This window comes from Glycine soja, chromosome 3, assembly GCF_004193775.1.
Source record: "Glycine soja cultivar W05 chromosome 3, ASM419377v2, whole genome shotgun sequence".
NCBI lineage: Eukaryota > Viridiplantae > Streptophyta > Magnoliopsida > Fabales > Fabaceae > Glycine > Glycine soja.
The window spans coordinates 25472003-25544091 of record NC_041004.1 but is presented as its reverse complement, the minus strand read 5'-3'; the positions used below and the strand labels follow the sequence as shown (position 1 = coordinate 25544091).

The window sequence follows — 72089 nt, the reverse complement described above, 5'->3', positions numbered from 1 at the left end:
TTGACAATTAAGGCTAATCAGTAATTAAAATGGTGACAAAAAGGGTTAAGAAATAGGAGAAAATAATGACACATCAGTTACACACCTTCAAGCTTTGCTGATTTAGTTTTCGCTGGTGAAAGGATCAATGTGGGTCTAAAAAGAGACAAATTTGATCATCATGCTTTGGCAAATAAAAAGCTTGGGGTAAATAGATAGAATGAGAAGGAGGGAGGAACCCATGCTGTGACTGCCATTCCTACATGGCCAAATTTCCCACCAGCCCAACAATGTCATTACTCAGCCAATATCGACCTTTCTCATTAACCACCACCCTATCAACAAAGAACACTAAATCATCCACAAAGGCCATCCCTAAATCAGCCACAAAGCCTACCTGCTGCACATCCAAGGCCAAACACCACCCTTAACACAAACCAAAACACCAACCAGGGAAGGAATTTACCAGCAAAAAAGCTTGCAGAATTCACCCCAATTCCGGTGTCGTATGCTGACTTACTCCCCTATCTACTCGATAATGTGATGGTAGCCATAACCCCAACCAAGGTTCATCAACCTCCATTTTTCCGAGGATACGACTTGAATGCAACATGGGCTTACCATGGAGGAGTTCCGAGGCATTCCATTGAACATTGTATGACCCTGAAGCATAAGGTGCAAAGTCTAATTGATGCAGGCTGGCTAAAATTTGAGGAGGATAATCGCTTGTGAATTCTGAAGTTGGCAAGCGACACTATGCATGGGGCAATGTGAAGGTTATTGTTAGATGCCTCCAATGACTCATTAGGATTTTCAAGTTTATGACATTACTGTAAAAGACATTCACAATGCTAATAATATGGATGAATTTGATGTCTCTCACAATTACATTTTTTCTTATTTAACTTCCACTAGAATGTGAGTGTAAGCCATTGGTTTATTTGCTCAAGTGACCTACGCTCCTCAGTTTGACTTTTAAGACTGTTCAATCAGGAATTGCTCGTTCTACATGTTTGGTGAGGGTGTCGAAAATGACAAGTAAAAAGTTCAAAAAAACATGTTTGATTGGCTATGTTTCAAATAAAAAATACAGACATTCATGTGACCTCATTTTATCGTTCTTAAAAGTTATCTTTTTGAGAGAAAAGTGAGTTATCAAGAACAGGAGTCATTTGACTTAATCTATCAATTGAAAACCCTTTAAATGTTTCTCATCCTTGAGAATTCATTTTCGAAAACCTGCACAGTTTCTTTCATTTTTTACTTGCTACAAGTGATGCAATCCTACCCCGCAAGGACATTGGATAGAAGACTCCAAGTAGATTGGGCCAGAGATCCAAGGGAAGGCCCTAGGGTTCTCATGAGCCTTAGGGTAGATTTTGAGCCCAGGGGCTAAGTATGAGCCTGCTTATCTTTGTAAATATTAGAATAGGTTTTTTCCTTCGTTTAGGCCTTGTATTTTGGCCATTCTAGTAGTATAGGGTTTTAACCTTATATTTCGAGGCATTTTGAGTAGTCTTTGTAGTAGGGACTTTTTTTGTATTTTCATGTATTTTGTCATGGGGGTGAGCTTAGCTATTATAGGGGTGTGTAGCTAAGTTCTAGCTTCTCATCTCAAGGAGGTGAGCTTAGCTATTAGAGATGTGTGTGTAGCTAAGCTCTAGTTTCTTTAGGAATCTTTTCAAGGAAGCTTCTCAAGGAGGTGAGCTTAGTTATTAGAGGGGTGTGTGTAGCTAAGCTCTAGCTTCTCAAGGAATTTTTCTCAAAGAAGCTTCTCAAGGAAGTTTTCTCAAGAAAGCTTCTCAAGGAAGCTACCTAGTCTATAAATAGAAACATGTGTAACACTTGTTGTAACTTTGATGAATGAGAGTCTTGTGAGACACAACTCAAAGTTCAACTTCTCTCCCTTTTTCATCCTTCAATTTCGTGCTCCCCCCTCTCTCTTTCTCTCCCTCTTTCTTTTCCTCCATTGAAACATCATCTCCAAGCTTCTTATCCAAGGCTCATCTTGGTGGTAAAGCTCCTTCTTCCATGGCTTATTCCTTAGTGGATGGCGCCTCCTCTCACCTCTTCTCCTTTGTCTTCCACTGCATCTCCATGGTGGAAAATCACCATTAAAGGATCTCATTGAAGCTCAAAGATCCAGCCTCCATAGAAGCCCCACAAGCAAGCTTCCATCAACAAGGTCATGACAAAAAAACAGCAATAGATACCTCAGAGCCCTACACTGGGGCAATAAGGGGCACCATGCATAAACCTCAAGCGAACTTGGGGGTAGATCAAAATTTCTCACCTGTTAAGTTGAAAACCCGAAAGGGCGGCATAAGCCAAAATTTGGGTTGAAAAAAAAATAAGAATAAAAAAAAACAATTAAGGGTGTGTTGTTAAGGTTTGGTCCGAAAATCCAAACTACGAAAGGATATAAGTCAAGATTTGAAATGACACATGGTCATGTTTCAACATCCCAAACACTAGTTTATCCTTTGCTACCCCCTCCGAGCCAAAGCGTATTTGTTTTCTAAAAACAACAAAAAAATAGCAAAAGCAAAATAGGAACCCTGAGTAGGAACCACTGCTAAACCAACAGGAAGAGCAATGCAAACAACACATGCATGAAGTTGGTCAAAAATGAAAAGAAAAGAGAAAATAAAATCTGCCAAAGGCGAGTGAAGAAAAAGAGAGACAAAGATCTCCAAATCCTACAAGAAAGGCACAAAAGTGCAATGAAGGATTAATGTATGAGACAAAAGGAGTAGAGCCCAACCCAAAAGGTACAAGCAACACTTTTGAGGTTCTTACTCAATGTAACCCTCAAACACTCTTTGAGCTTGTCTAATCCTTTCTTTCATAGCCTTCTTACCTCTGACCACGTTACAAGCCCAATAAAGTCCATGTGGATCAAGGAATGACTAATTTGCTTTTTAAGTTAGGATTCTAGAATGAAACTCGCATGCGCTTTTGTGGTTGTTAAAAAAAATCTATCTAAAACAAAAAAGAGAAACCCCTGAGGTTCACACTTGCACATTTGAGAAGAAATCTCATTCAACTAGGAGCTCGCAGAAAATGCCCGAAGCCAATAGTGATAGTAGGGTACGCTTGATGTTAGTCTCTCATGCAAAACTCTTTAGGATTCCTTTGATTACAATGGTGGCCTTTGCCTCTGGATCAGCCCGTGTCATCAAGTTTCAGTGGGATCATCAAACCCATGGCATCACTTTATGACCATAAATCAGGAAAATTTCACTTGGTCACATACCAAAGTGTGACAATCCATTGCCATCCTTCAATGGGGTGCACGATTGGTCCCAAAGCCATATATTTTCATGTTGTGCAGAATAATCGAAGTTTTTAAAATAAAGGGTAAAACCCCAAGATCAATATTTCGGTTGATTGATTAAATGTCAAACGGCTCCATTGCCGTCACTTCAAAATTGTCAAGTGACTAAATCAAACAGAACATACACTCTAAGGGAGTCCTCAACGAGATTTGCAAAGAAATAGGATGAGGTTGCATGAGTTATCACATCTTAAAAAAAAAAATCAATCTGTGTTTTCCACACACAAAAAAAATTAAACCGAAAAAAAAAAAAGGAAAGAATGTCATGAACATTGTATAAATTTCCATTGCATTGCATTGTTACATACAAAGCCTGCATTTATTGCATTTCAAGATAAAGGTTGCATGCATCTGCATCCCAAAAATCATGGTCATATTAAGTGCATAGATTTCTCTTTGTAAGCCAATTTCCCAAAACTAATGTCCTAATCTTAGGGTTTAGGATAAGAGATCCTCTCAAAGATTCAACCTCTTGCTTTCTCACAGGGTTAAGCCCTTCGGTACTAGTATCTATTGGCTTGTTTCAGGGTACTCAAAGTCCTCGCAATTATTTTATCAGAGACTATTACAATCTTCTTTGCCTTCCAGAGACAATCAAGTCTGTTGGCATGCAGAGACAATCATGGTCTTCTACCTCTTTTTGAAGACTTCAATGTCTTTCGACCGAGACTATTACAGTCTTCTTTGCCTTCCAGAGACAATCAAGTTCGTTGGCATGCGAAGACAATCATGGTCATACACTTTCGTTGTTTTCAAGACTATTACAATCTTCTTTTCCTTCCAGAGACAATCAAGTCCATTGGCATGCGGAGACAATCATGGTCATTCGCTTTAGTTGTTTTCAAGACTATTACAGTCTTTTTTTCCTTCCAGAGACAATCATGGTCATCTACCTCTTTTTGAAGACGACAATGTCTTCAGTTATTTATTCTTTCAAAAGGCGACAATGCCTTCATTTACATTTCAAAGACGACAATGTCTTCAGTCATTTATGCTTTCAAAAGGCGACAATGCCTTCATTTAAATTTCGAAGATGAAAATGTCTTCAAAAGGCAACAATGCCTTCATTTACATTTCAAAGATGACAATGTCTTCTGTCATTTATGCTTTCAAAAGGCGACAATGCCTTCATTTACATTTCAAAGACAACAATGTCTTCAAAAGGCAACAATGCCTTCATTTACATTTCAAAAGACTACAATGTCTTCAGTCATTTATGCTTTCAAAAGGCGACAATGCCTTCATTTACATTTCAAAGACGACAATTTCTTCAGTCATTTATGCTTTCAAAAGGTGACAATGCCTTCATTTACATTTCGAAGACGACAATGTCTTTAGTCATTTACACTTTCAAAAGGTGACAATGTCTTTAGCCATTTACATTTTCAAAGATGACATTATCTTCATCTCAAAGACTTCAATGTCTTTTGTCCTTGTGCTTCATAAGACTCGACGTCCTCTGCTTCTATGCTTTAAAAAAAAGTAAGTAAAAAAAAGAAAAAAAACATCAATGTCCTCATGTTTCCTCAGTTTCACTTCTTTGGTTTTCGCCAGTTGCCCAATTGAATAGTAAGATCGCTCGAACGAAATTAGTGTATTTATCTTTACTTCCCTTTTATATCCAATAAAAGATAAGTAAAGAGGGGCAACTGTCATACCCTAATTTCATCTGGGGACCTTCATTTGCTAACATTTTGATTCTTGCTAGCCGAATTAAGCTGCTTAACGCCAGTTGCCACACAATCCGTAAGGTTTTTCGATGTTTTGAAAAAGAATGCGGAAAATACTTGAAAGGGAGGGAAAAAGGGTCATTTACACACTTTTTCTGACCCCTGGCTCTCCCAAGCTAGTCTCTGGCTTTCCTGGGCCACCAAAATAACTTCATGATGAAGTAACCAGCTCGCATTCAGAATGAAGTAACAGCTCACCTGGGCAAGCTACCTTCATCCCAAATGCCTTGTTTTGCTATAAATAGGCATGAAGGGAGGCTGAGAGAGAGGTCCTAAGGTCCAGAGGTCCAAAATTGAGAAGAAAGAAGAGAAAAAGAAGCTAAAACACCGCCAAATTGTGACTGCAATCGATTTCTATGTCGTTCTTCGTTCTTCGACCGGTTAGTTTTTTATTTTTAAGTTTTGAATTCACTCTATGGACCCTTAAGGGTCCTTTTTATTGTTTTGTGCATCTTCATCTCCTTCTCCTATCATCGATAATCACTTTTCTTTTGTAAAGTAAGTTTTGACTGATCGTTAGTACCGCAATTTATCTTTAATGGATTGAAGGTTAATAAACACAAAAAACAAAAATAAAGCTGAAATTCTGATACCAATGCCAGATGTCGTACAGGATGTCACGACATCACGCTTCAGAACATGCAGATTATCTCTGAGTGTATGAACAGAGTAAACAAGTAAATAACACAAGAGAATTGTTAACCCAGTTCGGTGCAACCTCACCTACATCTGGGGGCTACCAAGCCAGGGAGGAAATCCACTAAAATAGTGTTAGTTCAAGGTCTAACAGCCACTGTTTACAACCTTCTCACCTAACCACTACCCGTGCGACCTCTACCTAAGAGCCACTCTTAGATATGAGAACCCCTCTCACTCCCTCTCAATCACACTCCCGTGTTTACAATCAAATCAAAAAACACACCAGAGATTGCTCTCTGAACAAAAGAGATCAACTCTACACACTAGAGATCAACTCTACACACAAGAGATCAACTCTACACACTCAGGTCCAACACTTGATGTTAGGGTACCATCAAGGTGGCTCACAAAACACTCAAGTCCCAAAACTCACAAAATAACTCTTCAATCCCGGACTTGGTTCAAAACTCGTGCAGCCTTCGTGTTTATATAGCAGTGAGCGTTTCTGGGCTGCAACTTCTTGATGCTGGATGAGATCTATCATTTTCCTGAAAATCTGCACTTAAAGATCTAAAAGATACAGTTTGATCTTTTAGTTTTTATCTTTAATCTTTATTCCCTGAACGAACTCTTCTAGTTTGTAATTCGAACTTTAATTATCTTTTAATTCGTTCCTAAAGATAGATCATCTAATCTCTTGCTAACTGCACAATAATCTGTTGAAGATATAACAGATTTATATGTCCAGTATTTTCGGGCCAGATGTCCTGGACATCGTATCCGACATCGTGGATCCTGCAGCTTCAATGCTTTTAGCAACTCCAGTATTTTCGGGCAGGATGTCCTGGACATTGTATCCGACATCGTGGATCCTGCAGCTTCAATGCTTTTAGCAATTCCAGTATTTTCAGGCAGGATGTCCTGGACATTGTATCCGGCATCGTGAATCCTGCAGCTTCAATTCTTCATTTGACATTTCATCTTGCCTTGTGCATTGTGCAGCCCGATCTTATTCTTTGACATCATGTGCAGCAACTCCAGCTTTCCTTCATTGTCTAAGTGCTTATGTTTTAACAAAATCTTAGCCAATCTTTTAAAACTCAGTAGAGCTAAGCACTAACAATCTCCCCCTTTGGCAAATTTTGTCTAAAACATACTTAGACACTTCCTGAGCAGGTACGAGCAGTTATGCAAGTGGAATCAGCAACTTTCATTATCAGAGTAATCGAGCACAGCGGAATCTGTAGTTTAGACAAGTTGCAAGTCGTTTCCAGGATGTCAAGACATCTCACGTGACATCAGCTTTCTGCTCCTGCTCCCCCTGTCTCCATGCTTACTGCAGCTTTCTGCTCCTGCTCCCCCTGTCTCCATGCTTACTGCAGCATCTTCTATCAGCTACTAGTAGCTTACACCAGTCATCATCGGCAGCAGCAGTCTCCCCCTCAAATTCATATTCATACACCTCCCCCTCGAAATCATGAATCATGCATACATCGTATCCTACTTCTCAAAATCATACATCATGCATAATACTACTATTGCATACATATTAATACCATTACTCCCAAATCATGCATAACTATTACTCCCCCTTTTTAGACAGAATTTGACAAAAGTAGAATGCATGAGCTTAAGGTGCAAATATTACAGACCAATAGTAACCATTGTTCAAAGGGACATGCCCCTTTAGCTAATAAAAGTAAAAAGCAAAAAAAAAACATAAGGGTCTGATGATCATGGGGTGGCTTCAGAATCATCATCATCATCTGAATCTGTATCCTCTGCTGCATCTTCCTCTGCCTCAGCTGCTTCTTCTTCTTCCTCAGCTGCTTCACCATCATCAATGCCACTTTCTGAGAGTCTTCTGATCATCCGTTCCAGCTCCATTTTCTTATCTGTGTTGGCTTTGATGGTTGCTTCCAGCACCTTGCATGTGTCCTTGAGTTCAGCAATCAAGGCATCCTTGGACACAGCACCTGAAGCAGCAGCTTTCCCTGATGTCGAGACAATGTCTGGGACATGTGTCCCCTCAAACAGTTTGTAATGCAGGGATAGAGGAGATTCTCTCTTCATCACAGAGTCAGTGTAGTTTAAAATATTGGGATGTTGACTCAACATAATGCCACATAATACAGTTGGGAAGGCAATGGGTAATTTGACAGCAAATGATTCTGACTGCTTAACAGTTTGATCAAAAATATAGTTTCCAAAATTAAATTTGGACTTGGTTCCAACAGCATACAGAAATTTACCCAAACCTGTGGCAACAGTGGAAGTATGATTGGTGGGTACCCAGTTTGCAGCTCCAATCCTGTGCAAGATTGCATATTTCACACTCAGCTTCCCTGCAGACAGCTTCCCTTTCTTTGGCCAATGCTGGACTTGTTTGGCAGTGATTTCCTTGGCAATTTGATGCTCAGAAACAGTAATGTCCACCACTCCATCTGTTGGTCTGCCCAGGTATTTGTTGATCACAGCAGGGGAGAATCTAACACATTTTCCTCTGACAAACACTCTTTGATACTCATCACTCTTTCTGTTTGTTATGTCAGAGGGAATGTTGACAATGAATTCCCTGACTAGACTCTCATAGCAATCTCCCAACTTGGTGACAGTCTTCAGCAGTCCAGCAGCCGTGATGAGGTCCATGATCTCCTTGCAATCCAAGGCAGCTCTTCCCAGTTCTCTTTCCAAGGCAAGTCTGCGTTGATACACGAATTTCCACCTTTCTGCATTGCCAATGGAGTGGAATGAGATGTTGTCCAATGGTGCATCAGGGACATTACCAGGCACCTTCTTCCCTGATGTCTTGGTCCTCTTTGATGTCGAGACATCTAGTTCGACATCATCATCAGAATCAGATGAGGAAATTTCTTTCCTCTTCTTGGAAGGAATTGCGACTTTGCTTCGTCTGGATGAGGTAGGAGTGATTGGAGTGCTTTTCTTCTGGGCCATAGTCTTGATTCGTCCAGACCTCTTAATGGGGGTTTTTCCTTTTCTGCTTTGTAGTCTTTCCGCAATGCCAGGTGCCAACTTGTTGGCAATGGGTTCCTCATCAGATTCTACCTCTTCTAAGTCAATGAGGTCACCTGGAGCAGGTTCTGGTGCCCGTGGTGCAGGGGTCTCCTCTGTGGCTTGTTCCTCTTTCTCTGTTGATTCCTCTTTGCTGGGTGAAGAGACGGCTTCAGTATTTGGTGTGGAAGATGTTGGAACATCTTTCTCAGCATCAGGAACAGCAACATCTGGGATGGAAGATGTTGGAACATCTTCATCAGCATCAGGGACAGAAGCATTTTTCAGAATGTTACTTACAATACTGCGGATCTTCTTGTCCATCTCCGTGTCTACTTCCCTAGGACTTGTTGCAAGGCTAGGGTTTTCAGAGATCTTCACACCCTGTTGTCGTTTGGGAACCAGTTTTTCAGGAACAGGGGCTGAACCAGGAATCATTTGTATGGGCTGGATATTGAATTCAGGTCGTTCCTGGTTTGCTGGTGCTTTGGTGGATGATGGAGATGATGGTACAGAGGGTGAACCAGGAGCTGAAGTTTCTTTTGGTGAGGTAGCCATGGAAATGCAGAGCCTTTGGAATGATTTCGTAAATTTCTGAGAGCTGTTGGGGAATGCTGAAAACGAGATTACCACGAAAATATAAGTTTGAATGAGAAATGTAGAGGGACGTGTGAAGCAACGGTCGAATTTGTTTTGGCTTAGTAGTGAACGTGCTATTAATGTTAAGTGAGACGTTTGAGCACGTTCAGATAGCAGTAGCTGCTATAATTCCTCTAGCAGACAAATGCCCAGCTTGCCCCTCAGTTTTTCAAACTGATTTGCATCCAATGCTTTTGTGAAAATATCTGCTATTTGTTCCTCAGTGTCAACATGCTCCAGTGTGATAACTTTATCATCAACAAGCTCTCTGATATAGTGATGTCTAATGTCAATGTGCTTGGTTCTGCTGTGTTGCACAGGATTTTTAGGAATATTAATAGCACTCAAGTTGTCACAGTATAATGTCATGACATCTTGTTCGACATTGTACTCCTTGAGCATCTGCTTCATCCAAACTAGTTGTGAACAGCTGCTTCCTGCTGCAATATACTCTGCTTCTGCAGTAGATAGGGACACACAGTTCTGCTTCTTGCTGAACCATGAAATAAGATTGTTGCCCAGATAGAAGCATCCACCAGAAGTGCTTTTTCTGTCATCTGCACTTCCAGCCCAATCAGCATCACAATACCCAACCAGCATTGAATCTGAACAATGACAGTACATAATCCCATAGTCACTGGTGCCATTTACATATTTCAGAATTCTCTTTACTTGAGTCAAGTGACTTATCTTAGGATTGGCTTGATATCTTGCACAAACACCTACTGCATAGGTGATGTCGGGTCTGCTAGCTGTTAAATATAGTAAGCTCCCAATCATGCTTCTGTACAGACTTTGATCAACACTGGTGCCAGCTTCATCTTTTGACAGCTTCAAGTGAGTAGGTGCAGGTGTTCTTTTATGGCTGGCATTCTCCATCCCAAACTTCTTGACAATGTTCTTTGCATACTTGCTTTGTGAGAGGAATATGGAGTCTTCCATCTGCTTCACTTGAAGTCCCAGAAAATAAGTCAGCTCTCCAACAAGACTCATCTCAAATTCAGATTGCATCTGTTGGACAAAATGTCGAAGCATCTCATTCGACATCCCTCCAAACACAATGTCATCAACATATATCTGTGCTATCATCAAGTTTTCAGCCTCTTGTTTGACAAAGAGAGTCTTGTCAATTCCTCCCTTCCTATACCCTTGCTGAGTAAGGAACTCAGTTAGCCTTTCATACCAAGCTCTTGGAGCTTGCCTCAATCCATAGAGAGCCTTCTTGAGCCTGTATACATGATCTGGATGAGCTGGATCTACAAATCCCTTTGGCTGCTCCACATAGGCTTCTTCATTCAGGTATCCATTCAGAAATGCGCTCTTCACATCCATTTGGTACAGCTTGAATTTGAGGATGCAAGCTACACCAAGTAACAATCTGATGGACTCAAGTCTAGCAACTGGGGCGAATGTTTCATCAAAGTCTACACCTTCAATCTGAGTGTAGCCTTGAGCAACAAGTCTGGCCTTGTTTCTGGTTATAACACCTTCTTCATCGGTTTTGTTCTTGAAGATCCACTTGGTGCCAATCACATTAGTTCCCTCGGGTCTCGGAACTAGCTCCCAGACTTCATTCCTTTTGAATTGCTCCAATTCTTCTTGCATAGCATTGATCCAGAACTCATCAGCCAGTGCCTCTTTCACATTCTTGGGCTCAATTTTGGAGACAAAACATGAGTTGGAGACAATCTCAATCTCCCTTGATCTTGTAGTGACTCCTCTGTTTGGATCTCCTATAATCAGCTCCTTGGGGTGCATCTTCTGGATTCTAATGGAGGGTCCCTTGTCGGGTTGGTTGATGTTTGATTCATCTGTAGCAGAATCAGAGTTTTCTGCATTCTCTGCACTTTTAGCTGTATCTGCTACATTGTCTCCCGATGTTCTGACATCTTCTTCGACATCCTTCTTTCTTGCTGGAGTTAGATCATCAACAACCACATTGATGGATTCCATCACAGCTCTGGTTCTGGAATTGAATACTCTATATGCTCTGCTGTTTGTAGAGTATCCCAGGAATATTCCTGCATCACTCTTGGGATCCATCTTTCTCCTTTGCTCTCTATCTGCCAAAATGTAACATGGACTTCCAAAGATGTGGAAGTGCTTGACAGTTGGCTTCCTCCCTTTCCAGATTTCATACAGTGTGGTTGGAGTCCCTCTTCTCAGTGTGACTCTGTTGTGGATGTAGCATGCTGTGTTCATGGCTTCAGCCCAGAGATTATAGGGAAGTTCTTTGGCATGAAGCATGACCCTAGCAGCCTCTTGCAAAGTCCTGTTTTTCCTCTCAACTAAGCCATTCTGTTGTGGTGTAATGGCTGCAGAGAACTCATGAGTGATGCCTTCAGATGTGCAGAATTCAGTAAACCTGCTGTTTTCAAACTCTCTGCCATGGTCACTCCTGATTCTCTTGATGACACAGTCTTTTTCTCTTTGAAGTCTTAGACTCAACTCCTTGAATACTTCAAAGGTGTCTGATTTCTCTCTGATAAAGTTGACCCAGGTAAATCTGGAGAAATCATCCACAACAACATAGGCATACCTCTTTCCTCCAAGGCTTTCAACTTGCATAGGCCCCATCAAGTCCATGTGAAGTAGTTCCAGCACCCTGGAAGTGGTCTGATGTTGAAGCTTCTGGTGGGACATCTTGACTTGCTTTCCAATCTGACATTCACCACAAATTCTGCCTTCTTCTATTTTCAGATTGGGAATGCCTCTAACAGCACCTTTGTCAATGATTTTCTTCATGCCTCTTAAGTGCAGATGTCCAAATCTTTGATGCCATATTCTGACTTCATCTTCTTTGGAGGATAGACATGTGGAGGAGTAACTGATTTCTTGAGGTATCCATAGGTAGCAGTTGTCCTTTGATCTGCTGCCCTTCATTAGAACTTCACTCTTCTCATTTGTCACCAAGCATTCTGACTTTGTGAAGTTTACATTGAATCCTTCATCACACAGCTGACTGATGCTGATCAAGTTTGCAGTCAGTCCCTTCACCAGCAGTACTTTGTCCAGACTAGGAAGTCCATCATGGACTAGCTTTCCCATTCCAGTGATCTTTCCTTTAGAGCCATCTCCAAATGTCACATAGCTAGTGGAGCAAGGTTCAATGTTCACCAGGAATTCTTTAACTCCTGTCATGTGTCTGGAACAGCCGCTATCTAGGTACCAATCTTCCTTAGCTGATGCTCTAAGTGAAGTATGAACAACAAGACTAACAGTCTTGTGTTTTGGAACCCACATCATCTTCCTTCCACTGCTGCTATTTCGAGTTCCATGACGTGGATGACCATGTAAATGATAGCAAAAGGGCTTTATGTGACCATACTTGCCACAGTAGTGACACCTCCAATTCTTTCTTTTGCTCCTTTTCTGCTGCGTTCCATGATGTCGAGACCGATGTTGTGACATCGTGGCTCCAGTGCTGTTTTTGGCAGGAACAAATTCTGTCATGGTTGTTCTGCCAGCAGACTTAGGATTAAATCCAAGTCCTCTCTGGTTTCCAACATTCTTTCCAAGCTGTAGCACCTCATCAAGCGTATCTGAGCCTTTATTCAGCATCTTTATTGATTTTGTCATGTTTTCCAGTTTAGAGTTCAGAAAACCAACTTCTCCTTTAAGCTCAGAGATCTCCTCTTCATGTGCCTCCTTTTCAGCCTCCAGATTTGCAATGACCTTCTTCAGTTGTGCTTCCTGCTGAAGAATTTTCTCACTTTTGATGCATAGTTCTCTATAGGATATAGCAAGCTCATCAAAAGTGATTTCACTATCTGTATCACTTGAATCTTCAGCAGAGTCAAATCTCCCAGTGAGTGCATTCACATCTCTGTCAGAATCACTTTCTTGTTCACTCTCTGTATCATCAGACCGACTTACAGAAAGTCCTTTCCTCTGCTTCTTGAGATGAGTGGGACATTCAGCTTTGATGTGTCCAAAGCCTTCACACCCACGGCATTGAATTCCTTTGCTGTGACTGGGCTTTTCATCTGACCTTTTCTGGTATTCACTACCTTTCCTGATGTCGAAAGGGATGTTCCGGACATGTGGTTTCTGCCTCCTGTCCATTCTGTTCATTACTTTGTTGAACTGTTTTCCAAGGAGCACAACTGCGTTAGTCAGACCTTCATCAGTGTCCAGGTCATACTCATCTTCTTCTCCTTCATCATTGGACACGAAAGCCAGATTCTTGCTCTTCTTTTCAGCCCTATCCGAGAGTCCTAGCTCAAAGGTTTGAAGGGAACCAATGAGTTCATCCACTCTCAAGTTGCAAATGTCTTGGGCCTCCTCTATTGCAGTGACTTTCATGTCAAATCTCTTAGGCAAGGATCTGAGGATCTTTCTCACCAGCTTTTCATCTGTCATCCTCTCTCCCAAGGCAGTGCAAGCATTGGCAATTTCAAGAATGTTCATGTGGAAGTCATGAATACATTCTTCCTCCTTCATCTTCAGATTTTCGAATTTTGTGGCCAATAGTTGCAATCTGGACATCTTCACTTTGGAGGTTCCTTCATGAGTGGTTTTCAGGATCTCCCATGCATCCTTGGCCACTGTGCATGTGTTGATCAGTCTGAAGATATTCTTGTCAACTCCATTGAATAGAGCATTCAAAGCTTTGGAGTTTCCAAGTGCCAATTCGTCTTCTTCTTTAGTCCAGTCCTCTTCTGGCTTCAATTCATCAGTGGGCTTTCCTTCTGTGTCCAGCATCTTGGGATGTTCCCAGCCTTTGATGACAGCTTTCCAGGTTCTGCTATCCAGTGATTTGAGGAAGGCCACCATCCTTGCTTTCCAGTATTCATAGTTGGTTCCATCCAGAATTGGTGGTCTGTTCACTGGTCCTCCTTCTTTCTCCATGTTCATCAGAATTTATCTCCCTAGGTCTCACTCAGTGATTTCGAGTGCCCGCTCTGATACCAATTGAAATTCTGATACCAATGCCAGATGTCGTACAGGATGTCACGACATCACGCTTCAGAACATGCAGATTATCTCTGAGTGTATGAACAGAGTAAACAAGTAAATAACACAAGAGAATTGTTAACCCAGTTCGGTGCAACCTCACCTACATCTGGGGGCTACCAAGCCAGGGAGGAAATCCACTAAAATAGTGTTAGTTCAAGGTCTAACAGCCACTGTTTACAACCTTCTCACCTAACCACTACCCGTGCGACCTCTACCTAAGAGCCACTCTTAGATATGAGAACCCCTCTCACTCCCTCTCAATCACACTCCCGTGTTTACAATCAAATCAAAAAACACACCAGAGATTGCTCTCTGAACAAAAGAGATCAACTCTACACACTAGAGATCAACTCTACACACAAGAGATCAACTCTACACACTCAGGTCCAACACTTGATGTTAGGGTACCATCAAGGTGGCTCACAAAACACTCAAGTCCCAAAACTCACAAAATAACTCTTCAATCCCGGACTTGGTTCAAAACTCGTGCAGCCTTCGTGTTTATATAGCAGTGAGCATTTCTGGGCTGCAACTTCTTGATGCTGGATGAGATCTATCATTTTCCTGAAAATCTGCACTTAAAGATCTAAAAGATACAGTTTGATCTTTTAGTTTTTATCTTTAATCTTTATTCCCTGAACGAACTCTTCTAGTTTGTAATTCGAACTTTAATTATCTTTTAATTCGTTCCTAAAGATAGATCATCTAATCTCTTGCTAACTGCACAATAATCTGTTGAAGATATAACAGATTTATATGTCCAGTATTTTCGGGCCAGATGTCCTGGACATCGTATCCGACATCGTGGATCCTGCAGCTTCAATGCTTTTAGCAACTCCAGTATTTTCGGGCAGGATGTCCTGGACATTGTATCCGACATCGTGGATCCTGCAGCTTCAATGCTTTTAGCAATTCCAGTATTTTCAGGCAGGATGTCCTGGACATTGTATCCGGCATCGTGAATCCTGCAGCTTCAATTCTTCATTTGACATTTCATCTTGCCTTGTGCATTGTGCAGCCCGATCTTATTCTTTGACATCATGTGCAGCAACTCCAGCTTTCCTTCATTGTCTAAGTGCTTATGTTTTAACAAAATCTTAGCCAATCTTTTAAAACTCAGTAGAGCTAAGCACTAACAAAAGCCAACTCATAAACTTCTTCAATTCATCAAAAATCAAGAGATCGTTTCAAGGTCCAACGCCTTAAACAACTTTTGTTCGCAATTAAGATCAATCTTCCAAAAAACGATAAAATCAATGTAACACAAAATTTTAGACTTAAAGAACTACGTAGGTCTGATTTCCTCATCGCACCCGAGGATATGTAGGAGCAAGGGCAACACCCTTGTCAACCCCAGAAAAGTAAAAAACATAAAAAAGATGAAAAAGGAAAAATACACAATTTTGAAGTCATGATTTGCACACTCGATTAGAGGCTGCTGTCCCTTGTGACTGGCGTGTAGGGTGCTAATACCTTCCCCATGCGTAAACAACTCCCGAACCCTCATTTTCAAAATACGCAGACCTTTGTCTTTTTGGTTTTTCTAACGTTTTCCTCCAATAAACATTGGTGGCGACTCCGCTTGTTGTCTCCCTCGGATACTAAAACTTTGGCCTATCATGTTGGCATTTTTGCCCTCCCGCTGAAGGGTAGGTTGCGACAGATGTTTAAGAAGAAGTTTTGGCTTTTACACGCCCAACTCCTTTGAGTGGCATTTGTATTGGTTGTTAACTTGATTGTTGCATCTTAGTACATTTGATGTCTATTTTGCATCATGCATCATCATGGATAGAGTGAAGAAAATTTTCTAAGTTAGAATAATTTCTTTAGAGGCAAAAACTCTCTGTTTTAATCGATTACATTCTCATTATAATCGATTACAACAAACTGTCTGTAACTTGTAGAGTTAAGTCTCATATCGGTTTAATCGATTACGGTAGCATTTTAATCAATTACACTATTGTTTGAGACAATGGTTTTTTTTTTTCCAGTAATCTTTGCTTCAATCGATTACCAGGTGGATTAATCGATTACTTCTCTCTCGCTTAAGTTGTTCAGAGGTGAACAAGAACACTTTAATCGATTACTTAGGTCATTTAACCGATTACATTATTCTTGAGGTGTTTTTCAGATGTTGGATGAACACTTTAATCAATTACTTAGAAAATATAATCGATTACTTTGTTGAAATAATCGATTACCTTATAGATTTAATTGGTTACAGGCGGTTATAACTGTTTTCTCTATAAATAACCAGCTTGTGTTCACATCTATACATTATGAGATCATTAGAGAATACTCAATACATCTCAAAAATCATTTCATAACCTTAGAATGAGCAAGATTTAGTGCTTCATAACCTTAGAATGAGCAAGATTCTGTGCTTTCATTGGTGAATGAGAGAAGAGAAGAGAAGAGCTTTATAGTAACTCACAACTTCTTAGTCTTTTGATTTGGAAGATTTTTTCTTAGAAGTGAATTGTTTCTTTTGAGTAGAAGAAGATCAACTTCTCAATCCAACAAGGTTTTTGTGGAAAGATTGGTTAGGTTGCATCTCTCGTAGTTTTTTCGTGTGTATGGCTTTTACATGGTCTTGTGTTTATGCGTGAATTGCTTACAACATGCTAGAATAGGGTTTTCTAGTTTGGGCTACGAGTAGGGTTCTCATAGACTTATATTCATAGAGGGTCTTAGTGTTGGATGCCTCAGTCTCTTTTTTCGGGGTGGGAAATGTAGATTAATTGTGATTGCTTGTAAGAATTCTCAATGCATAGTGGAAATCTAATATAGGTTGTTGATTAGATAACTGGATTAACTTCTCTAGAAATAGATAGTGAACTAATATAAAAGATTGTGTCTTTTTCTCTTGTTCATATCTTTCACTCATTCAAGGTTTAATCAAATCAGTCAAGTTTTATCAAGGTTTTAAAGATTCAAGTTTCACGATTGTGAAAGAAAGGAAGTTAACGAAGGATCATGTGTAAGGAAGGATTGATTAAGTATTAATTATGTTCAATTCATATTTATGTTCTGATAAGATCTGATTAGAAATTTTTTTTCCGCAACTTTGTTTTTGAAAAAGTATATTTTGTTTGGAAACCAATTCACTCCCTCCTCTTGGTTTATTGAGTTCCATAATCTTTTTTCAAATCTTTGTTCTTATTTTTAGTCTAGTTTTATTTTAAATTTTTATTGGTCAGTTTGCTTTTAGTTTAGTCTTGCTTGAGGACAAGCAAGGTTCTAAATTAAGAGTGTTCATAAACGTCAAATTTACCGTATTTTGATATGCAATTTGAGACATTTATTTGATACTTTAGTATACTTTTGGCATTGTTTTGAATCAAATTCATCATGCTTTCAATTATAAATATATTTTAGATAAGAATTACGATTTTAGAAGTTTTTAATATGATTATGAGTTTTTACATAGAAATAAGATAATTTTACAAGGTAGCCTCGCTCAAACGAGGTATAGGCCACTTAAGCCAGCTCAAACACAGGAGAAGATGAAATTTTACAAAAGATATCTCACTAAAGCGAGGAGTGCACCAGACAGTACATTTAGAAACTGGATTAATTCAAAACAGAGATAACTATGGAGATATAACTCGAAGATAAATGAAGAATAACACTTGGAAGATAATTGCAACAATAAAAATACATTATATTAGCTAAAGAGATAATTTCCTTGTATAGATTATATTATTTTCTAAATTAGGGAGATTATTCGCCTCTATAACACATCTATGATTCTAGAAATAAAGAGGCATAGGCAGCAGCAAAAAAAAAAAAAAAACACCTCTACACACTAACATTCACTGAAAAACACAAGCACCGAAATTCATTTATTTGTGGAAAGGCGCAAATCCCACAACGGGTATTTTATCTTAAGCCAATAAAAGCTACGTCAAGGATCAACACAAGCACGTGAATTGATTTTGTTGCGTTTAAGACTTAGGAATACGAAATAGATATGGAAGCATATGATAGAAGGAGAAGAGAGATAATGCAAATACGAAGTTTATTGCAGCTAAACAAAATTAATAGTACAATGAAGTTTAGCTTTAGAATCTCGCTCTAATTCATTTCAAACCTTGCTAACTAACTCCTTATATAGGAGTGGACAACTAATAGAATATTAGAAAAATAGAAAATGGTTACAATGGTTAGAACATCTAAGTTTGTTAATTGGACCATCTAATAGATTAACTAAGACTGGATTGGATGCTCTCTTGTAATGCAACTAGACGTGCTCCACCAGAGTAGTTAAGTGGACGGCCAAAACAAAAGCCAGATCAGATAACTAGACTAGGTGACCCATGTTGTCATTCATCCACCTTTATCGTCCAACAATCTTCCCTTGACTCAATAATAATTTTGAATTATAAGTAACACTATTTATTTCTAGCAATCCACATTAAGTAGATATAGATAGTGTTGAACTTGCTTTGAGGAACAGGCTTCATGAACATATAAGTTGGATTCTCTCTCAAATCAACTTCTCTCTCAAATCAACTTTCTGGATTCGAATCCTTTTCTCAATATGGATGAAGTGGTATTTGATGTCAATATGTTTAGTCTTCTCACGATGCACTTGATCCTTAGCTAAATAAATTGCACTTAAACTATCACAAAAAATAATAGCTTTATCATTTGGAAAGTCGAGATTGCTAATAAGACCTTTAAGCCAAATACCTACGTTTTTTGCTACTGCAAAGCCATGTATTCTACCTCTATTGTATGATTAAGGGATAAAAGACAAATGTAATTTTTTAGATTTTTCTATATTAATCTCTCTATTCATAATTGGAGTTTAATTTTACTTCCTCACGTAATAAAATTTTTCACATTAATTGGAGATCAATATAAAATATGATGGTAAGACTACTCCTATTCTAATAAAAATGAAAGAAAGATCGATAAAACTAATTAACTATACCTGATTTTGTTTTTAAGATTATTCTCTTGTTTTTGTCACTAAGATTTTTTTTGTAAGATTATTTTCTTTTTTTTGTCACTAAGATTTTTTTTTTTAAGATTATTCTTTTTACTTCTAATGCTAGATGCATTCCAGATAAGAATGATTACAGATAAAAAATTTATACATAGTTAAATGCCTTGATGATTACAGAAGAGGGTTGAACAGTTGAGTAATTATTAGGTTTTGGACTCTCTAAAACAACTAGTTTTTTAGGTTCAATTATCCCAAAACTCTTATCAATTACTATTAGAGCTTTTCACAATGTCCCTTAGCCGCAAATGATTGACCCAGGATCCTCGGAGGACTGTATATGCCAAGCATGATGGGACAAAGCTATTCACTTCATAATTTTATTGGAATTTTTCTTTTCTGCTGATTTCTTCAATGCTTTTATCTTGTTGTAGCATATCCATGATTCGTACTTAACAATATATATCCAAGTCCTCCAGGTAAAGACAAAAAAATATGAAAAATTGTAGTAAATAACCATATTATGAAAATATTTTGTAAGATGTAAGAATGAGCGATTATTTAAGAGTTATAGTAACATTTTTTAAGTTTCTAGTTATAGAGAATAGTTTCTAAGCTGTAAAATCTAAAAATAAGTATGTGCAATGGTGAGATTTAATTAAGATGTGTAAAAAGTTAAAAAAAGAAAGAGAGAGATGCTGAGATGGAGATGCTATGAAGAAGCTTTATCCAACGTGAAACAAGCACATTTTTTTTTTCATTTAGAAATTAATTCTTACAATTATAATTATTTTCAAATTTATATATATATATATATATATATATATATATATATATATATATATATTTACTGGAACTCAGTCAAATATAGCAACTTTACTATAGGAAATCATTTGAATACATTCACTTTATACCGAAACAATATTCAGGGTTAAGTGATGATTCTTGGCATATCCCAAAAATGTTTTTGATACTCTAACAATTCTCTACTTTAATAACAATTATCTTTACATCCACTACCATGCATATTGTTTCTTTAATGTTTATAGTATACCTGTCATGTCATTATCTGTTTAATTGTCCCTTTTTCTTTTGGCATACTGATTTTTTTTGTTTTCTTCGTATATTTTTTCTCCTCAAACTACTTATGAAGAAATTTATTCACACAAACTCTTCGGGAATGTCAAACTCTCATTGTTGATAATGCTCAATTTTATTGTATTTAATTTTTTTTAGTTAGTTAATCTTTAAACTTGTCTTGCCAAAGGGATGTGATTTTCGAGGTGACTTCATTAACATGATATTAGATTTGAAACCAGCCTTTTTAGATTTTAAGTTATATATAGATTGAAGTAAAGATATTTTATGTTGAAAAACCATAGATCATTGGAACTTATTTGTCAAATTTATATGAAAATCATATTATCTTTTTAAATAAAAAATTGTGCAGACTACCTGTCGGTTAATTTTAATTCTGCAAGATGTTTTCTTACTGCTCTATTATTGACATCACAATCTTTGATTTGCAATTAGGCGGCTGTGAGTTAGAAAGACACCATTCCCTTACTTGCTAGGTGTTAAGATTTTGTTACTTGGTTATTACGTGGTGTAAAAACAGTAATTCCACGGTTTCAGATTTCTAGGTGGGTGCTTAGGTAGTTACTATACGTGTAACTACATTATCTCTTAAGGGTCACTTAGCATAGTGTTTATTATATTATATTGCATGTCATATGCCTATAAAAGAGCTGGCATTATTTTTTAACTGTTCAAAATTTAGGGTAGATTTTATGTTGGATGTAGCATTATCCTATATTTTTATATGTTGGGATATTGAGTACATGTTATTTGTAAGGATTTTTAAAGACATCGTATCATTTTGTTTTACCTGATCTCATCTCTTTTCTAATTCCTTCCTCTAATTTGTGTTAAAGTCATCAAACATTCAAATAACTTCAAAATTTAACGCAATTTTTTATCTTGCAGGAGGTGGTTGTTTTATTGAAGGGAAAACATTAAGAAATGCATTTTGGTGGAAACATAGTGTTGGACCCCGGAAACAGAGGCCTGAGCACTTAGGTGATGTTCGATAAGACACCACGAAAAATGGTCCAAAGGTTTTGTAATCCACATCTAACTTTCTTAATTATTTTTCTCTCAGTGTGTATTTATATTATGTATGCATTTGATATACTTGAATTACTGCCTTGAGTGATTTGAATACCATACAGGCTTTTGTGAGTGAGTATGCTCTAATTGGAGACGTACAAGCTAAACATGGAACCCTTTTGGGAGCTGTGTTCGAAGCATGATTCCTTATTGGATTAGAAAGAAACAGGTTCATTGTAGCTTAATTTATATTAATAGATACCCTTGTAACTCCTGCTCAAGGGCTTGAAATTGAAAATGAATCATCCACAATTGAGATGAAGGATGTGCTTAAATAATTAATATTAATATTAAGGGAATAATAATTTATGTATTTACTACAATAAAAATGACCTATGCCTACGAACAAAAATCATCACTAGATGTTAAAAATATGTAGGTAAATGTAATAAAGTCTTTGTGCTACAAACATTTTGACCGTCAACTTTGAGGGGGCGTACAATGACATATTATAGTTTTTCAGTAGAGGTTTACCTATGGATTTACTTTCACCTATAATTACATTTGATTGTCACTATATATGATTCCTATAATTCACAATGTGTGTAGGTAAAAGTCATTAACTTATATCTACAACCTAACTGTAGGTAAAAATATTAACTTGTACCTACAACCTCCAATTGTAGGTAAAAGTCATTAACTTATGTCTACCATTAAAAGACTGTAGATACAAACCATTTATTTGTACTTATAGGCTTTAATTGTAGGTAAAAAGTCACATAATAAAAAAAATTATATTGCTCGTTATCTATTAAGATGCTTTGTGTTTCCAAATTATTATTAATATTATTATTCAGTTATCTAGATAAAAGGAATATCAACTATATCTAAGTTAATTGTCTAAGCTATACATTGTCGATTCTTACTACTAGGTTCTACAGATTTTGCAATAGTCATTTCATTTGTAGGTGTTGATTCCATTTCTTTGATATGTAAGAAATCGGAATCGGTAGCCTCAACTACAATTTCATTCAATTTATTGGCCAAATTACTAGGTGAAGTTTTCACAGACACCTCCCTAACACCTTCCTATTTGCAAGATTGAGCTGCTATTGTGCTCAACGTACCCTGATTCTTAAAGAAGCCAGGGAGCAATAGTTTGGTCCTTGATTTCCACTTGTGAAGCATGTCTATTTGCACCATGAACTTCAAGTTTGGACCTTTTTCTACAAACCTGAAGGTTTGCTTGGTACAAATCATTAGAACTTTGTTTCTGGGTGTCCTTGCTGCTTGATAGGGAAGATAGTGCAGAAAACCATTTCATTACATGATGCTTCCAGGTTTTCCATTCAAAACCTAATGTTGATTGCATTGGTGCAATTACATCCCAGAGAGTATTGACCCCATTCCACAAACTAGAATCAAACAATTCTTGAAAAAGAAAAGGAATAAAATCAACCAAACATATTGAGCCAAAAGATTGTGATCATTGTTTGAAACAGGGCATGTGCATTCATTGTTGCATTGCATGTATTCAAAATTTGACATGTGATTTCAGTCTAAGCACCTTGAAAGAAGCACCACATTAGCCATGTCATCTATTATTAAAAAGCACTAAAAGTAAATGAGGCTATATCAACTAAGTACAATATTTCAAGAAGGAATTCAAACTGAAAGCCCTAGATGGCAGGGGATAGTCTCATCAATCTAACAAGGAAACTGAGTATACAAATTTTATTTTTCACTGAATCTAACCAGACAAACCATCAAGACTACATAATTTTTTTTATCAAAGAGGAATCCAAAGGATAGGTACTGATGCAATCCTCCCTAGGAAGGGACCAATCACTAGAACCATGAGCAAGAGGCTGCAAGAAGATTGGGCTAGAGCTGCTGAAGAAGGCCCTAGGGTTCTCATGAACCTTAGGGTAGATTTCTGAGCCCATGGGCCAAGGTTGGGTCCAATTATCTTTGTACATATTAGACTAGGATGTCATTATATTTGGTCCTTGTATTTAGGGCTCCATATTGTAGGTAGGGTACCCTAGAAATATAGGATTTTTCAGCCCTTGTATTTTTGGGCACCTAGACTAGTTTTTGTATTAGGGGTAGTTTTGTAATTTCACATGCACTAAGTGGATATTTGAGGGGGAGGTGAGCATTTGCTTACTACACCCCATTGCCACATCATATAGTCACACTTTGTGCATGTCCTTCATGCTTTTCATGCCTCATGACACCTAAGCACACTTAGTGAAGAATCTTGGAATTGATCTTGGATTAGTGGGCTGAACCATAACTAAAATTCACTAATCATAATTAGTGAAATTTTGGCTCCAAAGTTTGGCTCCACAAATTCAATTTCAAATTCAAGTGAAATTTGAATTTCCCTCCCATTTTGTGTGACACTTAGGCTATAAATAGAGGTCATGTGTGTGATTTTTTTGAACTTTGATAATTTGAATATTAACTTCAGATTTCAAAGCTCTTTTTGAGCACAAAATTTCGTGTTCTTCTCTCCCTCTCCCTTCATTCATCTCCTTCTTCCTCCAAGCTCTTATCCATGGCCTCCTATGGTGGTCAGCTTCTTCTAGACTCATCTTGTCCTTGAAGTGGCGTCTCCTCTCTCTCTTCCTTCTCCATTCCGCTGCCATTTATCTTCCAAGAAGCAAAGGAATCCATTGATGAAGAAGATCCTAGGCCTACAAGCTCCAATGGAGCTTACATCATGTGGTATCAAGAGCATCTTCATCTAGGTGATGTTCTTTTGCTTCCTCTATCTTTTTGTTCGGTGAATTCTCTATAATTCCTTGTTCTTCATCTTATTCTCCATGTATATCCTCCATTGTCTTGTGGTTTGGTGCTGTTTAGAGTAGATTAAAAAACAAATATACCCATTAAATCTTAGATCTACACTTGTTCTTGCATTTCTATGGTTCAAATTTTGTAGATCTACTCTTGAATCATGTTTTTTGTGTTGATTTTAGGTTCTATCATTTTTCATTCATAATATTCTTGTGCTGAACCTTTAGATCTAAATTTTCTTCCAAAATATTGATTAGAAAAAAAACACAAAAATCTAAGTGTAAATCACTTAATCCATGTTGTCTTAGAGTCATGTTTAGTCATAGTAATTGTCACATTATGTTCTAAGTTTGTGTTGAATTTTTATTTTGTTGATTGAATTCTAGATACATTTGTTCATGTATTCTTGTCATTCTTAGCCTATCTTTTGAATTTTGAGTCTAATTCATGCATGTTATTTAGTTCATAACATGTTTAAAATCAATTCCTAGAAGTAGTCTTGTTCTTGAACTTTTTTTTGTTTTCTAAGTTTCCTACATGATGCCTATGATGAAGTTGAGTTGTGGTCCTGAGTTGTGGCTGGATTTGTGAATCAAAATAAGTCTTAAGCTCTCTTGAATTGTTTTATTCAAGATAATTGAGCATAAGCAAACACAAATTGTAACTATCCAAGCCTTAAGCAACATAAACACTACTCTTGATTTCTAGGTTGAAATCGCTAGTGCTGGCAGCTTGAACATACAAACTTGTATAAATTACTGGGAATTGGTCACAAGGTTTTTTGAGCTGAAACTTTTACTGAATTTTCTAGACATCTGGACCAAAATTATAAAAAAGGAACCAAGTGATTTGGATTAAAGGAAAAAATAAGAAAAATCGCACACATTGGCAGAAAAATCAGTGTCCAGGAAAAAAAAAAGTGAAAGGTAAGTGTGCTTGTTGTTTTGGCTCAAAATTTGTTCTATAATTGGTGCCTATTTTATACCAATCCTAGTTCTGAAATTTAAATTGAAAATTATTGTGAAAACAAGTGCCAAAACTAGAGGTTTCTTGAGTTTTTTTTTTTAGTTCTTCTACTCTACTCTAGAGCCATTCTAGGTTTCTCTTTGAGTCCTAGCTTGTTATTTGTGCTTTTCATTGCTTTAATTGTTGAATAATCCTTGAAAATTTGTCTTGTTAAAACTCTATTGGTTTAGCTTTCATTTCATTTTTTTTTGGTCTTTGGTTATTGCTTGTCTCTTTGTTTCCTTGGTTGTGAGTTGCCATATAGGGAATTGGAAAGGAGGATTGGTGCCATATCTTGAAGAATTTGAGTCAAGAAGAAAGGGGCCAACCACCTTAAGAGCTATTAGACTAAGAAGCACTCCAAATTGAGTGAAACACTAAAGAGAGAATAGCCACCACAATTGAGGATTTTTTTTTCTTTGTAATTTTGTAATTGGCAATTTGCTTTACTTTCAAATTTTGTAACAAAAAGGCCTTTCATTGGAAGTAAGTTGGGAGCCTCCGCTAGGTCACCCTACTTCCATTTGTGCGTAATAATTTTAGGCAATTTTCCCTTAGGATAGTGAGTGTTTTGTTGGGAACCTTAAATGAGGTCATCCAAACACTCTTAGGATCCGCCTAGTTTGCATTTCTTGCACTTTAATTTCTTGCTTACTTTCATAGCTTATTTCTTTTACCCTCCATTGTCAAACCGCCTAGATAGCTTGCCTTTTACCAATTAGTTTTTACCTTATCTTTCACACCTCTTTTAGTGTTTATTTTGGCTAGTTTCAACCATAGTTTCTTTTACCCTTTGTTTTCAAACCCCCAACAAGAAAGAACCATAACTTAGGAACCAACATGAGTCTTCATTCTTCATCTAGTGTTAATGGTGAGGGTTCTACTCCTAAGGACCCCTTGTATAAGATATTAGATGAGTTGAGATCCCTTAAGTTGTGGAAAGAAAAACAAGAGAGAAAAGAAGAAGGTAAAAAAAGAGTGGAAGAAATAAGTCAAGATGAAAGAGAGAAAATAAGAGAGGAAGAAAGAAGAAAAATAATGAAAGAAATGAAAAGAGAAAAACATGCCTCCTATAGTAGTCATGACTCTTGCAAGAGTTTAAGTGAATAACTTAGCGACTATTATAGAGGGCGTCATAGTTCACATACTAAACATCACTCCCAAAGAAGAGAAAAGGATAGAAGGCCTCAAGAGGTTAACATTAGCCTCCCATATTTCCAAGGAAAAGATAATGTTGAGGCCTACTTAGATTGGGAAATGAAGGTTGAACAACTCTTTGCTTGCCATCATATTAGCGAAGAGAGAAAAGTTCCATTGGCTACCCTTAGCTTTGAAGGGTATGCCCTCTATTGGTGGACTTCCCTTGTTAAAGAACGAAGGATTCATGGGGATCCTCCAGTAGAGTATTGGAATGATCTTAAGAGTGCCCTTAGGAAGAGGCACATTCCCTCCTACTATGAAAGGGAGCTTATGGACAAGCTCCAAAGGCTTAGACAAGGGAGTATGAGTGTTGAAGAATATAGACAACAAATGGAACTACTCCTTTTAAGAGCTGGACTTAGGGAGGAGGAAAGAACAAGCATAGCTAGGTTCCTTAGTGGGCTCAATATGGAAGTGAGGGACAAGGTTGAACTCCTTCCATATAGGGACCTAGATGAGCTAGTCCAACTTTGTATAAGAGTGGAGCAACAACTTAAAAGAAAACCTTCTTCAAAATCTTATGGCTCTCACTCTTATCCAAGGAAGGACCAAGCCCATGGAATTTTAGGGGCTGCACCTTCAAAACCCAAGGAAGATAAGGGTAGGACCATAGAGAAATACACCCCTAAGACTAGTTCCCAAGAAAGGACTAGCAACATTAAATGCTTCAAATGTCTTGGGAGAGGTCACATTGCCTCTCAATGCCCCACAAAGAAAACCATGATCATGAGGGGTCAAGACATTTATAGTAGTCAAGAGGAGACTACTTCTTTCCCTTCCTCTAGTGGAAGTGAAGATGAAGTAAGGGGTGAAGAGTCTAGTGAGGAAGTCTACCCCCATGAAGAAGGTGATCTCTTAATGGTTAGAAGGCTCCTTAGAGGTCAATCTTGTGATCTATCTCAATCCCAAAGAGAGAACATCTTTCATACAAGATGCAAAATTTTAGATAAAACTTGTTCTCTCATTGTGGATAGTGGATCTTGTTGCAATTGTTGTAGCACAAGATTAGTTTCCAAGTTGAACCTCACTATCATTCCCCACCCAAAACCTTATAAACTTCAATGGCTCAATGAGCAAGGGGAAATGATAGTTAACCAACAAGTGAATGTACCTTTCTCCATTGGGACATATAAGGATGAAGTTAATTGTGATATAGTTCCCATGGAGGCAGGACATATTATTTTAGGAAGGTTGTGGCAATTTGATAGGAAGATCATTTATAATGGCCTAACTAATGAGATTACCCTCACCCATCTTGGCACTAAATTTGTGTTGCATCCTCAAACACCTTCACAGGTGGCCAAAGATCAACTAACTATGAAAGATAAGAGGGATGAGGAAGAAAAATTAGAAAAACAAAAAAAAAGAAGGATAGTAAGGCCTTGTCTTCAAAGGCCAGGGAGAAGGAAAAAGAGTGAAAGGATTCCTCCAAGAAGATTGTTAAGAAGGAAAATCATTTTGCAACAAAAGGTGATATTAAAAGAGCACTCCTTCTTAAACAATCTTTCTACCTTCTCCTATCAAGGGAAACATCCCTTAGCACTGCCACAATTCCTACATTTGAGACCTTACCCCCAAAGGTCCAAGAACTCTTACATGAATTTGGTGATATATTTCCCAAAGAGATACCCCCTGGGCTACCTCCTTTAAGGGGAATAGAACACCAAATAGATTTAGTCCCAGGAGCAAGCCTTCCTAATAGGCCAGCCTATAGGACTAACCCTCAAGAGACTAAGGAGATAGAGTCTCAGGTTAAAGAATTGTTGGAGAAGGGTTGGGTCCAAGAGAGCCTAAGCCCATGTGCTGTGCCAGTGTTGTTGGTGCCCAAAAAGGATGGTACGTGGAGAATGTGTACAGATTGCAGGGCCATCAACAACATCACTGTAAAGTATAGGCACCCCATTCCTAGACTTGATGATTTGCTTGATGAGTTGCATGGTGCCAATATCTTTTCAAAAATTGATCTTAAAAGTGGTTATCACCAAATCAGGATGAAAAAGGGTGATGAGTGGAAAACTGGTTTCAAGACCAAGTTTGGTTTGTATGAATGGCTAGTGATGCCTTTTGGGCTCACTAATGCACCAAGCACCTTTATGAGGCTTATGGATCATGTCTTAAGGGATTTCATAGGTAGATTTGTAGTTGTTTATTTTGATGATATTTTAGTGTATAGTAGGAGCCTAGATGATCACTTAGGACATCTCAGACAAGTTCTTTCAGTCCTTAGGAAAAACACCCTCTATGCAAATATAGAGAAGTGTACCTTTTGTGTAGATAATATAGTTTTCTTAGGTTTTGTAGTTGGTAGAAATGGGGTCCAAGTGGACCCTGAGAAAATCAAGGCCATCCAAGAATGGCCCACCCCAAAAAGTGTGGGAGATATTAGGAGTTTCCATGGGTTAGCAAGCTTCTATAGAAGGTTCGTTCCTAATTTCTCTACAATTGCATCACCTCTCAATGAGCTGGTGAAGAAGAATGTGGAATTTACCTGGGGTGAAAAACAAGAGCAAGCCTTTGCTTTGCTCAAAGAAAAGCTTACTAAGGCACCTGTTCTAGCTCTTCCTGACTTTTCTAAAACTTTTGAGCTAGAATGTGATGCCTTTATAGTGGGAGTTGGAGCTGTATTGTTACAAGGTGGGCACCCTATTGCTTATTTTAGTGAAAAACTTCATCGTGCCACCCTCAACTACCCCACCTATGATAAAGAGCTTTATGCCTTAATAAGAGCCCTCCAAACTTGGGAACATTACCTTGTTTCCAAGGAATTTGTCATTCATAGTGATCATCAATCACTTAAGTACATTAGAGGGCAAAGCAAGTTAAACAAGAGGCATGCAAAATGGGTAGAGAACCTAGAGCAATTTCCATATGTTATCAAATACAAAAAGGGAAAAATAAATGTGGTAGCTGATGCCCTCTCTAGGAGACACACATTGTTTTGCTCCCTAGGAGCTCAAATTTTAGGATTTGATAATATTAGGGACTTGTATGCTTTAGATGAACATTTCTCTCCCATTTATGAGAGTTGTGGGAAAAAGGCCCAAGATGGATTCTATTTGGCTGAGGGGTATTTGTTCAAAGAGGGAAAGCTTTGCATACCCCAAGGATCCATTAGGAAATTACTTGTGAAAGAAAGCCATGAGGGTGGGCTCATGGGCCACTTTGGGATAGACAAGACCCTTGTCTTACTCAAAGAAAAGTTTTATTGGCCCCATATGAAGAAAGATGTCCATAAGCATTACACTAGGTGTGTGGCTTGTTTACAAGCCAAGTCTAGGGTGATGCCTCATGGGCTATACACACCCTTACCCATCCCATCTGCACCTTGGGTAGACATTAGTATGGACTTTGTCCTTGGGCTTCCTAGAACCCAAAGAGGTGTAGACTCTATCTTTGTGGTGGTGGATAGGTTTAGCAAGATGGCACACTTTATACCATGCCACAAGGTGGATGATGCTTCCCACATCTCAAAACTCTTTTTCAAGGAAGTTGTGAGACTCCATGGTTTGCCTAGGACCATTGTGTCAGATAGAGATGCTAAGTTCCTTAGCCACTTCTGGAAAACCTTATGGGCTAAGCTAGGAACTAAACTTCTTTTCTCTACCACTTGTCATCCACAAACTGATGGGCAAACAGAGGTAGTGAATAGGTCTTTATCCACCCTTTTAAGGGCTCTTCTGAAAGGCAACCATAAGTCTTGGGATGAGTATCTTCCTCATGTAGAATTTGCCTACAACAGGGGGGGTTCATAGAACCACCAAGCAGTCCCCTTTTGAGGTTGTCTATGGGTTCAATCCCCTAACACTGTTAGACCTCATTCCCCTCCCACTGGACACTTCTTTTATACATAAAGAAGGGGAATCTAGGTCAGAATTTGTAAAGAAGTTGCATGAGAGGGTTAAGAACCAAATAGAGAACCAAACAAAGGTGTATTCAACTAAAGGCAATAGAGGAAGAAAAGAGCAAGTTCTTAATGAGGGTGATTGGGTTTGGCTCCATCTTAGGAAGGATAGATTCCCTACTAAAAGGAAATCCAAGCTTAGCCCTAGAGGGGATGGACCTTTTCAGGTTTTGGAGAGGATCAATAACAATGCCTATAGGTTGGACCTCCCAGAAGAGTATGGAGTCAACACCACTTTTAACATTTCTGATTTAACTCCTTTTGCAGGTGGAGCTGATATTGAGGAGGAGGAACTAATAGATTTGAGGTCAAATCCTCTTCAAAGGGAAGGGGATGATGCAATCCTCCCTAGGAAGGGACCAATCACTAGAACCATGAGCCTTAGGGTAGATTTCTGAGCCCATGGGCCAAGGTTGGGTCCAATTATCTTTGTACATATTAGACTAGGATGTCATTATATTTGGTCCTTGTATTTAGGGCTCCATATTGTAGGTAGGGTACCCTAGAAATATAGGATTTTTCAGCCCTTGTATTTTTGGGCACCTAGACTAGTTTTTGTATTAGGGGTAGTTTTGTAATTTCACATGCACTAAGTGGATATTTGATGTGTGTGGTTGGAAATAAATTTAATTGAATTGGTAGAAGCCCAATGCAATTAAATTTTAGAGGGGGAGGCGAGCATTTGCTTACTACACCCCATTGCCACATCATATAGTCACACTTTGTGCATGTCCTTCATGCTTTTCATGCCTCATGACACCTAAGCACACTTAGTGGAGAATCTTGGAATTGATCTTGGATTAGTGGGCTGAACCATAACTAAAATTCACTAATCATAATTAGTGAAATTTTGGCTCCACAAATTCAATTTCAAATTCAAGTGAAATTTGAATTTCCCTCCCATTTTGTGTGACACTTAGGCTATAAATAGAGGTCATGTGCGTGCATTTTTTTGAAGTTTGATAATTTGAATATTAACTTCAGATTTCAGAGCTCTTTTTGAGCACAAAATTTCGTGCTCTTCTCTCCCTCTCCCTTCATTCATCTCCTTCTTCCTCCAAGCTCTTATCCATGGCCTCCTATGGTGGTCAGCTTCTTCTAGACTCATCTTCTCCTTGAAGTGGCGTCTCCTCTCTCTCTTCCTTCTCCATTCCGCTGCCATTTATCTTCCAAGAAGCAAAGGAATCCATTGATGAAGAAGATCCTAGGCCTACAAGCTCCAATGGAGCTTACATCAGGTACTGCTATGACTTAGGAAAGATAGGAGAGGAAAAAAGCAAAACCACATGGACCTTGGAGAGCATTATGGATATTTTCATTTTAAAAATTTTTGGGGTAGTATCGTACCAAATATCACTAAATTACAAGTCAGTCCATGCAATACACCAAGTTCTATTGTTAATTGTTTGGTTTGGTTTGGTAATGAATGAAACAAACTGCTACTTCACTTCCTTTAAATCTCATGCCTTCTTTAAATATTTCTGCTAACATGATACTACCTCTATTTCAAAATATATGTCATTCAAGGTCATTGCAGACATACTGAGAAAGTTATTAAATAATCTCCATTGGAGCAAACTATAAATGTATCTAACAAAATTAACCTCTATTGAAATACTGAACATAACATTATCACTTCATTAACGTCTCCATTTAGTGGAGATAACAAGAGAGTAGGATAAAGTTGGTAAAAAAATAGTTTGGCTTTCTATATCAAAAGATAAAATCAAACAATTTATTCCGTGAGATGACGAATATTTTAAAACAGAGTAAGTATATTTTCTGGAGATTTGTTGAAACCTAGGAGACAGACCATTATGAAAATTGTATTTGTCTTATGATTTAATTACATTATTTTTTTTATAGGGCATCAGTTTATTGGGTTCGTTAGGTTGAAGACTTCAATTTTCTGTTCTTTATTTGTTATAACTTATAAGTCAGAACTCAGATAATTTAGTGAAATATAAGCAAAAGAAGCAGAGGACAATGACCTACGAACATTCTACAGTAATGAGAAACTTTTTATTTTCAATAGAAATGAAGCAGAAAGAAAGAATTTGGATTTGGATCCTCTCCTATAGAGGAATAATAGGATATGATCATGCTAATTAGTGGGACATACAACCTATCACAGTCAGTCCTTATTTGAGTCCTATCTCTCTCTTTCTCACACACACATAACCATACCCTATTAGCTGAAGTAGGAAAAGATCCAAAATCCACTAAAGTCATTTTGGCTTATAGCGGCAGCTAGGGGAGGTCAAAATACTACTAAATTCAAAATGTCAACAAAAATAATTGATGATAAAAAACCTTTTAATGCCAAATTTATAGATCTATTTCTGTTAACTCCGTTGATAATAAGGGTTATGGACTGGGTAAGCAGCTAACCTTGAATGTCGTTTCATCAAAAGCACTTAATGAAAAAAAGGGAGCAAGATAACGCATAGGCAAAAAAAAAAATTTTGAGATGTCCTTTAGCTACTTTGTTCACTAAAAAATTTTAAGCATTCCATTATTCTATTATTTTTTTATCAGCAAAATAGTAATGTATATTATAATAGTAAAATCAGTACAAGTGGTACTAGTGTATTTACATCCTTGATTGACTGTAGAGCTATGATGTCCTAATACAAGCTATAGTGCAAGAATTAGGAAGCCATAGATCTGAATGTAACTAGATTCTCAATCACAAAAAGAAAACTGTAGACCAAGAGGGATAAGAATGCAGTAATGAATTGGTAGTCATAATCACAAGGTACCTCCTTCAGCAGCTTTACTGATTTCAGTCCAAGAGGGATATGAATGTTGTAACCAGTCAACATTTATATGGTGCTGCGGTATGCTCTATAAGGAGAAAAAATGTTGAACTACTTCACTCACATGGAGAAAGTCAAACAAAAATTCATGGAAACAATCTATGTATCTATAAGAATGGATAATGGGCTTTATTGTTAATATAGTAAGAAAAGGCCAAGCATATCTAATATAAGAACAAAGGCAAAAAACTAAAATGCTCCTTATTTGACGATGGTATAATGAAAAACATAATTGGATCAAGCCCACAAGTTAAAATAATACACATAATGTCCTCAGTTCTTCCACTTTCATCTTCAAGCGCCTCACGAGTTCCGTTTCACAGTGCCCCCCTCAAATTGCAAGAACTACGTACCTGATTGAAGAACCAATACATACAATTTCTAGTTATTGATTGAAGGTAAAGAAAAAAAATTTAGATATAGGAAATAAAGAAAGTTGTGAAGTATACTATAAGCAAAAGCAAATGATAGTAGAAACTCGGTCACCACTTACATTTCCCTAATCAATACTTGCATATGCTCTCAGTCGTTTTCCTGAGTTGATCACTTTCCTATCTAAGCTTGGACATCCAAGTGCCAGAATAACTCCTATATCTTTTTGAGACAAGAATCTGAGAACAAAGTCATTTTTAAAATAACTTCTGTGCAAATTATGTTTCCTTCACAACAAGAAGGAATTTAAAAGAAAAATTTCGTGCAAGAATTATCATTGCCACTTAAACCAAAGATAGAGAAACTTTATTGACTTAAAGTCTGTTTGGATAAACTTCTCTATAATCACTTATAGAAGAAGAAAATAAGAAAGGAAAATGAATCATTGCCACTTACAAGTTTCTTTATAAGCTAAAATTAGTTTATGCATAAACTAATTTTAACTTTTGGAAAAAGTCATTTCATTTTATTCTTCTTATTTTCTTCTCTCATAAGTACTTATATAAAAATTTTATTCAAACAAACCCTTGGTCCCCATAGCATCAAATATGGAATAGAAGAAAAGGTATAAATCATGTCTAGGTTCATCTCCATTACCATTTGGATATCACAATCTGTCACAACTCAAACACCTTGCATGCACAATATAACTATGATGGCCAAACCAACAAATAATTAAACACCTAAACTAAATTTAAAGCATATGTCATAACCATCCCAAAGAACACTATTTTTAAACATATATGTTTACCTTTTTATAGTTTAGGATTTTAGGTTGGGGACTTACATCAAACAGGTATTATACACGTCAACATCGCACTACATAAACTCAATAATTTCCACTAATCATTCAATGTTACTAAAAGTATATATAGATAGTAGAGAGTAGAGTACTAACCAGTTAGATTCAAGTTATGAAAGAGTCATGGTTTCGAGAATTAGATGCAAACGAGCAAACATAGAGAAGAGGCTCAACTTTGGATCATTTTCACAATCTGCAATGAGCAAGTAGCAACTTTTAGTCACAAATGCTACAATTTTTTAGTCAGACACTTCCTTATTATAATGCCATTGTAAGAATCTCTTTAACTACAAAAACATTTGTCTATAGTCTGTACTAGGTCGGGTGGTATCAAAGTGTACTAAGGGAAACTACAAGTTTAACTCATTGAACATAAATTAGATTCATGCACATGATAACCAACAAGGGACGACAGGCCTTAGCCTATATTGCACCAAACTATTCATAAATTTTCTATGTCCAAATTGTCATCACCACCCAAAGAAAAGAAAATGCAAAATTCCAAGTCCTTAATAGCATAAGTGCAACTATTTGCCAAAATATAATCATAGCAATAAAATTCCTCATGAAAGAAGAAACAAAATGATTGTCAAACACAAAATCAATTTTGAATGGCTAAATAAAAATGTGTACCTCTTTTATTCTTTTCCTGACGCTCTTCACTTCATGAAAATGATCTACACAATTAGCAAACCAAAAATTAGAAATAGAAATTCAAGTTGAAGTGATGCATGCATATCTCTAATAGCATCTTGTGCTACAAAAATGACTAATGTTTTATCATTAAGTAATTTGGATGTCTATATCATTCAATAGCTTAAATTTATACTTTAATCACATTAAAAAAATAGATGAATGAAATACTAATATAGATACCGTTATATGTGCATTTGTAAAGCTACCCCAAACACACTATGAAGTTGAAGGAAATCCAGCAAGAATATTCTCATTAGTATTCAGAAAGTAACTTGCAAACTTAACATAATGTGAAAAACATGTCTTACCAAGATAATCACATTCAAATTTACCAGAAGCATCCTGTCATACCCTAATTTCATCCGGGGATTATAATTTGATGATATACAACCATTGATTGGCCGCTTCGAGATATTTGGCACCATTTGTTGCACAATATGTGAAGTCCTGAGACGTGCTGAAAATCCAAAGGAAGCAGGCTTACACGATCCGTGAAAATTCTGTGATGTGACGGAAATCGAAAGGGGGTATTTTTCGCAATCCGTGAGTTTTCGTAACTTCTTCGAAAGCTAAATAAAGAGTAAATACATAATCCGTAAGGACTCGTAACCTTGCGGAAGGAAAATAAGTATCGTTACGAAATTCGTAAATTTTCGTAACGTTACGGAAAAAGAATTACCAAAAAAGGTAGAGGGGGTGCATTTAGTAAAAAGGGGGGTACAAATAGCAATCAGGCCCACTTGGGCCTTCCAGATTCTTCCTCCAGAAGGTTGTTGCTTCTGGAGGAAGCAACCTTGCTCGCCTGGGCGAGCTGGGTGGCAAGCTCCTCCCCTATTTTGCTATAAATAGGGGGAGGAGTGAAGGGAGAAGGGGTTCAGCCTTCTTGGCACTTCTTATTCTCTCGAAATTGCTGAGGAAAATTATTTCCGTGAAGAAAATCCAAGCCGAGGCGCTTCCGTAACGTTTCCGTGAGTAATTACGCGAAGATTCTCGACCGTTCTTCAACATTCATCGTTCGTTCTTCGTTTTCTTCAGTCTTCAATGGGTAAGTACTTCAAACCGAGCTTTTCAATTCATTCTATGTACTCGTGGTGGTCCACATTTTGTTTCATGTATTTTTATTCTCGTTTTCATTCGCTTTCTATACCCCCTTTTGACGTGCTTAAGTCATTTATTTAAGTCATTTCTCGCCTAATCTAAAAATAAAATAAATTTCCACCGATCATTTGAATTGTAGTATTCGTTAATTTCTGTTAAAATGAATTCCGACCGTTCAGTCATGCCGTAACCACGTTGGAAATCAAAAAAGAGGTAAAATAATAATATAATAATAAAAAAATACCTTTTAGTAAAATAAAGCGAAAAATCAATCGGACGTGTTCTCTTTGGGATTTCTCATTCTTAATTGAATCGGCTAATAACTAAAGTGAAACTAAGGCTAAAATCAACTCGCCTAGTCAAGCTCGTCCACAAAAAGTAGGATTTGAAAGTTTATCATTTCAGTTTTCTTACCAAGTAAAATGGATCATTTTTAAGGTCCAACGCCTTAAAATGATCACTTTTCAAAGTAAAAAGAATCACTTGATTCACGCATAAGAAAGAACTACGTAGGTCTGATTTCCTCTTCGATGGAGGGTACGTAGGAGCAAGAGCCCCGCTTTTGTCGACCTCAAAAAAATAAAAAAGAACTAAAGTTAAGATAACACAATTTCCACAATTCTGAAAAATAGGCTGTTGTCCTTTGAGACAAACGTGAGAGGTGCTAATACCTTCCTCAAACGTAAATACAACTCCCGAGCTTAGAATTTTCATTTTGACCGGTTTCCTTTGGTTTTCCCGACGTTTTCCACAAATAAACGTTGGTGGCGACTCCGCGCACCTTTCCTCCTTTGGGAAGCGCACCCGTGAGCCTCGCCTCGCACGCCCGCAAAAGGGCACGTTGCGACACATCCTCAATTACCTCCTTCCACATTTCTAAAGTGCAATTCATAGTCTCTGAAATTACTTTGATTTGTAACAAATAACATTACACTCACTCCTATCATATAATATGACATTATTATTTCCATTTTTTTACTTCTTTTCAATTTCACTACCTCCAGAATTATAATCATTATCTAAGTTAGTAATTCAACTTATCCAACCTTTGATTCTGCATTGAATCTAAACATAGAGTCTTATTTTGAGATGCCCAATTTCTCTCAATCGAAGCACCTTCTCCACCGCTACTGTCACAACCTTCCTCACCGTCCAATTCTTTGTCGAGGAACTTGATACGGCACGAGCCAGCTCTTAGCATCGCGGCTCAATGTGCCACCAATGGCAATTACGCTTCTAATCAGAGCCACAACAATGCACTCTACCGAAGTGCTTCCATGTTAGGTACAATGCTGCCTCGTCCACCACCTAAAGTCACAAAGCAACACCAATCTACGCACTCGTGTTTACATCTGATCAATGAAGAAGAGAGAGCGTTGAAGCGAGAATGAGGATCGGGGTGAAAGAAAGAAAGAGTTGAAGCAAGTCACTGATCGAGTGAGTAATGATTGAAGCGAGAATCCAAATCGGGGTGAGAGAAAGTTAGAATTGAAGCGAGTCACTAGAGAGTGGAGAGTGAAGACTAATGAATGTTTGATTAAAAAATTAATTAGTGATTAGTTAAATTGTTTTTTTTTTTCTGAATGAGTTATTATTCTAATGCTAATTTTGTGATAATATTATTGGAAATTGCTTTCATATATGTAATTTTCGACAACAATTACTTATGGGTCATTAATATCTTTAATTAAATAATAAAACACTAGCAATTGTTTTATTTCCAAATAATAATCACAATTAAAAATACATTTTGGTGTAGTGGTAGGCACATGTTTTTCAAGAATTTTAGCTACACTAAGTATCAATAGGTAAAAGTCTTCATGAATTTTACATATTTATTAGGTATTAAAAGACTTTTGCTACACTTAAAGTCTGTGGGTAAAAATATTTTTTAATTTTACCTACATAAATTTATGTCCATAGGTAAAAGTGGTTGTAGGTACAGATCATTTTTCTTGTAGTTCGTGACTTAATTTGTGTAATAGTATAACTATGTGACTTTGTGATAATATATTAATATTAATATTAATATTAAGGGAATAAAAATGCATGTGATACAAATTTAATTTTTTTGGGATGCTTGAGTATGTTGACTGCGATGGCATTATTGGATACGAATTAGGATATCTAACGTAATTCTTTTTATTATTGTACGTTGTTGGAGACAAGTGACTTGGTTATCTCTATTTTTTTATTAGTTAGGCAATGTGAGAATCTATGAATTAGGGATTGAGAAATTTTCTTAACTAAGACTATCTTAAAGACATTTATTAGTATTTAGCTAATATCCATCTAAAAATATCCTTATCACTTTTAGTTTTTCAAAAATTTGCTAATTAGTTTGGTCTTTGTTTCTAGTGCATTTCCTTTGTTATGGTTTGGTTGAGTGAAAATGTGAAAATGACATGACAACTATGTAGCTTGTTATATATGCAGTCAGTAAAGAATAATAATTTGAACCGTTGAGCGAGAGAGAGAAATATAAATAATTGTTTGGTGATATAATTTGGTGATATAATATTTTTGTGTTGCTTGGATTGGTTCTATTTTTAATTTGCAGGTTTGGGTAATATTAACAAAATAGACAAAATATTAAGAAAATGCAAAAACAACATGATTCTTCCAAAACCGATGTTGTATTGAACCTTACAACATTGTTTTTGTCAAAACTCAGGTTCTTTTGCTACTATACAACATCAATTTTGTCAAAACCAATGTTGTTTTGCTACTATACAACATCAGTTTCTGGAAAACCGATGTTGTTAGGTGTATGACAACATCAGCTTTAGAAAAACCGATTGCATATTTTACATTTTTTTTGGTTTATTGCTTATTATACAACATTGGTTTTCTTAAAAATTGATGTTGTGTAGTGTATGTTAACATCGGTTTTGCATAACCAATGTTAACATAGATACTTTTAACGCCGGTGGTTTCAACATCAGTTTATAACCGATGTTGAAAGTCCAAAAGAACTGATGATAAAAGCCTATTTTCTAGTAGTGCACTTAAATAAATATTGTCACGTTCACACTTAAATTCAAATTTCTATATCAAGCCATCCCTGAATTTTGATTCACATAAATTTTTGACATATATGCATATAAATAAATGTATATAATTAACCATTACATATATAAACAAGTATGCAATAATCTAAATAAATCTATATAAAGGAGTAGGCTATCAAAAAGTTCGAAATGGATATCTTATGTTGCTGACATGTGGTATAAACAGGGCTAACATGAGCATTTTGAAAATTTGAAGCATATTCATATTCACCTCCACTTGAGCTTCTTCGGTTCATAATTCTCTTCATCTCTTCTCTATGTCTTCATTCTTCATTGACCCGAGCTTCTTCATCGACATTTTTCCTCTCTTTTCATCTCTTCTATACTTCATCGACACATGAGATCTCTTCATCTCTTCTTTACTTCATCAAAATTGTGTTGTGCAGTGATTCTTTAGTGTTTAACATCTCTTTTCATCTTTGAGACAGGGATAGCCATGATTTATGTTGCCATCGCTGGTGTCGGATGCAACTCAATCGTCGAAATCAATAAGTGGAGGCCACAACCAGAATTTTTCATATCAATTATACCAAACAATGCCATTCCAATGCTCTATTTCGTCACATCTCTATGTCAATGCTGTAGAGAACATGAATCCTCTTGGACAATTTCCCATAGAGAATGCATATGAGATGTTAGAAGTGTCCGAGACTAACTCCTTAGACAAGATAAAAGCTGTTAGGAGTGTCCGAACCTAGCTGAGTCAAAGAATGGTTCCACTGTGTCTTGACGATTTGTACAAATTCTAGCTGCCTATGAGGTTTGTTCAAATCATGTCCTGTTTTATGAATTATCATTAATGTTGTTGATTAATATAACCTTAATCATATGTGTAGGGGTAGTTTTATTTCTGGCTAAAATATTGTAGATAGCTTAATTAAAAGGAATCATTGTATTCCTAGCTAAATTAGAGCTTGAATTAAAACGAATCAACCAAGTTTTGCTTATTGAAGAATCCATAATATTATGATTTGAGGATATTTCATATACTATTGTGTTCAGTGGACTGAATAATTGGTTTTGTTTGAATATTCTAAATACGACCAATGTATATCGAATTGAGAAGTGGCATGCTCATAGTAACCTTTTGATACTCTATTTTTTTCTCCATTGCATTTTAGTTAGCTCTTGAACACATAAAAATTGTCAAATTGATGCAATGAGTTCGAAGAAGCTCCCATGTGTTAATTAGGGGAACAACTACCTATTGCCCTTGAAGGATCAAAGATGTTCTGCATTCAATAGTTTAATCAAATGAACAAATAACATCATTTTGATAGTTTCTTAAGCCCAAAGTTTAAAAAGTAACATCATTTTGATGATTTGGCCTCTCTGTCATTTTGGTGTTCATTTTTCAACATTGGTTTTTGGTATTGCTTGCATTGGTCAAGTTAGCAGTGGGGCAAACTCAGTCATCTTCTGATCTATAACAATTTTTCTTCTTTCTTTTTTATTCACAAATCATAGCCTTTGCCTAAGGGTCATGTCATGTCCATATAGTTTATATTATATACATTCAACTCTATTTTTTCAAAATATATAGAGAGAAAATAAATAATATTCCATTTTTTTCAATGTTTTACTCTGCTTCTACAAAGGTTGCTGTGTACATAGGGTTGTCCATATAATATGAGGTTTGTAATTAACTAGTTGGAGAGTTTAAGTTATATTAGACCATCATAGGGTATGTTTTCATGAAGGTTTTATTAAACAATCTACGACACAACATCAAGGTTTTTGAGTGGTTAAGAAAAAGGAAAAATTAACAAACTAACAATTAACATTTGTCAATAATTTTTGTTTTAGGTTTCTATGGAAGTAGAATTAAAGATCAGAGTTTTAATGTGATGAAAATTTAAAACCTTGGTTTTGATAGAAGAATTTTGAGTTTATATGGTCGTGTTACAAAATTACAGTTAGTGGAGCATGAAATTGATCAGACAGTGTTATAATTTTGTAATTTTCTGGAAGAGGTGAAACAAGTGAAGAATTTTGTAATGGGTTTCAATTTTTTTTGCTTTAAATTGTTGAAACTCGAAATTTAGAATAGTAGATGGTACAAAGATAAACTATGATTGATATGCAGATAGAATGATCCCACTTCTACTGTGTTGCATTGTCATGTGTAATTCTGTATTGGATCATAATGGAAGGTGATTGCGACATGATAGATATTATGCTTTTGCTAGCACTTGAGTTTTTTTATTTACCATTATTTCTATTGATTCACTTAGGAAAATGACACAGTAGTTCATTAGTGTCAGTCATCCTTTACGGAGAGAGGAAAGGGTGACATAATGCTACAATCACTTTCTATACAGTACTGAGTTGTGATCATAAATTCATAATAGAATTAATTCAAGTTGATAACTTTTCCTTCTTTTTTTTTGAAGTGGGAAAAAAGAAGAAATTCTTTTGAACCCCCGAATGGGGAAGGACATATTCATTCATCAATGTCTAATCTATGTAGTGCAAAGCCATGTTGTACTTCACCCCACTACAAACAAATGAAAGAAGACTGAATTTCTGGTAAAAAGAATTGAAAGTCCCCACATTGCTTTCCCATGATATTCTAATAATGCATTATTATGCTAAGTTTGCATAAATGACGCGGGATATGGCTTTAGTTTAAGCATTTTATTCTTTTGGGTATGGTTATGATTGGGAAACCAGTTTGGTTAGTGGCAGTGGGATCCTGCAAAGGTTATTAACATAGTAGAGTTTGACATCTGGGATTGGCTGGATGACATGAGCCTTGAGCAAAGACTTTGCTTTTCTTTTCTTTCTTTTTTCTCTTGAATTTTGGATATGTTGTACATGGCCTAATAAATATTTTTTTTGGTCCTTGTTGATTAATTGGATATAATATGTTCATGGTATTGGCAAGATGACCGCATACTTCATGACTTTAACTATGGGAAATCTTGCAGATCATACATTACATTGAGTGTGTGTGGGTAACTATAATGAGGTTTTCCCTTGGTTACATTATAGGTAATATTGACTTAACAAAATAATCTATGATACACTGCAGATTCTTTCAAATTCTCAAAAGAGAGCCCATTATGACATGTACCTGTTGTCTAAAAAAAAAACTTATGCAAAGGCATTTTGGACAGGGTTCAAAATTGCAAATTTAAAAATCACATGCTACTAGGTTCAAGGAAATGGAACTTGTTGAATGGTTAAAATGGTACAGATTAACTATAAGTAATATTTTGGCAGAAAAGAATATGGTAGTTGGAACTGGCTATTTTGATGTACTTGAGAAAGATTTTTATTTAGCTATTCATGCAACATACTATGCAAAGGCATTGTGGACAGGGTTGAAAATTTACAAATCACAGGCTACTAGGTTCAAGGAGATGGAAATTGTTGAATGGTTAAAATGGTATAGATTAACTATAAGTAATATTTTGGCAGAAAAGAAGATGGTAGTTGGAACTGGCTATTTTGATGTACTCGAGAGAGATTTTTATTCAGCTATTCATGCAACATACTATGGTCCTGAAATTCATTCCATGGAGCTTCTTCCTAAATGCTTTGAGGCTGAGGAGAGGTCCTCTTATGAAACTCCTGAGGTTTTGCACTTAGTTTCAGGACATGATCTTTTCGGAATGGTTTGCCTAGCCAACAAGGTTCCAGAGATATCAATTACAAACAATGAGAAGTCAACATCTTTTAAATTCTTCCTTTCAAGCCCGTGTCAATCTATAATAGATTTGAACATCCACAGGAATGTAGAAAGATCAAATGATTTTGAAACTCACAAAGGTCACTGCTCTAAAACTTCAAGTATTGTATCAAATGCATATAGACATCTAAAACTTAAAGTTTATATATTACTCCAAATTCTAAATTCTAACATTTAACAAATAAATTTACTTATTAACCAAATCACAATTTTGCTACTAAAGAAAAAAACAAATATAGCACAGCGTAGCGGAGCAACCCGTGCGTACGCACTGGTTACAAACTAGTTATATATATAAACACATATACTTGTAAGCATAGAAATATACCTATAAGTATATAAATGCTTGCCGCAACACCCAGAATTTATTAATCACCATTATCCCAAAAACTAAGCTCTGCAAACCATTTATACATTTATATTTAACTCCTAAAGCATATATCAATATATGATATAACTCATAAGCAAGTATTCTTGTATATATAATTGGAATCTTAGAAAAGAATATAGTACATAATTATTCTATTGTATATCCATATCAACGTGCATAAACACAACCACTAGGTTTTTCGAGAAACATGTATCTCATATTAGCGCATGATTTTATCAGTCAACTAAAGAAAATATTGGCTAATTTCAAAAGGAAACCACACAAGTATGCTAATTATTTATTGTAGCACTGTCAACATGAATCAATATTATCAACTCTCACTTTGAAATCAAATTGTTCCAAACGGAAATTAAAAACATGAAATAAAAAACAATAAGATGTTATGGGGTATTCATAATTTATCCAAGATCAAAGGAGACACAAACATATGATTCATTGTAATCTATGAATAAATCCTCTACCCATCATGCAAGAAAAGATGTTCCACTCCCTCCTTTACCTTGATCATGTGTTTCTCAAAGAAAAGCAGCACAAATGACCATCCTCTATCCGTCCTTCATTTGTGATTTTCATAGTACGGTCCCCAAAGAGAAAAAGAAGGAGACGGTGTAAGGAATAGACTAGGTTTCTAGAGAACTTGTCAACTTTTAGAGTTGAATCGGTCTTCCCAAGACTAAAGGCCCAAAAGCATTTAACCCAACATAATTTTATTATTATTATTATTAAAAAATAAATGACATAAATTATTTAACAAAAAATAATATATATATATATATATATATATATATTTTAAAAAAATAGAAGGATGTTACAATTCCCCCCTCCTTAAAAGAAATTTTGTCCTTGAAATTTAGCTGAAAAGAACAAACCAAGATATGATTCTCCCATGTGGCTTTCCAACTCCCATGTAGCACTATCTTTAGTAGCTCCTCCGCTCACAAACTTGATCAAAGGAATATCCTTCTCTCTTAGTTGTTTCACCATTTTTTCCTCAATCCTCATTGGTAATGGATCATAGATATATTTTCTGAGTTGGGAGACATGGAAGACACTATTGAGATTTGAGAGGGATGGTGACAAGGCAATCTAATAGGCAACTCCGTTGACTCTTTTTAAGATTTGGTAAGAACTGTTGAAATGAGGAGTAAGCTTGTGAGACTTCAATGTCCGACAAACCTCAGTCCACAGAGTGACTTCCATGAATACATGATCACCTGCTTAAAACTCTAAATCTTTCCTTTTCTTATCATGATAACTCTTTTGTTTGATTTGAGCTGCTTCTATTCTCTCTTGGATCAACTTGACTTTTTCAGTGGTTTGTTGCACCACTTCAAGTTCTAGCACAAGGTTATCACTAGGTTCTAACCAACAGAAAGGTGTTCTACATCTCCTTCCATACATTTAATGGTATCAAAGTAAACCTCTCTCCTAGTATAGTGTAGTTCGAGGATGAATCACATTGGAATGAGATGGATTTAATTGGTACTACTTATACCATCAAGATGCATCTACTTTTCTATAGCATATCACATAAGAATTCCACAGTTATGCATGCTTGGCTGGGAGTAGTTATGAGATGTGTGACCTTTTGAGATGTTTTGTAGAAAGTGTGTGAGTGAGGAGAAGGCATGCTGAAAAGTTTCGTGTTGGTTTGTGAGGACAGTCATTGTTCCTAAAAGTAGTCCAAGCAGGTTGTCAAGTTCTCGAAAAAGGCTACTTACGGAGGATTTTGACTAGTGGAGGGTTATAACACCTTAAATGACTTTTTCAAAATTTTGCTTGAAAGACTATTTAAATAATAAATATTGTGGAATACATGTCATTAATTTTTAATTTCTATTTCTAAGTTGGAAAAATATCTCATAATTTTTTTTCTCTTTCGTTTTTTTTTGTAAGTAAGATGAAATAAAATCTAGTAAAATAAGCATGTTGCTTGAAAAGCGTTAAGTTTTCATGTTGCAATTAAATTTGTAAATAAATGAACCTAGATTTATATTATGAAGCCTTTGTACATAAATGAAGCAAATAAATAGTGTCACGGTAGAAGAAATTTGGATACAACCCAAAGTGTAAAAGTAATGAAACGATCGATATACATCAGCTACCTAAAAAAATACATTTACAATGAAAGTCCTACCCCTCAAAATGCATCAAAATATCAAAAATGATTTAGGATCATAACAGATCACTACCTGACTAAAAGTACTGAATTACGCCTAAGGTATAGGCACAGTAAGGTAATCAATCCTCCTCCTCAAATGAAGGCTCTATGTCTCATAGAAGCTCGCGATACTCTTCCTCTTGCTTAGGTGTCAAATGAAGGCTCTATGTCTCATATCGGTGACCTACATGGGGCGTATTAACTCAAATCTCTAACTAAAGACATTACTTCTCACATCAAACCTCACTAGGACATGAATTATTGAGCATACTGAGGCACTTCCATGCCATGATAAAAACTAATATTTTCAAACCACTCCAATTGTCAACGAGACGTAAATCCCTAAGGAATATAGCAATACCAATATTGATCGATGGTGCTGGGCATGACATCTGGTCTATATATTGGCACTATGTGCTCAAGAGTGTGACACATGTAAAGTGACGTGCGTGTACCCCAACACGACCATACTCTTTCTCTTTGCCTACTACGCCAAGCTTGCAGAAGGCGTGGCTCCCTTGACATCTTTTGAACCTAAAAGTTGTTGGTTGTAGGGGTGAGTCCTCGACTCCTCAAATGCCACATAATAGTCAAACATAGACAACATGCAACCTAGTTAACCACTACGTGTGATTTCTCTAAACAAACAACACTCTTGAGATCCTAAGCGCGTAACTAACATACTTATCACCTATTAGGGCCCAATCTCTACCCCTAATCCTCCCAGGTCTTGATGGTCTTACATAATCACATGGATCACAGTCAAGAGTGATCACCACATATGGATACATCATACATCAATCCTCAAGCTCCCAACTCAAAAAAATTAGTCTCAGAGCTAGTCAAGAGTAGCAAAGTGAGGCATATGAGTTACCCGCACCGAATGAGTACACCAAATGTTGGATAGCTACCACTCGCTCATTCCCTCGGGTTCTTTGAACCTCTCTGCCCACTATACCTCAGTGTATCTCTGTCCATCATTTACTTTCTCAACATAATCTCACTTTCTCACAAAAGAAAAATAGAACCATTGGTTCCTTACTCTCTTTCCAATCCATTTGACTTCTGCCAATGCATCATATGCGTAGCCCTCGTGCCACGTGCATCAACAAACGCGTGCAAACAAGAAAATAAGAAAAAGAGACCAAGCTCAAGCCTACCTATTGCTCTCAGCATGAAACAATTAGACATCATAATGGATATGATTACAACAATCTAACAATCATAACAAACAATTTACCGAGGTTCGGACACCTCCAGACCCAAACCACAACGCATACAAATAAAATAGCAATATACATATATATATATATATATATATATATATATATATATATATATATATATTGTAAAATATAAATTCACACACCACATATATAATTTGTTGAAGTTCACACTCTTTCGGTCTTACAATTCACCAAAAATAATAATAATACATGCATGCATGCATCTTAGTAATTTTATCAGTAGAGAATCATCATAATTTTCAGAATAGTCATCAACAATCAAATCTTACAGTTTATTTCAACAATTTTGTAGCAATTAAATCAATAGTTCACTACTAGAAAATAGGCTTTTAACATCAGTTTTTTTTTTTACTTTGAATATTGGTTTTTAACCGATGTTGGATCCATTGACATTAACGAACTCAATTTTAACATCAGTTTTCCAAAAGCCAAGGTTAACATACACTACACAACATCAATTTTTTTAGAAAAATGGATGTCGTATAATAAGCAATAAACCAAAAAAAATGTAAAACATGCACAAAAACAACATCAATTTTTTTAGAATCGATGTTGTGGTACACCTGACAACATCGGCTTTCCTAAAAACCGATGTTGTGTTGCACACGACAACATCAGCTTTCCTAAAAACCAATGTTGTGTTGCACACGACAACATCGATTTTCTCGAAAAATCGATGTTGTCAGGCATAAAACAACATCAGTTTTCCTAAAAATTGATGTTGATTTATGCAGAACAACATTGATTTTTAGAAAAATTGATGTGGTTTTTTGCAATTTTTTTGTTTGTTTTTTAATATTACCCAACCTGCAAATTAAAAAATAGACCAATCCAGGAATTTTGACAATACAAATTTTTATATTATTAATGAATAATTACTATCAACTATAAGAAATAGTTAAAGAAACAACAATGTCAATATATAAAATTATCTACCATAACTGAATCTAATTAAACTATCTATACAATTGTAAAATTTCTTAAACACCTAGTGTTTCATTTTTAACTTTGAGATAATATCTTGCCCACTAAATGTTATTTTCCTTTAATCTCTCTTGTTCAAATGGTCTTGGATCAATAAAATATTGCATGGTATAATAAAACATAACTTCATCAGTATAAACAATAACAAGTATAACAAATGAAATTAGTTTTGAAGTAAACAATTACCATTTCCCAATTATCCTTGAAATCTCCTAGGAGTATCATTGACATCCAATGAATCACATAATAGCCGCACTCAATGCTTCCTCTTTGCTTATTAAACTAAATTCAATCAGATATTGAAAATTAATCGAAAATCTATCAACACAGTAATAAAATGTAATTTTTAAGATATCAAGTATTGTTTAACTGGAATCCATTTAGCAGTAGCCTTGGATTTACTTCCTTGGATATCATTGAATCCCTTCAAAGCACTGGTTAAGAGAAACATGCATGCACATTGTACCATTAAAATATTGATATCTTACAAATTACAACTGACTTGTTAATAATTCCTTTGAAGTAGTTGTCAAACTTATTGTGCAAGGAATAAAACAAGATGACAACATTGACCTTAGGACATAAAACAAATAATTGTCAATGCGCACTGCATTGAGGAATATTAAGCTAATATAGTGCATACATTATTTAAATTGATTTGTTCAGTTTTACTTACCCATTCAAGTAGGCTCCTAGGTAGACATCTCTCTGTGAATTCAGCATTCATTCCTTAATATAATCCTTAGATTCAATTTGTGATTGCCCAGATATGGATTGTGGCTCAAGGAATCCATACACAGAAGCATTCTTCGATCACAAACTTATTCATATGCCTATTGTTGTTAAAATAAAGTAAATTATGCATCAATTTAAAACAATCAATTATGTAATAGATTGTAATGTAACATGACTTACAGAATCCACATTTGTATAACAAAGATGTTGAGACATTGATCATCGTGTGCTATTTAAGGATCTTCATGCTTTATGTACAAGGGGACATCATCATTATACACCCCAAACACAGTTCAATCCCACGACAACTACATAGTCTTGAGGAAAAGCTCTGGGATCATCAATGCCATCTGGTATAGGGGATCATCTTCATGTTCTGGCCTATCTACAGGTTTCGGCAATCCTGCAGCTTGATGTTTATCCTACACAACTAATAAACATAAGTCAATGATAGTCAAGACTTTATTTGTAAAAAATCCATTTTTTAATAATATCAAACACAACAAAAGGAAATACATATTCTAAAATAGGTTGTACAAGATGTGTCGGTCAAGTAAGGAAGGTGCTAAGGGCCTGCCCCACTAACTAAACCTCTTGAGTGGGTATAGGGACGTGAGCATCAGTATCTCAAACTTCCTCAACACCAACCTTCACTTGATCATTGCCCGAAGGGATGTTTTGGATGATTTTCAACCCCTCATAAACTCTTCTAAGGGCAACCAGGCAGGGAGGATTGTCATCAATATACAACCCACATTTTTCTGATTCACCCCTGCCTGGGTTCTACCCCAAGGGATCGATAAAGCTTCCCTTTGCGCTAACACGGGCAGCAGAAGGACCAACTTCAAGCTTAGGAGGCAGTATGATTCCTTGGGATTGCATCTCCGACTGCATCTGGCTGAAGGACAACATTAGTTGTCGAGTCACTTTTTCAATGATTGACTGCTACAGCTGGTTCCTGATTTTCTATGTCAACTACTATAGCTCTTCGGGAGTGATGGAAGTAGATGTGAAGGAGCTTTTTAAAGCCAGTCCATAGTATAGTTTGATCGTGACACCGACTCCAGCAGCACAAACATAACCAGAGTGCTTTGGTCACCTAATGGCAGCAGTCAACACATCTTAACATCCATGGGCAACAAAGCTGCCATGTGCTGACCGCTCTTCAAGGGAATCTTCCAGTCAACAAAATATTGCATGAGTTTATGGACTACTGTTGTTATTATAAAAATTGACCATTGAAATAACAAAAATAACCTACAATCCTATATGTAATTTCGCGTGTTGCCTCAGATGTCATCTCTCCATATTTTTTTGGTATGAGTCATCTTCTACTTCACATGTCATCTAGTAAATAATAACCCCCATGAGACAACATGTGAGGGGTAGTGTTTAGTTTCTGGATGGCCCGAGCCTTCTTTCTAACATCCTGTCACCATTAGATAGAAACTTGTCAACAAAATACGCTTGAAAATAATGCATAACTGTCAAATTCATAAACAATGCAAGTTAACTAACCTCCCATGAAGGGTCTCTATGACTCTGGCAAAATTGTTGCCATTTTCTATGTTAATACCGCACTTCTGATAGACAGTGTCATCCTCCTCCTCCTTATCTTGTGCCAGAGCCCATTTAGCGGTCAAAATTGACTTAAACTGCCTCCATCGCTCTGCTACGGTCTTAAGGATTTTCTTCTTCATCCTTTGGTCAGGTGCTTTTGGAATATCAAATTTAGCCTGTGATACATAAAATACATTTACTAGTTATTCAATAACATTCAACATTATTAGATTTTTGGTACAACCAATTACAATAAGATTCAACATTTTATTCAAATGCCTGAATGTCCTACCAAATCAAATCCTCCTGAGATGTAGGAACTTATTTCCAGTTAACAAATGTAACGTCCACCTTGTTTCAATTGACAATCCTGAAATACATCCCTAACTGTTTCTATGGGGACCATCAGGTTTCCCAATGGAAGAATCCACATGAATCCTTGGTCTCTCCATCTCGATGGGTCTGGTAGCCAATAATTTGAACTGTGTTGCTTTTCTAGTCTTCTTTGGCGAAGACGACGAAGGTGTTGTTGACTTTAGAGAAGGAGGGGAGCTCGGTAGCGTAGTCATCTGCTTGTTAAAAAACAACATTAATGAAACTCATCTCAAAATTATAGTAAGTTATGTAATTGTAAATATGGAAACAAGTAAATATATAAAAAAAAAGATTACATTATACGATGTTAATTTATTCTTCTTCATCATGATCATCAAGATTTTCATGGACATCGTTAACTTCTTCTTTTCCGTGACGTTAGACATTTGTGTGGAGAAAGGAGTGAGACAAGTATCTAGAGTTGAATCATCATCTTCAAGATTAAGACTAATGGTTTTTCTGTGTAGAACCACTGACCAACTCTCATCACAAGGATCTTGAACGTAAAAAACTTGTTTAACTTGTTATGTCATGATGAAAGGCTCATTATGATAAGCTAGCTTTTTTAGATCTACCTAAGTAAATCCAAAATCATCAGTTCCCACACCCATATTGCTATCAACATACTTACACTTGAAAACACACACATCGAATTTAACATAATTAAGATCCCAGATTTCTTCAATAACTCCAAAGTTTGGCATGGATGCTAGACAAGGATTATCATTATGTACAATAGCAAAGTGTTGGGATTCCGCCCTAAGACCAACCCCACTGTTTTGCATTGTACTTTTATCGACTTGTGATTTGGTGTAGAACAAATACTTGTTGATATCGTATCCCTGCCAACTTCTAACATTTATTTTAGGCTCATATGCTTTTCCTTATCATTTTAGAAGCATTATCATTGCAAAAGATTGTATCTTTAAACCAATTTATCACCACCAAAGATTGTATCTTTAAACCAATTTAGGAAAGTCTTATTATGTTCTTTCAACACCATATTCTTGGTCATTTATGGTTTACTTTCCCTAACAAAAGCTTCCTAATGAACTATGTATGACAGAACTTCATTACTATTATTTAGTATATACAAATAAGCTTGTTGTAATTCCTTTAGACCCAAAGTTATAACATGTAGCCCTCGCAAACCCTTGCCTCCCACTCATCATATCGAGACTCCGAAAGCCTATCTGGTTTGGCATTTTCAATGTACTCTAAACAAAATTCCATATCTTTTTCTGCAATGTATCTTTCAACAATGGATGCTTCAGGATAATGTAAATTCTTTGTATACTCTATTAAGATCTTCTTGTAAAGCTTAACCGGGTACATCCACCATATATAAATGAGATCACACAATTCAATTTCCTTCACCAGATGAACAATTAAGGAAACCATGTATTAGAGATAGGGGAGCAACATGAAGACTAAGCTTTGAAGCTTGAAGAAGTTCTCTTTTTACATGCCTAACTCTTTGGGTGACATTTGTATTGATGGTTGCATCTTAGTCTCTATATTTTCATATGTACATCATGCATCATCATCATGTAGAGGTAGGAAGATTGTTTCTAAAGTTAGAAGCTTCTTTAGTGCATAAAACTCTTTATTTTAATCGATTACAAGACTATTTGTAATTGATTACACAAGTGTTTGTAGTTTACAAAGGGATTCTAGTTTAGGTTTAATCAATTACTGGTTAACCATAACCGATTACATAGTTCAGTTGAGATCATGTTTGATTTTTCATGAGTCTCTGCTTTAATCGATTACCAGGTGATCATAATTGATTACTTTGTTCTTAAAGGTGTTCCCATAAGTGATCAAGAACACCTTAATCAATTACATTTTCTTGAAAGTTTTTGAGATGTTGTGAAGAACACTTTAATTGATAGAAATGATGATATAATTGATTACTTCGAAATAATTGATTATATTGGATATTTAATTGATTACAGACAGTTACAACTATTTTCTCTATAAATAACAACCTTGTGTTCTCACTTTTAATAGAAGAAAGAAGAGAGAAGAAAAAATACTTAGAATAAGTGTGCGACTCATAACTTCTAGACTTTATTTTCTAAAGCTCTCATGGTAAAAAGTGAGTTATGAATCTCTTGTGAGATCAAGAAGAGACTTATTCACTGAAGCAAAGGTTCTTGCGTGTGACTGATTAGGTTATGTCTCTCTTTGACTCAAGTTTTTAATATGTTTTACATGTTGTTAGCATATGCATGAATTTCTAAAGGCATGCTAGCATAGGGTTTTCTAGTTTAGGCTAAGGGTAGGTTTCTCTTAGGCTCTTATTCACAAAGGACCCGAGGGTTGGGTACCTTAGTCTCTTTTTGTTGGGGTTGAAATTGAGATTGATTGTGATTGCTTGTAAGAATTCTATATGTATAGTGAAAATCTAATTCGGATTGAATTAGATAACTGGAGTAGCTTCTTTAGAGATAAAGAGTGAACCTGTATAAAAATTGGTGTACAACTTCTCATGATCTTATTTTTCTTTCTCAATGTATTCTTGACCAATTTGCTGAAGTTTAAAGAAAATATCTTTTAATAAGAAATTTAACTAAAGGATTTTGTGCTAAGGGTGATTGGTTAAATATTTGTTTTAACACAAGTTTGTGATATGATCCTTGGAAAAGAAATTTTTTCAAAACTCTAGTTTTTAAGTTTGACTTGATTTAGAAACCAATTCACCCTCTCTTATTTTGTGAGTTCCATCATCTTTTTTCAATTGGTATAAGAGGTACACCTTGAAAGTTGCTCAAGATCACAGTTTTTCTAAAATGGGCTCTAAGGAAATCACTTTCAAAGAGGGTGCCTCTCTCAACCGACCTTCATTAGTTGAGTGAGAACATTTTTCATTTTGGCAAAAAAGAATGAAAATCTTTATTCAGTCAATTAATCTTGGTGCATGGAATGCTGTTGTTAAAGGACCTTTTACATCAACTAACGAAGTGAATGGTGAATTGGTGCCTAAAGAATGAGATGAGATGAAAAAGATTATGTGAATGTATGAATACATGATTTTGATGATGCCAAAGAATAATCAAATAAGGTTGCTTTTAAGATTACTTCAACAAACATTCAAAGGTTAAGCATTGCTTCAAGATTAATACAAGGTTGCTTCAACAAACAAGCATTGCTTCAAGATTAATACAAGGTTGCTTCAACAAACAAGCATTGCTTCAAGATTAATTCAAGATCAAGCTTTTGCCTCAAAACAAAGTATGTCCATGAGATCAAGGCTCTGGTAATCAATTACCAGGTAGTGTAATTGATTACCAGAAGACAATTTTGAAAAATCAGCTTTTAGAAGGGTTTTGAAATTTGAATTTAAAAGCTATAATTGATTACCATTGATGTGTAATCGATTACCAACAACGGAACTCTTGAAATTCAATTTGAAAAGTCATGAACCTTCAAAATATAACTATGTAATCAATTACCAGAAACCTGTAATTGATTACCAATGAAGAATTTTAGAAAAGTCTTTTTGAAAAGACATATCTCTTCAAACCATTTTTGAAAAGGCACGAAGGGCATATATATATGTGTGTCTGACTTCAAAAAGCAAGAGAGATATTCTAAGAGAACTTCATTGCCAAATGCTCTCTCAACAACTCTGGGGCAAATACTTGCAAATCTATTGAGAGTTCATCCAGGAACTTCAAATTATATTATCATCTCTAAAAGAGAGAAATTCCTCTAGGAACTTAAATTTGTATCATCCACTCTAAAGGAGAGAAATCTTTCTGTTCATCTCAGAAAGTCAGTTATAATCAAGAGACTGGTTGTCTCTTGAATTGTGAGTTTCCTGAACACAAGGGAAAGGGATTCCTCTGGTGTTCAGATGTTGTAAAAAGCATTTTTACAAAGTTAGTGAAAATCTCAAGTGGGTTGCTTGAGGACTGGACATAGGCACGGGAAGTGGTTGAACCAGTATAAATTGAGTTTTCATTTCTCTCTTCCCATATCTCATTTATGTTATTGCAATCAATTTTGTCATGCATGTTTAAAGAACATTATTAAATTGATTGTTGCTGCTTCTTCTGCATTCTAAAGCCTATCATTTAGAAGGGGGTTAAAAGTTTGTTAGCAGGAAATTTTGTAAGACTTAATTCACCTCCCCCCCCCTTTTAAGTTATTAAGGCCACTTGTCTAACAGATGAGAAAAGAAAAGTGAAAGATGATCAAAAAGCTAAAAACATTGTGACTTTTGGTTTATCTTCTGATAAATTTTTCTATACTGCAAGGTGCAAAAGTGCAAAGAAAATATGGAAAATTCTTGAAGTCACTAATGAAGGAAATGTGGATGTAAGAAGTGAAAGAAAGCACACTCTTGTATCCGAATATCAAGCTTTCCGAATGAAGAATGGAGAAACCATTTCAGAACTTCAAACAAGACTCACCCATACTGTGAATCATCTTCTTGGTTTTGGAAAAATGTCTGAAGATGATGATCTAAACATCAAAATCCTCAAATATCTTACAAGAACTTGGGAACCAAAGATCACATCAGTCAAGGAATCCAAGGACTTAGCATCAATGTCGATGGCAGCTCTCTTCGGAAAATTGCTTGCATATGAACATAATTAAATTCAACAATCTCATGCAAAAGAAACATAAAAGAAAATAAAAGGAATTGGACTCAAAGTTATTTCTTCAAAGGAAGATTGCAAAGAAAGCTCTAGTGATGACGAAGATGCAGAGAATTTAAGCTTGATGGTGAAGAAGTTTGGAAATTTCTCAAAAGATCTAAAGACAGAAAGTTCTCTAAACCTTCAAAGAAGATAGAAAGCAACAAAAACACCTTCACATGCTTCAAATGTGTGAAGCAAGGTCACATCAAATCTAAATGTCCTATCTTCCTTAGAAAACAACTTGGTGAAAAGAAAGGAAAAAATGATAGAAAACTGAAAAAGGCCTACATTGCTTGGGAAGATAATGCATCCACATTGTAACGCCCTGAAATGTTGATTATTGAAAATAAATGTTTGATGTATTTCTTATATTATTTAATTAATTTGGATTAGTTGAGGTGTTGTGTGAATTATTTGTGTGTTATTGCTTGGTGTGGATGTTAGGTTATGTGTAGTTTGATTGACTTGTGCTGGAAATGTGAGAATTCAAATTTGACCCAAAACCTATTTTCGTAAAACCATTATCTCAGACTCGTTAACTGTTGGATCGCCTTTAAATTTGGACTGTAGGTTTGTAACCCACGTTTACAGACTTTCACCATTGGGAGTTTCAAAATAACACCTTTGGACATCTTTCTTAGTGAGACAAGCGTAGTAAGTGCAATTCCAACCTAAAGAGATAGTTCCTCAGTGAGATCATCACACTAAGCGTAATTCTAGCCAGTCGAGCTCAGCGCCAAAAGTTGAATTTTGCATAGCGAGATCTGCATATTATAAATACGTTCTTCAGTGTGAAAAAAATTATTTTCAACCTTCTCTCTCTCCAAACTCTCACCAAAACCCTATAAACTCCTGCTTCACTACCTACGACCAGCAATGACCACCACAAGCCATCGTTGCTTGCCGCCGGACAACCATACGGAGAGGAATGCTTTAATCATAGTGGAATCTTTAGAATCCACGTCAAGAATTTGGTAGAAAATGGAGCTCCCAACCCTTCCTTCATGGTTTCTTTGAGGTAACCATGACTCCCTTATCGTCTCCTAGTTAGTTTGAGCTTCTCTTAGTATCTCTTGTGATTTGAGCATCATAATAAGATTTTTTTTACACTTCCTTTGAAAAACCTTTGAAAATGAGATGTTGTAAAAGTTACCCTTTTATAAAGTTGATGTTGTTTTTGTGACCTTTACTAAACCACGGTCACATTGGCATGATTGGAATTTCAAAATGATATCTTTGTGATGTAGACCCTGAAACACCCCTTAGCCCATTTTAATTTGATAGGGTATTTGACCCCGAATGTTAATATTGACCTTGTTTTTGAAATCTATACTAAATTACGTTCGATTTGGTATATAGAACTCTGCATTTGGATCGACGGACATGAATGTGAGAGGCCTCCAAGCGACTTACAAAGGAGTTAATGGAGGGATATCAATAGGTGAGGGAAGTTTATTATAATTTATGGCTTTTGATACCATACTTGGGGTCAGGGAACCCAATTATGGGAATATATGTTTGTCCCTGTGCATGCTGATTTTCAAGAAAAACAATGTTTTTGACTAATGGGATGCAATATATTTGTTATTGATGAATGATATTGTTGTTTTATTATACTTATGTTGTCTGAAGACCTGGGGAATGTGAATCTCAGGCATGAAATTATATTTGTATATGTGGAATGCGATTACTGATGATGTTAATTTTTGTGATAACATTGATATGAGATGATGTTGATGTTGATGATGATATTGAGATGAGATGACGTTAATGTTGATGATAATACTGATATGAGATGATGTTGATGATGATATTGAGTTGAGATGATGTTCATGTTGATGTTGATGAAAACATTGAGATGAGATGATGTTGACATTGGCAAGAACATTGATATGAGATGATGTTGATGTTCATGATGTCATTGTGATGATGTATGTTGTGTATGTACATGGGGGTGCAGTGACCATGATGGATATCCCTGGTGGGGGAAATAAAGTGGTTAATGAGTTTTAAGCATCTTTGATGGGGGCTGGCTTAGAATCTTTATTATCCACGATCAGTGCATTGATGGTGTCCATATTTCATACTTCACACTACATGGAAATAGTATAAACTTTGTTAGTAAGTAATTGTACTTTTCATGAGGGACAATATTTGTACTTGAGGGCATGTGACTCGGTTTGGAACTTCCGTGTGTCTTAGGCTGATCCCTATGGAAAGGGGTAGGTGGAGTTTCCTGTACACGACAAAGTGACCTCGACACTTGTTGCCTATTTTTCCCAAGTGAGAGTGTCACATGGACACACTTAGGCTATTTCCTGATGAATGGTACCACATTGCATTTGAGAGTTGAGGTTAGGTGCATGCATCATACTGCGCATGATTGATAGGAATTATGGAAAAGTTAATGACTAGTTGTTAAGTTTATGTTGAACTAATGGATTATTGAGTATGATTATGATTATTGATATAGTTTCCTTGCTAATTATTTGCATCTAGTGCTTGTTGATTTTCTTTTATAATAAACTCACCCTTGTAATGTTGTACCGTGTGGTTGATATTTGTGATGATCACAAACCTTCATCGTGCGAGTAGATGAAAAAAAATAGATGATATGAAGGGAGATTGATGCAATCCTCCCTAGAAAGGAACCAGTCACCAGAGCCATGAGCAAGAGGCTCCAAGAGAATTGGGCTAGAGCTGCTGAAGAAGGCCTTAGGGTTCTCATGAACCTCATGGTAGATTTTTGAGCCCATTGTCCAAGGTTTGGTCCACTTTTCTTAGTAAATATTAGAATAGTTTTTTCTTCTTTTGGGCCTTGTACTTTGGCCATTTTAGGTTTGTAGGGTACCCTACAAATTAAGGGTACAAGTTAAGGATACCCTAGTAGTATAGGGTTTTAGCCTTGTGTTTCAGGACATTTTGAGTAGTTTTTGTAGTAAGGACTTTTTTGTATTTTCATGCATTTTGGCATGGGGGTGAGCTTAACTATTGAAGGGGTGTGAGTAGCCCCCCTCTAGCTTCCCAAGGAAGCTACCTTCCTTGCTTCTCAAGGAAGCTACCTAGGCTATAAATAGAAACATGTGTAACACTTGTCATAACTTTGATGAATGAGAAACTTGTGAGACACACTTCAAAGTTCAACTTCTCTCCCTAATCTCCTTTAAATCCCATCCCCCCCTTTCTCTCTCTCTCTCTCTCTCTCTCTCTCTCTCTCATTCTCTTCCTCCATTAAAGCTTCTTCTCTAAGCTTCTTATCCAGGGCACTCTCTTGGTGGTGAAGCTTCTCCTTCCATGGCTTATTCTCTAGTGGATGGCGCCTCCTCTCACCTCTTCTCCTTTATCTTCCACTGAAACTCCATGGCTGAAAATCACCATTGAAGGACCTTAGTGAAGCTCAAAGATCTAGCCTTCATTGAAGCTTCTCAAGCAAGCTTCCATCAAGTGGTATCAGAGCACAAGAGCTTCAAGTAGGTGCTCCTTAAACCGCCATTAATTTTCAGCTTTACCTTCTCCTCCATTGTTTTTTCTTCATTTTTCTCCATGTATCTCCTCACATGTCTTGTGCTGAATGTTGTTAACATGATTTTTTAGAATTTCCACCAATTAAACTTGCTATAGAAGCTGATTTGATTTTCTATGGTTCAAATTCCTTGTTCTTGTTCTTGAACCATGAATTGTGTTGAGTTTAGGTTCCTTTGAGTTTTGTATTGCCACTTTTTTGGCTGAAACCTAAACCATAAAATTTTTACAAAAACATTAAAGTAGAAGAAAATCTCAAAAAACTAGAGTGACATGTTCACCTATTGTAGTTTTGTCATAGAAGTCATGTCGAGTCATGAAACTTGTCACGTAATGATGTAGCTCCATGTGGAGCTTGTAGGCCTTGGATCTTATTCATCAATGGATTCCTTTGCTTCATGAGGTCTGATTGCAGCAGAATGGAGAAGGAGAAAGATGAATGGAGACGCCACTTCAAGTAGAAGATGAGTCTAGAAGAAGCTCACCACTATAGGAAGCCATGGATAAGAGCTTGAAAGGTAGAAGAAGATGAATGAAGGCAGAGAAAGAGAAGAGCACGAAATTTAGTGCCTCTAAAGAAGTCTGAACTTTGAAGTTTAATTCTCAAATGATCAAAGTTGGAAAAATGCACACACATAGCCTCTATTTGTAGCCTAAGTGTCACACAAAATTGGAGGCAAATTTGACTTTCTATTCAAATTTCACTTGAATTTGAAATTGAATTTGTGGAGCCAAATTTTGGAGCCAAAATTTCACTAATTATGATTAGTGAATTTCAGATATGGTTCAGCCCATTAATCCAAGATCAAGTCCACGATTCTCCACTAAGTGTGCTTAGGTGTCATGAAGCATGTAAAGCTTGAAGGACATGCACAAAGTGTGACTATATGATGTGTCAATGGGGTGTAGCAAGCAAATGCTCACCCCCCCCCCCTAAAATTTAATTGGATTGGGCTTCTCCCCATCCAATTAAATTTATTTCCCAACACACACATCAAATATTCACTTAATGCATGTGAAATTACAAAACTACCCCTAATACAAAAACTAGTCTAGGTGTCCTAAAATACAAGGGCTGAAAAATCCTATATTTCTAGGATACCCTATCTACATTATGGAGCCCTAAATACAAGGACAAAAAATAATGAAATCCTAATATGTACAAAGATAAGTGGGTTCATACTTAGCTCATCGGCCCGAAATCTACCCTAAGGCTCATGAGAACCTTAGGGCCTTCTCTTGCATCTCTGGCCCAATCTACTTGGAGTCTTCTATCCAATGCCCTTGCGGGGTAGGATTGCATCATTCCCTCCCCCTTGAAATGGATTTGACCTCAAATCCCGAGGTTCTTGAAACTCTGGGCTTTTTTCCTCAACACTTGTAACAAGAACAAAACATATATATTAGTCGTGTTTGGTATGTTGAAGTAAGGTAAGGTCTAAAAACCCATTTCCCAAGCATCTTCCCATGAAGGAACATGGTTCCTCACCAACTCAATGGGTGGTGCTACAAGTATAGAAAAATATGGGACAAACCTTTTGTAAAAGTTTCTCAAGTCATGGAAGTCCCAAATTTTTCCTATACTTGGTGGAGTGGGCCACTCAGGAATGACCTTTATTCTCTTAGGGTTCATGGGAACCCCTTGATCACTATTTAAAAAATTAATAAAAGTAATGCAATAAAACATACATTTTTCTGTATTTTCATGTTGATTATTCCTACCAAAAAGTATGACAAACCTAAGGTGTGCCACATGAAGATGTTGGGTGCATGAGTGATTTTATAAAAGAGGGTTGCACCACTCAAAACATTCATCATACCACCTATTTTAGGGATTTGGTGCCTAACAATACCTATTTTGGGCACCAACAAAGCACAAGGATTTAAGCTCTTGCGAACCAAATCCTCATCCAACAACTCCTTTACTTGAGGAATAAACTCAAGCCCAAGAGGTGTGGCAATGCTAACAAGTATCTTTTTACAAAGGAGAAAATGTGGAGGTTTTATAAGAGGGGAAGTTTCTTTAATGTTTGTCTTTATTGTAAAATGAATTTCCTTCTTAGCTAACCTATTGGAGGAGACACTTACCTCCTTACACTCCTTAACCATTAATGGTTGTCCTTCTTCTTGGGGGTCGATTTCTTCACTAGATTCTTCCCATTTTGCTTCTACACGTTCACTAGAGGAAGGTGAAGTAGTAGCCTCATCTTGGCTACTATAAATGTCTTGGCCCGTCATAATCATGGTTTTCTTGGTGGGGCATTGAGAAGTAATGTGTCCTCTTCCAAGACATTTAAAGCACTTTATAGAGCTAGTCCTTTTTTTGCATACTAGCCTTAGGGGGTTGCTTTTCTGTTGTCTTCCCCTTATCATCTTTGGGCTTAGAAGGTGGAGCCCCTAAGATGCCTAGACCTTGGTCTTTCTTTGGATAAGAGTGAGAGCCATAAGATTTTAAAGTAGACTTTCTTTTAAGTTTTTGCTCTACCCTTATTTCCCAATCTAAGTTAGTCTCTACATTGTCCTTCCCATGGAAGTATGGGAGGTTAATGTTAGCCTCGTGAGGCTTTCTTTCCTTTTCTCTCCTATGGGAGTGAGGTCTAAGATGTAACCTATGCCTTCCTTCGTAATAGTCACGAAGTTCTTTACTTAGGCTCTTGCAAGAGTTATGACTACTATAGGAGGCATGTTTTTCTCTTTTCATTTCTTTCATTATTTTTCTTCTTTCTTCCTCTCTTATTTTCTTTCTTTCATCTTGACTTATTTCTTCCATTCTTTTTTTTCCTTTTTCTTTTCTCTCTTGTTTTTCTTTCCATAACTTAAGGGAACTCAACTTATCTAAGATTCTAGATAAAGGGTCTTTATGACTAGTACCATCGCCATTAACACTAGATGAATGATGACTCATGTTTGTTCCTAAGTTGCGGGTCTTTCTTGTTAGGAGTTTGAAAAACATAAGGTAAAAGAATCCATGGTTGAAACTAGCCAAAATAAACACTAAAAGAAGTGTGAAAGTTAAGGTAACAACTAATTGGTAAAAGGTAAGCTATCTAGGCGGTTTGACAATGGAAGGTAAAGGAAATAAGCTATGAAAGTAAGCAAGAAATGTAAACTAGGTGAATCCTAAGAGTGTTTGGATGACCACATTTAAGGTTCCCAACAAAACACTCACAATCCTAAGGGACAAATTGCCTAAAATTATTACACACAAATGGAAGTAGGGTGACCTATTGGAGACTCCCAACTTACTTCCAATGAAAGGCCTTTTTGTTACAAAATTTGAAAGCAATGAAAGTAAGTAAATTGTCAATTACAAAATTACATAAAGGTCCTCAATTTTGGTGGTTTTTCTCTCTTTGGTGATACACTCAATTTGGAGTGCTTCTTAGTCCAATAGCTCTTAAGATGGCTTTCCCCTTGCTTCTTGACTCAAATTCTTCAAGGAATAGCACCAATCCTCCTTTCCAATTCCCTATATGGCAACTCACAAACAAGGAAACAAAGAGACAAGCAATAACCAAAGACCAAAAAAATGAAATAAAAGCTAAACCAATAGATTTTTAACAAGACAAATTTTCAAGGATTATTAAACAATTAAAGCAATGAAAAGAATATAAAAGCAAGCTAGGATTCAAAGAGAAACTTAGAATGGCTCTAGAGTAGAGTAAAAAAAAACTAATCCAAGATCAAGCAATTATGATTAGTGAGTTTCAGATATGGTTCAGCCCACTAATCCAAGATCAAATCCAAGATTCTCCACTAAGTGTGTTTAGGTGTCATGAAGCATGTAAAGCATGAAGGACATGCACAAAGTGTGACTATATGATGTGGCATTGGGGTGTAGCAAGCAAATGCTCACCTCCCCCTCTAAAATTTAATTGGATTGGGCTTCTCCCAATTCAATTAAATTTATTTCCCAACACACACCAAATATTCACTTAATGCATGTGAAATTACAAAACTACCCCTAATACAAAAACTAGTCTAGGTGTCCTAAAATACAAGGGCTGAAAAATCCTATATTTCTAGGGTACCCTACCTACATTATGGAGCCCTAATTACAAGGACAAAAAATAATGAAATCCTAATATGTACAAAGATAAGTGGGCTCATACTTAGCCCATGGGCCCGAAATCTACCATAAGGCTCATGAAAACCCTAGGACCTTCTCTTGCATCTCTAGCCCAATTTACTTGGAGTCTTCTATCCAATGCTCTTGCAGGGTAGGATTGCATCACATAAGATTCCTTATGTTGTGCTTAATTTTATTTTTCTTGTTTCTTTGTCTAACTCATTCGTTCATGAGTGTATGAATTTTTTTTAGCCTATTATTTGATTTGAGTTAAATCTTGCATGTTAATTAGTCCTTAACATGTTCATGCATAATTCTTAAAGAGTCTTTGATTGTGAACCTTTTCTTGAACTTTTAGATTTCCTTATGATTGTGTCTATTGTGAATTTGAGTTTTGGTGATTGAATTGCTGGCTTAAATTTTGGTCCTAAGTGAATGTTGGACTCCTAAAGATGTGGTAAACAAGCCTAGTGAGTTTAACATACATAGAAAAGTTGAAAGTAAACCTAGGGCAATCAATATACAATGCTTAAAAAATTCGAAGTTTGAAATCCCTGGTGCTGGTAGCTTGAACATACGAACTTGCAAAAATTATCAGGAATTGGTCATTGCGAATTTTGAGCTGAAATTAGACCAAAAAAAAAAAGAACCAAGTGATTTGGATAAAAGGAAAAAATAAGAAAAATCATACAAGTTGGCAGGAAAATCAGTGTCTAGGAAAACAAAGTGAAAGGAAAGTGTGCTTGTTGTTTTAGCTCAAAATTTGTTCTATAATCAGTGCCTATTATAGACCAATCTTAGTTCTAAAATTTCAATAGAAAAGTAGTGTGAAAATAAGTGTCAAAACAAGAGGTATCTTGAGTCTTTTTTTTAGCTTTTTTTACTATACTCTAGAGCCATTTTAGGTTTCTCTTTGAGTCCTAGCTTGCTTTTATGTGCTTTTATTGCTTTAATTGTTGAATAATCCTTGAAAATTTGTCTTGCTAAGACTCTATTGGTTTATCATTCATTTCATTTTTTTTTGTCTTTGGTTATTGCTTGTCTCTTTGTTTCCTTGTTTGTGAGTTGCCATATAGGGAATTGGAAAGGAGGATTGGTGCCATCAATTGAAGAATTTGAGTCAAGAAGCAAGGGGCCAACCACCTTAAGAGCTATTGGACTAAGAAGCACTCCAAATTGAGTGAAACACCAAAGAGAGAACAACCACCAAAATTGAGGATTTTTTTGTAATTTTGTAATTGACAATTTACTTACCTTCATTGCTTTCACCTTTTGTAACAAAAAGTCCTTTCATTGGAAGTGTGTTGGGAGCCTCCAATAGGTTACCAAACTTCCATTTGTGTGTAATAATTTTAGGCAATTTTACTTTAGGATAGTTAGTGTTTTGTTGGGAACCTTAAATGTGGTCATCCGAACACTCTAAAGATCCGCCTAGCATTTTTGTGAAAGGATGTGACTCTTCACAATTGAATTTGAATTTCAACGTTCAAACACACTGGTAATCGATTACCAATATCTTGTAATCTATTACACCATTTTGAAATTAATTGGAACATTGTAAATTCAGTTGAAAGCTTTTGAAAACAAACTTTGCCATTGGTAATCGATTACCAGTTTACTGTAATCGATTACCAGAGAGTAAAAACTCTTTGGTAAAAGATTTTGTGAAAACTTCATGTGCTACTCAATGTTTTGAAAAACTTTTTAGTACTTATATTGATTGAGTCTTCTCTTGATTCTTGAATCTTGATCTTGATTATCCTTGATTCTTGATTATTGAAATCAAATTTCTCTTGATTCTTGAATTGTTCTTGACTCAATCTTGAAATCATTCTCTTGGGAATTATTCTTGACTCAATCTTGAAATCATTCTCTTGGGATTTTTGTCATCATCTTTGTTACCATCAAAACAACTTGAATCAATCTTGATTCATCATCATGAAGCTTGCTTCTATAGGGAGTATGAGTGTTGAAGAGTATAGGCAACAAATGGAACTACTCCTTTTGAGAGATGGGCTTAGGGAGGAGGAAAGAACAAGTATTGCTAGGTTCCATAGTGGACATAATATGGAGGTGAGGGACAAAGTTGAGCTCCTTCCATATAGGGACTTAGATGACTTAGTCCAACTTTGCATAAGGGTAGAGCAACAACTTAAAAGGAAGCCTACTTCAAAATCTTATGGCTGTGACTCTTATCCAAAGAAAGACCAAGGTCAAGGCATCTTAGGGGCTACACCTTCTAAGCCCAAAAATGATAAGGGGAAGACAATAGAAAAACAACCCCCTAAGGCTAGTATGCAAGAGAAGACTAGCTCTATAAAGTGTTTTAAATGTCTAGGAAGATGACATATTACTTCTCAATGACTCAGCATGATTATGAGGGGCCAAGACATTTATAGTAGCCAAGATGAGGCTACTATTTCACAATCCTCTAGTGACAGTGAAGAAGCAAAAAGGGAAGAATCTAGTGAAGAAATCTACCCCCAAGAAGAAAGGGACCTTTAAATGGTCAGGGGAGATGATAGTCAATCAACAAGTGAAAGTGCCCTTCTCCATTGGAACATATAAGGATGAAGTGATTTGGGATGTAGTTCCTATGGAGGCAAGACACCTTCTCTTAGGTAACCAATGGCAATATGATACGAAAATCATCTATAATGGCCTATCTAATGAGATAACCCTCACCAACCTTGGAACAAAGTTTGTGTTGCATCCTCAAGCACCTCCACAGGTGGCCAAAGATCAACTAACTACCAAAGATAAGAAGGATGCGGAAGAAAAATTAGAAAAACAATAGAAAAAGAAGGATAGTAAGGCCTTGTCTTCAAAGGCCAAGGGGAGGGAAAAGAGGAAAAGGATTCCTCCAAGAAGATTGTTAAGAAGGAAAATCATTTTGCAACAAAAGGTGATATCAAAAGAGCACTCCTTCTTAAACAATCCTTCTACCTTTTCCTATCAAAGGAAACCTCCCTTAGCACTGCCGCAATTCCTACATTTGAGACCTTACCCCCAAAGGTCCTAGAACTCTTACATGAATTTGGTGATATATTTCCTAAAGAGATACCCCCGGGCTACCTCCTCTTAAGGGAATAGAATACCAAATAGACTTAGTCCCAGGAGCAAGCCTTCCTAATAGGCCAGCCTATAAGCCTAACCTTCACGAGACTAAGGAGATAGAGTCTCGGGTTAAGGAATTGTTGGAGAAGGGCTTTGTCCAAGAGAGCCTAAGGCCTTGTGTTATGCCAGTGTTGTTAGTGCCTAAAAGGGATGGTAAGTGGAGAATGTGTACAAATTGCAGGGCCATCAACAACATTACTGTAAAGTATAGGCACCCTATTCCTAGACTTGATGATTTGCTTGATGAGTTGCATGGAGCCAATATCTTTTCAAAAATAAATCTTAAAAGTGATTATCACCAAATCAGGATGAAACAGGGTGATGATGCAATCCTACCCCCTAAGGGCATTGGATAGAAGACTCCAAGAATTAGGCCAGAGATGTAAGAGAAAGCCCTAGGGTTCTCATGAGCCTTAGGATAGATTTCAGGCTCATGGGCTAAGTATGAGCCCACTTATCCTGGTACATATTAGATTAGGATTTCATTATTTTTTTAGCCTTGTATTTAGGGCTCCATAATGTAGGTAGGGTGTTGGATCAAGTGGTCTCGGAATAATTAAGAAGGGGGGGTTGAATTAATTATTACTAGACCTTTACTAATTAAAATTTACCCTTCTTAGGCTTTTACTATGTTGTTAAGAAAGTCAAGAACAGAAATATAAACTTAATCAAAAGTAAAAGAGGTAATTAAAGTGAACAGCGGAAATTAAAGAGTTTAGGGAAGAAGAAGACAAACACATGAGTTTTATACTGGTTCGGCAACAACCCATGCCTACATCCAGTTCCCAAGCGACCTGCGGTCCTTGAGATTTCTTTTCAACCTTGTAGAATCCTTTACAAGCAAAGATCCACAAGGGATGTACTCTTTGTCATACCCTAATTTCATCCGGGGATTATAATTTCATGATGTATAACCATTGATTGGCCGCTTCGAGATGTTTGGCACCCTATGTTGCATAATATGTGAAGTCCCGAGACGTGCCGAAAATCAAAAGGAAGCAGGCTTACGCGATCCGTGAAAATTCTGTGATGTGATGGAAATCGAAAGGAGGTATTTTTCGCAATCCGTGAGTTTTCGTAACTTCTTCGAAAGCTAAAAAAGAGTAAATACATAATCCGTAAGGACTCGTAATCTTGCGGAAGGAAAATAAGTATCGTTACGAAATTCGTAAATTTTCGTAACTTTACGGAAAAAGAATTACCAAAAAAAGGTAGAGGGGGTGCATTTAGTAAAAAGGGGGGATACAAATAGCAATCAGGCCCACTTGGGCCTTCCAGATTCTTCCTCCAGAAGGCTGTTGCTTCTGGAGGAAGCAACCTTGCTCGCCTGGGCGAGCTGGGTGGCAAGCTCCTCCCCTATTTTGCTATAAATAGGGGGAGGAGTGAAGGGAGAAGGGGTTCAGCCTTCTTGGCACTTCTCATTCTCTCGAAGTTGCTGAGGAAAATTATTTCCGTGAAGAAAATCCAAGCCGAGGCGCTTCCGTAACGTTTCCGTAACGTTTCCGTGAGTAATTACGCAAAGATTCTCGACCGTTCTTCAACATTCATCGTTCGTTCTTCGTTTTCTTCAGTCTTCAACGGGTAAGTACCTCAAGCCGAGCTTTTCAATTCATTCTATGTACCCGTGGTGGTCCACATTTTGTTTCATGTATTTTTATTCTCGTTTTCATTCGCTTTCTATACCCCCTTTTGACGTGCTTAAGTCATTTATTTAAGTAATTTCTCGCCTAAATCTAAAAATAAAGCAAATTTCCACCGATCGTTTGAATTGTATCATCCGTTAATTTCGATTAAAATGAATTCCGACCGTTCGGTCGTGCCGTAACCACGTTGGAAATCAAAAAAGAGGTAAGATAATAATATAATAATCGGAAAAAATATCTTTTAGTAAAATGAAGCGAAAAAAATCAATCGGACGTTTTCTCTTTGGAATTTCTCATTCTTAATTGAATTGACTAATAACTAAAGCGAAACTAAGGCTAAAATCAATTCGCCAAGTCAAGCTCGTCCACCAAAAATCACTAAAAAAGGGATTTGAAAGTTTTATCTCAGCTTTTTCTTACCAAGTTAAATGGATCATTTTTAAAGGCCCAACACCTTTAAGTGATCACCTTTCAAGTAAAAAGAATCACTTGATTCACGCATAAGAAAGAACTACGTAGGTCTGATTTCCTCTTTGATGGAGGGTACATAGGAGCAAGAGCCCTGCTTTTGTCGACCTCAAAAAATAAAAGTTAAGATAACACAATTTCCACAATTCTAAAAAATAGGCTATTGTCCTTTGAGACAAACGTGAGAGGTGCTAATACCTTCATCAAACATAAATACAACTCCCGAACTTAGAATTTTCATTTTGACCGGTTTCCTTCGGTTTTCCCGATGTTTTCCACAAATAAACGTTGGTGGCAACTCCGCGCACCTTTCCTCCTTTGGAAAGCGCACCCGTGAGCCTCGCCCCCGCTCACCCACAAAAGGGCACGTTGCGACAGTTGGCGACTCCACTGGGGACCTTTTTGTGAGTTAGGCCTATTCTAAGGAATTGTGGAATTGTGAAACCTTGTGTGTGCATTTATTGAACTATGTAAAGTGTAATAACTGCTGTCTTTTTCACATTTTTTCACTAAGCACCCACGGGTTTGAGTAAAAAAGGGGCCCTATACCCGGGTTCATGGGAATTTAAGGAGTGGAGGTGAATCTATTATCATGCTAGGTCTCCGACTTGCTTGATAATAGTGAAACCTCGTCTAGAGCTTTCTCTCTTTATAATGTGTTGTCGCTGGTATTCCATACCGCCACAATATTGTTATCTTGAGTGATGATACCTCTAGAAAATAGTCGTGTGAGTTATGAATTGTTGGTGAGTAGTTATTAGAGACCCCTAGATATTGTCCTTCCCAAATAGGGGCAAAAGAGAAAACACACTCCGTGCCATTCGTTCTCATGCATTTTTTTTGGTAAATAGCACCAGTTTATAGTTTTGCTAGTGATGTTTGGTTTCTTTAGGGTAATACGTGACCTTTTTAATACTACGTTGAGGCGCCATCATGCCTAAAACGTAGCATTAAAATTGGATCCCTGCAGTCTCGTATGTGTGAATTATCCCTTTGTGTTGTTTTCTTTCCGTTTCATGCATACGCATTGCATCATTCATGTCGGAGTCTTGATCCACCCCTTTTTTAGGTAAATGATGGGGACAAATCAAAACGGCAAAAGGTTTTATCAAGTCAAGGTTAAAAGTCTAGATGTCACCAACCTCAAGGAATTTGGACGATTGATGGGACCTCTCCAAAGGCAAGCCTTTCGCAAAGTGTACGGAAAGATTCTAGATTTGACCGCGGCGGAGGTATTTACGGAGGCTGTCATATCCCTCGCCCAATACTATGACCAGCCGTTGAGGTGCTTCATGTTTGGGGACTTCCAAATGGTACCGACTATTGAAGAGTTTGAGGAGATACTAGGATGCCCTCTTGGGGGGAGAAAATCGTATCTTTTCTCCGGGTTTCTTCCCTCCTTGAGCAAGATTGCAGCTGTGGTCGGGGATTCGGCAAGAGAGTTGGATCGCATGAAGCAAACTCGCAATGGCGTAGTGGGCTTGCCACGGAAATACTTGGAAGGCAAGGCAAGGGATATGGCGAGCCAAGAGAAGTGGGGCCCGTTTGCGGATATACTAGCTTTGTTGATTTTTGGGGTTGTCCTCTTTCCGAACGTGGACGGTTTGGTGGACTTAGCTGCCATTGACGCTTTCCTCGCGTATCACCATAGCAAGGAGAGTCCAGTGGTGGCTATCTTGGCAGATTTGTTTGATACCTTTGACCGGAGATGTGAGAAAAACAGTGCACGGATTGTCTGTTGTTTACCCGCTCTCTGTGTGTGGTTGGTTTCACACCTATTCCAACAAGACACAAGACACCCGTGTCCGCTTCAAAGCTATCACTCATGCGCCGAAAAAGAAAGAGTCGATTGGGACCAACATTTGGCTGGAATAGGAGGCAACGCAATCAATTGGTTTCCTCGTTGGAAGGAAGGCAAGGAAGGAGTTCTCTTCTCGTGTGGGGACTACCCTAATGTTCCATTGATAGGGACTAGGGGTTGTATTAATTATAATCCCGCACTCAGCATAAGACAGCTAGGGTACCCCATGAGGGGAGCGCCAACCGAAGAAAGTCTCTCGCCTTTCCTTGTGAGGGATCTAGGCGCGCAAAGTCTCCAGGTGATACAAAGAGTCCACAAGGCGTGGAGAAGTCCGTTGAAGAAAGACAAGGAGCTTAGAGGCATCCAAAACGGCGTCATCGGTGGTTATCATGGATGGCTAAGAGTTCACACGCAAGGGTTAGATTGGCTCTCCAAATTGAAAGTTATCAATGAGGAGAACTTCGAAGCTCCGGAGGAAGATGAAGAAGTCCAAGCTCTCAAATTAGAGCTAGGGAAGGCGAGACTCGCCAAGGAGAAGTTCAAATCTGCCGCTACACACATCCGGAAAGAGTGCACCGAGTTACAAGAGGAAAATGCGGCCACTGCAAGAGCCCTTGAACAAGAAACTAAAAGGGCCCGCAAGGAGGAATATGGCCGAGAGAAATTCCGAGGAGCATTGTGGGGTAGCAACAATGAGCTCAAGCTCCGAAGAGAGGAAAGAGACTGGTCACGGGTGCATGGCATGATCTTAAAAGAAGAGTTAGCTGCGTGCGCAAGATCCAAGAGGAGTTTGGCTCAACACTTGGAAGCCACGAAGCAAAGCATGCTAGCTATCATAGGGCAATACAAGGAAGAGTTGAACCAGTCTGTGGCCCATGAACAAAAGCTAGTGGAGGATTTTGCACAAGTGTATGCCGAAAAAGAAGCAAGAGGGAGGGTGATTGATGCATTACATCAAGAAGCGACTATGTGGATGGATAGGTTCGCCTTGACCTTGAATGGAAGTCAAGACCTCCCGCGTCTATTAGCCAAAGCAAAAGCCATGGCCGAAGTGTGTACGGCCCCCGAGGAGATTCATGGGCTAATCAATTACTGTCAAGACATGATAGATTTGATGGCCCACATAATTAGAAACCGTTAGGTTCTCTTGTAACACCTTTGTATAATCTTGGCTAGATGAAAGCTTTGTTATTTTTATAAAAAAGAGAAGTTCTGAACTCATCATGTTATCTAAAAAACCCTTGGGGTGGATCCAAGTGCTCCGATCATTCATTTTCATATTCATGTTTTGGTGGCATACTCACCGTTGTTTATTTCTTTAGGAATTTCATCATAACTAAGAAAACACCAAGGCACCCCTATAACACTCGATCCAAAAAAATGGATAATGAAGAGGGCGTGCAGGAACAGATGAAGGCGATCTATCGGCCTTAAAAGATCAAATGGCTTCCATCTCGGTGGTCATGTTAAATCTCCAGAAAACTATAGAGGATAAAGCCACGGCAACCGCCTCCAGTACAGTTAGGGAAGCGGAGCCGGTGCTGCAGCCCGCCTTAAATCCGGGCCGAGACAGAAACACGGCAGTGTTTGGTCGAAGGTATAGCCCGCAAGCTTATCCTTATGGCTTGCCTCCGGACTTCACTCCCTGTGCCACCCCGGAAGATTTAAGCCAAGCCCCTACTTTCGAGGGGCAGCTCCCACCTTATGACGACTATCCCGGGCAAGACAATGAGGAAGGAGATACCCATCTCGGTCCCCTGCTCCACCTCAAAGATCCATCCCCCCATGAATTACCCCAACCAAACATAGTCCGCCATATCCCGACTTCACCCACACTCGTAAAAGAATCTGTTCCCTTCGTGGAAGATAAGGGAAAGATTGAGGCGCTTGAAGAGAGGTTAAGAGCAGTCGAGGGCCTCGGCAATTACCCATTCTCGGATCTAGCGGACTTATGTCTCATACCCAATATCGTCATTCCTCCCAAGTTCAAAGTACCGGACTTTGATAAGTACAAAGGGACGACATGTCCGAAAGGGCATCTTCGGATGTATTGCCGAAAAATGGGGGCGTATTCTGCGGACAAAAAGTTGTTGGTCCATTTCTTTCAAGACAGCTTGGCCGGAGCAGCTGTAGCATGGTATACCAATCTGGAAGCTTCCCAGATCCGATCATGGAAGGACTTGGCAACTGCCTTCATTAGGCAGTACCAGTACAATACGGATATGGCTCCCGATCGGAACCAGCTTCAGAGTATGACTAAGCGAGAGCATGAGTCCATTAAGGAATATGCCCAAAGATGGAGAGATCTCGTAGCCCAAGTCGTACCGTCCATGACGGAAAGGGAGATGATCACAATTATGGTAGATACGTTACCCACGTTCTACTATGAAAAGCTGATAGGCTACATGCCAACTAACTTTGCGGATCTCGTCTTCACCGGAGAAAGGATTGAATCTGGACTACGAAAAGGCAAGTTCGAATATGCT

The 72089-nt window shown here is 37.0% G+C and overlaps 1 pseudogene; it reads left to right on the top strand.

Annotated features, from left to right (window-relative positions):
- The first annotated feature begins 39720 nt into the window (after window positions 1-39720).
- On the top strand, window positions 39721-44627 carry LOC114405062 (annotated as a pseudogene).
- The last annotated feature ends 27462 nt before the right edge of the window (window positions 44628-72089 follow it).